General features: G+C 46.7%; 4 protein-coding genes, 1 long non-coding RNA gene and 4 other non-coding genes across 12 annotated transcripts; 6 read left to right on the top strand and 3 right to left on the bottom strand.

The window, feature by feature from the left end:
• Positions 1 to 2,752: 2,752 nt before the first annotated feature.
• Mrpl58 (mitochondrial ribosomal protein L58) lies at positions 2,753 to 11,449 on the top strand. 2 transcript variants are annotated; one of them, XM_074045185.1, is made up of 6 exons: positions 2,753 to 2,887; positions 5,962 to 5,998; positions 8,381 to 8,440; positions 8,986 to 9,068; positions 9,157 to 9,326; positions 9,578 to 11,449. In XM_074045185.1, the coding sequence occupies exons 1-6, from the start codon at positions 2,789 to 2,791 to the stop codon at positions 9,660 to 9,662; spliced, it is 534 nt and encodes a 177-aa protein (XP_073901286.1). In that variant the 5' UTR covers positions 2,753 to 2,788; the 3' UTR covers positions 9,663 to 11,449. The 2 variants fall into 2 exon arrangements, with proteins under 2 accessions (XP_073901286.1, XP_020021110.1); XM_020165521.2 differs by having other exon boundaries at positions 2,757 to 2,974.
• A 1,999-nt stretch (positions 11,450 to 13,448) lies between these two features.
• Trnar-ccu (transfer RNA arginine (anticodon CCU)) lies at positions 13,449 to 13,521 on the top strand. The gene has a single exon. It is a non-coding gene; the product is annotated as a tRNA-Arg (tRNA).
• Positions 13,522 to 13,771: 250 nt separating this feature from the next.
• Trnar-ccu (transfer RNA arginine (anticodon CCU)) lies at positions 13,772 to 13,844 on the bottom strand. The gene has a single exon. It is a non-coding gene; the product is annotated as a tRNA-Arg (tRNA).
• A 475-nt stretch (positions 13,845 to 14,319) lies between these two features.
• Trnar-ucg (transfer RNA arginine (anticodon UCG)) lies at positions 14,320 to 14,392 on the top strand. The gene has a single exon. It is a non-coding gene; the product is annotated as a tRNA-Arg (tRNA).
• Positions 14,393 to 14,616: 224 nt separating this feature from the next.
• On the top strand, positions 14,617 to 14,689 carry Trnar-ccu (transfer RNA arginine (anticodon CCU)). Its single transcript has one exon. It is a non-coding gene; the product is annotated as a tRNA-Arg (tRNA).
• A 6,280-nt stretch (positions 14,690 to 20,969) lies between these two features.
• Positions 20,970 to 25,553, bottom strand: Atp5pd (ATP synthase peripheral stalk subunit d). Of its 2 annotated transcripts, none has more exons than XM_074045183.1 (6): positions 25,415 to 25,553; positions 23,438 to 23,568; positions 23,104 to 23,200; positions 22,122 to 22,193; positions 21,332 to 21,394; positions 20,970 to 21,177 (listed from the first exon to the last, which is right to left on the bottom strand). In XM_074045183.1, the coding sequence occupies exons 2-6, from the start codon at positions 23,557 to 23,559 to the stop codon at positions 21,046 to 21,048; spliced, it is 486 nt and encodes a 161-aa protein (XP_073901284.1). In that variant the 5' UTR covers positions 23,560 to 23,568; positions 25,415 to 25,553; the 3' UTR covers positions 20,970 to 21,045. The 2 variants fall into 2 exon arrangements, with proteins under 2 accessions (XP_073901284.1, XP_073901285.1); XM_074045184.1 differs by having other exon boundaries at positions 25,425 to 25,462.
• A 46-nt stretch (positions 25,554 to 25,599) lies between these two features.
• Positions 25,600 to 41,756, top strand: Kctd2 (potassium channel tetramerization domain containing 2). Of its 2 annotated transcripts, XR_012438435.1 has the most exons (7): positions 25,600 to 26,069; positions 28,177 to 28,285; positions 30,579 to 30,670; positions 34,981 to 35,076; positions 37,749 to 37,874; positions 39,074 to 40,737; positions 40,777 to 41,756. XR_012438435.1 is itself a non-coding variant. In XM_020165527.2 (6 exons), exons 1-6 carry the CDS (start codon positions 25,731 to 25,733, stop codon positions 39,101 to 39,103), a joined length of 792 nt encoding a protein of 263 aa, XP_020021116.2. In that variant the 5' UTR covers positions 25,600 to 25,730; the 3' UTR covers positions 39,104 to 41,756. The 2 variants fall into 2 exon arrangements, 1 of the variants encoding a protein (XP_020021116.2); XM_020165527.2 differs by having other exon boundaries at positions 39,074 to 41,756.
• Positions 31,954 to 58,194, bottom strand: LOC141413671 (uncharacterized). Its single transcript, XR_012438436.1, has 3 exons — positions 58,021 to 58,194; positions 57,564 to 57,692; positions 31,954 to 32,286 (listed from the first exon to the last, which is right to left on the bottom strand). It is a non-coding gene; the product is annotated as an uncharacterized lncRNA (long non-coding RNA).
• On the top strand, positions 50,047 to 57,507 carry LOC109676395 (E3 ubiquitin/ISG15 ligase TRIM25-like). Its single transcript, XM_074048886.1, has 7 exons — positions 50,047 to 50,068; positions 50,427 to 51,097; positions 54,409 to 54,504; positions 54,663 to 54,896; positions 55,745 to 55,907; positions 56,096 to 56,158; positions 56,875 to 57,507. The coding sequence occupies exons 1-7, from the start codon at positions 50,047 to 50,049 to the stop codon at positions 57,429 to 57,431; spliced, it is 1,806 nt and encodes a 601-aa protein (XP_073904987.1). The 3' UTR covers positions 57,432 to 57,507.
• Positions 58,195 to 62,127: the final 3,933 nt, after the last annotated feature.

The raw sequence follows: 62,127 nt of genomic DNA, 5'->3' as shown, positions 1-62,127 counted from the left end.
CGAGAGCAGTTGGTCCAGGCAGACAAGAGGTGGTGATGAAGGACACAACTTCCAGGAAGAAGGTGGCAGCTTTGCCTACTCACTCATGCCAACTAGCATGTGCTATACTGACCAGCCCTTCAGGGAAGAAGGAAAAAGGGTCTGGATAGAACTAGTCAGACTGGACTTCCCACCCCAGGGCTGCAGAGAAGAAAGGCTAAGAGTTATTACATCATTGAAAGAAAATTCCTTAACATTCATGAGTGGCAGCTGATTTTCATCGCGTGCTTTGTGCCAGGCCCTGTACAAAGTGCTTTACATGTGTTTAATACCCTCAGGAATCTTATGAGGCAGCTATAAAATTTCTAACTTACTGATGAGGATTCAGAGGCTTAGAGGTTAAGTTAGTAATTCAAGGTCACATAGAAATTTTACAACTCAGGCTTGACCAATTCCATCTGCCCTCATCACACATCCTCTATGTCCCCATAACGTTGAATTGTAAGGGGCTGTGTTGACCCCTCCTGTATGAGAGTCATATCTCAAGTCACAAGCCATAGAGAAGGGGTGGGATCTGGAAGCTCCCTAGCTGTCTTTTTATTTTATTTTATTTATTTTATTTTTATTTTGTTTTGAGACAGGGTCTTGCTATGTAGTCCAAGCTGGCCAGGAATTGGCTGGGATCACAGGTGTGCCAAGCCTTGGTGATCCTTTATCATTCCCTCCTCCCCCAGCCCCCTTGAATGTCCCCTTCCTGAAGTACCATCTCAACCTATGGAGGACCAAGGAGAGGAGGGAGAACACTAGCCTCACATCAGTGTCTCCCTTTCTATGGGTACAGGTGGCCCCTCTCAGGCCTGTTTGTCCCAGAAGTTCCCCTGTTCTGGATGCTCCCCAGCATCCAGCAGCAGCAGGTGAGAGGAACTTGCCAGCTGCTCTCCTCTCCACCCCAGGACAGCTTGCCTCATTCTCTCCTCTACCCCCACCTCTCCTAGAATCCAGGCCACCAGATGGCCTGAGCAGGCTGTGTTTATTTGGACCATGGAAACCTGCAGCTTCATTTTCCTATGGCTGTGGGTCAGTCACAGGCTGGAGTCCAGCCTGCAAGCAAAGATGGCACAGAACGGCTCTGATTTTTATAATTCATAACCTTTAGCCCTTTAACAAAATTAAAGATAAGGGCGGAACAGATTCTGCCTGAAAGCGGGGGGGGGGGGGGGGGGGGGGGGGGGAGAGGGAGGGACAGGGGGTAGGGGTAGAAATGGCCCAAACAATGTATGCACATGTGAACAAATCAGAAAAAAAATAACCTTTAGCCTTAGACTTGAGCAAGTGTCTAGCTTTGCTCCCCTGAGCAGCTTATTCCAGTCACCATGGAGACGTCTCTATTCCCTCTGAGTTCTTGGGACTAAGTTAGAAAGGGAGGGACCCAGGAGACTTTCCAGCCTAGAGCTCAAAAGAAGTATGTCAACTGCAGCCCTTCCTAGTTTGAGCGTACAAAGCCAGTGCCTGCAAATTGTTTTATTCCCTCAATGATGCTGAGATGGTAAAGGCGTGATTCCATGACAATCTCCTGTTTCAATCAGCCAGCATCCCCAGGAGACACTTAAACCATCCCGGGGCATATTTTTCTAGGTAATTATGTGGGGTTTTTTTCCCTAAAAATAGAACTCTTCATTAAGAAACAACCACAGTATTACTACTAATTACTAACATTTATTAAGCTGTTTTCATTTATACACTGCCTCTCAACTAAGTAATTCAACTAAGGTTTAGCTGTTTTCAAACTGCTGGCTCCACTTGAAACCTTTTCAGATAAAGGGTTTTTGTTTTGTTTTGGTTGGACTGGGGTTTGAACACTGGGCTTCATACTTGCAATGCAGGTGCTCTACTGCTTGAGTCAAGCCTCCAGTCCCAAAACCTTTTCAGAATTAGAACTCAGTTCTGGAGTTCATGCTTTAGCGCTGCTGTAAGAGGACTGTACTTCGCCTGTGGTCCTCTGAAATCTTTACCTACCTCTCCTGGCTGGAAGAACCACCATCATGCTCCCTAAATCTGGAGGGAGGGGCCCCTGCGATTTGGAAACACGGGGAATAAGCCATCACTACTCACAGATACGCAGCGGCAGGAGGGAGAGGTTGCTCATAGGCTGCCTCGCAAAAAGATCTGAAGCCCTAAAATTCAGCTCTACCTAAGCTCAACTTTCAAAACCACGTTGCCACAGAATTCACTTTATCAGTATTTGTGATGTGCCCACGATGTGCCATGCTGTGGAAGCTTGGGATACAGCAAGGACGTGCCCTCTTGGGGCTTCCATTCTGACTGAGACTGGCAATTAAATTAGAAAAATAAGATGACATAGGCAAGGCAAGGATCTCACTCAGGGAGAAGTGATGTTTCTGGGGAACAAGGAATTTAGGGTTCTTTTCTTTTTCTTCCTCAACTCTCCCCCACCCCCCTTTTTTTTTTTTCTGTTTGAGACAGGGTCTCCCGAAGTAGCTCAGGTTGGCCTCGAACTTGTGATCCTCCTGCCTCACCCTCAGCTTCCCTAGTGCTGGGATTATACGCATGCACCCCTAAGCCCAGCTGACCTAGGGAGGCTCCCTTGAGAACTCGCTGTCTGGCCAATGACTGCCCTGATACAACCAGGCCTCCCCGAGGAGGTCGACAAGTTTGCAGAGCCAGAAGTCCACCCTGAAGCGGTCGAGAAGCGGGCCCTAAAAGTCGCGCGGAACCCAAGTTCCCAGGGCAGCGCGAGCTTGCGGACCTCGGAGAGAGAGCACGCCGGAAGCGGCCCTGACACCGAAATATGGCGGCCGCCTGGTGCTTGCGCTGGGGCCTGAGCCGAAGCGGAACCTGGTTGCTCCCGCCGCCTACCCGCTACCCGCTCCGGGCTCTGCACAAGCAGGTAGACGGCACTGAGTTCCAGAGCATCTACAGCCTGGACAAGCTCTACCCTGAATCCAAGGGCTCGGACACCGCTTGGAGGGTCCCGGTGAGCCGGGAAGGGCAGCACGGAAAGGGCGGTTCCTCGGGCTGCTGGGTGACGTCAGAAAGCCGGCGCGCCATTGGCTGGGCGTGGAGCTACACACTGGGGCCTCGCGCGCGAAACGTGGAGGTTGTCGCGGAATGGGCGGGGCTGGGATGCAGGCGTGTCCTCGATTCGAGTTGCGCAGGCGGCCGCCAGGAGAGCTCTCGGGACGCGGTTTTCAGTGTTTGTTCCTGATCCTCAGGCCCAGGTGTTTTTTTTTTTTTTTTTTTGCAGTACTGGGTTTGAACTCAAGGATTCGCGCTTGCTAGGCAGGTGCTCTATCGTTGAGCCACGCCTCCAGCTCCCAAATTCTTGTACCAAGGGGAAAGGACATTTTGGCCTCCAAAGTGGACAGTAAAGGCAGAAGGTGCAAGTTTTTTGCAGCCTTCTGGCACGTTGCAAAGTCTGTTGTCTCTAGTAACCCCAGTATGCCTGAGGAGATAGGGTTTTGCTTTCGTACCTTCAGGATGCATTTATTTAGCCCGCTGAGTGTATCAGGCCAGAACAGAGGAGAATCCGTCCAATTTTATTGAGCTTGCACCTAGAGGATTGGAAGAACATATAGTATTCACTCATTCAACAGATTTCTATTGAGAGCACGCTGTGTGCACTGTGCTAGGCTGGCGCACAGAGTAGCCAACAGAACAAAAATCCTAATATGGTGCTTCTAGCTTCCTGGAGGGAGATAGGCAAAAAATAAAATAAGCAAATGGAATGTGTGAAATGGTAATTGGAGAAAAGGAACTCCCAAAGGAAGGAGGACTAGAGATAGAGTTGCAATCTTAAGTAGAGTGGTCTGGGAAGGCCTCAGTGAAGAGGTGATATTCAAGTAAAGACCTGAAAGAAGCAAATCAGTGAGCCATGAGACTATTGGGGAGGGAAGGATCAGGGCATGGCCCAAATGGTAGAATGCTTGACTAGTAACTGGGAGCCTTGAGTTCAATCCCCAATACTGCAAAAAAAAAAAAAAAAAAAAATTGGGGAGGTGAGCATCCCAGCAGAAGGAACAATTTACAACCACCTCAAGACTAGATGGGTGTGGCAGAGCAGGGCAGTCAGAGGTGAAGCCAAAGAGAGGGGTGGACTGAAAGACTTTTGTATAGGACTTACTGGCCTTTAAGCTTTCTTCTGGATGCAATAGAGACCTTTTGGAGAGCTGAGGCACAAGAATAGATTGATGCAAACTAGTTTTACAAGAATCACTGTTACGGGTTCGTACGGACAGTAGAGTGGAGGATGGCAAGCACAGGAAGGTGAGAGGAATAGCAGTGATACAGGCAAGAGAGGATAAGGACCGTGGAAGCTGTATGAGTCTTTCTTGTGAATTGATCAGATCCTAGACATTTTGAAGAAGAAGCCCAGAGGATTTGCTAATGGATTGAATAAGAAAAGTGAGGTGAGGGAAATTGAAGTCTAGGGGCTTGAGCAGTAGAAAGATTGAGTTGCCATTAATTAAGAAAGTGGCAACAAAGTTCATTTGTTCATTTATGAAGCAAAAAGTTTTTTCTATAGCTACTGTCAGGCACCGCTCTACTGTTTGAAGCATAGCAGTTACACAGCCATGATTGGCAAAACAGACAGGATCCCTGTTTCATGGAACTTATGCTCTAGTGAAAGGAACAGGCAGTTAAGTGGGAAAACATCAGGTAGGGAGAAGTCATGTAATGAATTGATTGGGGTGCTGTGGTGCAGAATACTTGGGGCTAATTCAGATTGTTAGTAACAGAAGTCCCCTGTGAGGATGGCTGAGGATTGAGGTGTGCATTAGGCCTCTGAGAGGTGACATCAAATAGCAGCTGGGCATGTGGGACTGAAGTTGAACAAAGGTTTGTTTGAGCCAGAAAGTTGGAAGTCACCAACATAGATGAAATTTTCATCCACTTAGAAGGATGGAGTGTTGAAGGGAAAGAGAAGAGAGAGAAGAGAAAGGATTTCAGGTTCGGGTCAGTATGTAAAGATAGCAAAGAAGCCGGGTGACAGTGGCTCATGCCTGTAATTCTAGCTACTTGGGAGGCTGCGATCGGGAGGGTTATAGTTCAAGACAAATAGTTCTCAATATCCCATCTCCAAAATAATCAGAGCAAATGGACTGGAGGTGTGGCTTAAGGAGTAGAGCACCTGCTTTGCAAGTGTGAAGTCCTGAGTTCAAACCCCAGTCCCACCAAATAATAAATAAAGCAGAGAGCTAGCTAGCAAAGAAGTTTGAGAAAGAAAGGCATAGGAAGGATTTCTTTCCTCACCAATTCTAAGATAAAAGGGATGGAGGCAGCCAGAGGGGGTACAGATGAGGAGGCTTTGGGCTTGGAGATCAGAAAAGCAGTCAAGGGGTGGTGTTTGTGCTGGGCTTTGGATTTAAGGCTGCTGGATGAAGAGCTTGGGGAGAGACACAGGTGAGAAGTCCTGGAGTGAGTAGTTCAGTTTGACAGGAGCTGGCAGAGCAGATGTTCCAGTCCCTGTTCAAGGTGGATCGCTTCACTTGCCAGCCTCTTGTGGCCCTGGAAGAAGCAGATGGCCTACCAGGCTTGTCGCTCCAGATTGGCAGAGGGTTTGGCCTGAAAGTCCAGCATAAGGAAATAACCACTTGAGCTAAAGCCGACCCTGGCAGAAGCTTTGGAGTCTGCTTGGTGCATGTGTACTGTGGCTGCACACACCCCTTTACCCTCTTCCCCAGGAGCCAGGCCTCTGATGGTGCCCTGTAAGAGCGTAGGTCTGGGGAGGGATGGCTGGAGACATAAATTCTTTTCCCTAGAGGAGTGTTTCTGAGGTGGACCCTCTGGAGTCTGGGAATGCTTTTTTTTTCTTGTCACTGATATGATGAGTTTGCTGGTTACCAGAAAGTAGTAATATATTCTACTTGTATTGTGTCTTTAATGTCATTTCTTGTGTTGCTGTAGACCAGTTAGTTACACAGCAGGCAATACTTCTTTGACACTGTGTACATTACATTACAGGATGATGCAAAACAAGCCAGCAATGACATCCCTCTAGGTAAGTAATTTTGTTCTATTAAAGATGAGTCATCTTAGGTTAGGGGTGTAGCTCAGGGATAGAGTGCTTGCCTAGCATTTAAGAGGCCCTAGGATCAATCCCCACAGGAAAAAAAGTCATCGCCCCCATTTCTCTCATGTTCTTTCCGGATCTCTCCAGCCCAATTACAGCAAAGAAACCATCTCTGGGCGTGTACACGTGGAACCTTTGCAGCATTGTTTAGGATGGCAAATAAATGATGGCATAGATAGTATCATACACGTGTAGTAGGACTCGGTTTGCCATATTAATGAGGAGCTCTTGATGTGCTGGGACACAGATCAGCCTTTACAATAGATGAACTGATAGAAGAAAAAAGGTGCAGGAGTTCCCATTTGTAGGTCACATATATGCCTCAAATCTGTATTTCTGTATGTGTATATTTATCTGTGTCTATATCTGAAACTATCTGAAATGATGTACAAAAACCTGGGTACAGTGACTGCCATGGAGAGCAAAAAGAAGAGACAAGCTTGGTGACAGGAGTGGGAGATTTATCCACGTAAACCATTTGTGTAACTTTAGAATTCTGTACATGTCAAGAATAGGCGAGGCCTAACAGGTGTGACCTGGAAAGAAACAATGAGCCCGTTTTAGAGTCAGAGAGTTTATGACTCCCACAGGCAGTGAAAGGCAGAGTAGCCAAAGGTGCTGGGTTCAGGGCACTGAAACAAAGAGGCCAGAGACCTTGACACAAGACAGAACACCCTGTGGCAGAGGACAGAGGCATTGCTGCAGCTTGCAGCTGTGCCTGTGGGTGTGTGTAAAGGGAGAGGCAGAACTGGAGGCTAAGGGAAGTGTCTTATGGCAGTCTCCCCAAGGACACAGGCAGTGACCGAGTGGACAGTGGCCTTGGGCAGTTCCTCCAGGCCTCCCATGCTCTCTGGGAGGACCACACAGCATTCCATGCCTGTGGCAGCAGACTCAGCTGCAGTCAGCCTGGCCCATGGGGCCAGCGTGGCGATGTGCAAAATTGCTAGGGCATCATGGTGGAACCATCCCCTCAGTGCCATGTGCTTTTGTCAGAAAAAGGATTTGATTTGAATTTCCCAAAAGAGGAAGGCCTCTCAGAAGCAGTCCCAAGGTGGGGCATGCCACCCACAGAGAACTGCTCCCCACATAGTGCCACAGTGGTCCACTACCTACCTTTCCAGTTCACCTGCTGAAATTTTCTCACTGCCGTACCTTCCCCATCTAAGACGCTACCAGGCTGCTTTGTGCTAGTTATACCCATGGAAGGGAAAGGTGTGTGTGGTTGTGGTACATGCCTGCAGTCTCAGCTACTGGAGAGCTGGAGGCAGAAGGATTATAAATTCAAGGCCGCCTAGGCAAAGTTAGGGAGATCCTGTCTCAGAAAAAAAGAGGGGACCTAGGGACATAGCTCAGGTAGTAGAGCGCTTGACCAGAATGCTCAAGGACCTGGGTTCAATCCCCAGGATTAGGAAGTTTTGTTTTGGTTTTTTTGTTGTTGTTGGTTTTTTTAAAAAAGGAAGGAAGCCTAGCATGGTGGTACACATCTGTAATCCCAGCACTCAGAAGGTAGGGGCAGGAGGATCATGAGTTTGAGGCCAGCCTGGACTACACAGTGAGATCCTGTTTCAGAGAGAGAGAGAGAGAAAAGAAGAAAGGGAGGGAGGGAGGAGAAAGGGAAGAGAGGAGAGAGGGAGGAGAGGGAAGGGAAGGAAGGCTAGGGCATGGCTGAAGTGGTAAAGCACCTGTGTGGCAAGTGCAAGGCCCTGAGTTCAAACTCCAATACTGCAAAAAGAAGAAAAGAAGGAAGAAACCTCATTTTACAGTTGAAAATGAACAAAACTGAGACCCAGAGAAGCAGTGGGATTTTGCCAAGATCACATGGCTTTTGAGTGAGAGCTCCCCATTCCAGATCAAGTCCTCCCTCACTCACGTGACACATGAGTGGTCTCATGTGTCATGAGTGAATCAGACACAGCCCTGCCCTCCTGCACTTGTGCCCATGGTGATTCCACATTCAGTACACTTTGAAATACATTGAACTAAGTCTGTCCTTTAGTTTGAGCTTTTGAAAGAGTCCTTGCTTTAACAAATGGCAAACAGCTAGGACAAAAGGATTTGGTAGAATGGGAAAGACCAGAAGCAGACAACCAAGGTCATGATTTTACTTTCTCTGCTGTCTGTATGACCTTGGGGAAGTCCCTTGCCCTGATTTCAGTTTTGACATCTGTAAACACACTTTTTAGCTTTACTGATCTCCATGTTAACATTTGGTTGTGTGTGTGTGCGTGACAGAGAAATGTGCGTGTCAGTTTAGCAGTTTGCACATTTGACCGTGGGACAATCACTTGTGTATGTTCTTCCTTTGTACAGATCGCTTGACGATATCTTACTGTCGGAGTAGTGGTCCTGGTGGGCAGAATGTTAACAAAGGTACAAGTGCCTTCATGCTTTCTTTCTCTTTAAACTTCAGCTGAAGATGGGCCTGAGGATGAAGCCCTGTATTTATGTTCATGTGAAATAAAAGGATTTTTCAGTAGAAGCTTTCATACCACCAGCTTATAATAATCCTCTTTATTCTTCTGAATGTGGTCTGATTCTCAGGCTCTCAGCTGTGGGTTGCTAGGACTAGGACTGTCTTGTGAAGCAAAACAAAGAGAACTCACAGTGTCAGCTGGCAGCCAGCCCTAAGAACAGGTTGCCTTCATTCTCATGGAACCCATTCCCCTGTTCTTTTCAGAATCCTGTAAAACTACATGAGAAGTGTTAGACCATTTGGTTACCAGAAGTCTGTTTTTGCCCCAAAACACTATCACTGTCTTTGCAGCTCCTTCCCTGGCCAGTTGACATAGGCTACAGTGGGTATGGTTGGTTGGGTGTGTGGCCTCCCATGGTTTCAGAACAATTGCTGGTCCCCTGGGTGTTATACCTTCTCAAGAGTCTCAATGACCTGTGTTCCCTCCTCCTTTCATCCACAGTGAATTCAAAGGCTGAAGTCAGGTTCCATTTGGCAACTGCTGACTGGATTGCAGAGCCTGTGCGACAGAAGATCGCTGTCATGGTACCCACCTGCCTTTCTCTCCGTATAGATCCTTGGCATTTCAATCCTTTACTCTGTGGAACTCCACTCTTTCCTTTCTTCTCTGCAGCATAAAAATAAGATCAACAGGGAAGGAGAGTTAATACTCACCTCTGAAAATAGCCGCTATCAGTTCCGGAATCTGGCAGATTGCCTACAGAAAATTCGAGACATAATTGCTGAGGCCAGCCAGATACCCAAGGAGCCATCCAAAGAAGATGCTCAACTTCAGAGACTCAGGTACCAGGAAATGCCCCAAGTGCCATAAACTGATTTGTGTGGCTAAAGACTGCACAGGTGAGGAATGAGGCAGGGTGCAGTCCGTGAGCCCAGCAGACAAGTAGGGAAGCTGCAGGAAGGAGCGAGGACTCTGACCTGGCCAAGGTGCATACTGGGCACCCACCCGTTAGGCTGCTCTGCTTGCCACTCTTCTCACCACTTTGAAAAGCACTGATTGGGCATCTGGACCTCATTGTGTCTTTTGTTTTCAGGATAGAAAACATGAATCGGGAAAGGCTGAGACAGAAGAGAATAAATTCTGCCATAAAGACAAGCAGGAGGGTAGAGATGGACTGAAATCACCCCATGCAGCCAGCAGAGACCACTGTTCAGGACGTCAGGGCAGCTGCAGCCCAGCAAGCCATCACGCCATGAGATGTCTTTTATTTTTTTGCTGCTAATAGTTGTCTTTACATTGAGGCAATCACAAGAATGTTCATTTGGGGGCTGGAGGTGTGGCCCAAGTGGTAGGGTGCCTGCCTAGCAAGCACAAGGCCCTAAATTCAAACCCCAGTACAGCCAGAAAAAAAAGAAAAAGTTCATTTGGAAGGAGGGTGGCAGGTTTCCCTTAGCAATCACCATGTCATCAGACCTTAGGTAGCTGCAATAAACATCAAGCTCAGTAGGCTTTGCTTCCCATTCAGAGTGCTTCAGAACACAATTCCTGCCTTTTCTCTCAGTGAAATCTGCTTCTTGGTTGCTTCCTTGCCACTGACTATGTCACAGCTCATGGTGGGGCATGGGGTTCTGGGTCTGTCCTCAAGGAGCACACAGTCAGGAGGGCTTTTAAGCTGGGCCTTAGAAAAGGTATAGCGTTTTAATCACAGAGGGGAGGAGCACATGTCCATATGAATATAGGAGTCAGATAAGAGGCAGGGGTGCAGGGGGTGATGAGGAAGCCCATGGTATGATAATGAATGGCAGATTGTGCAGGGCTTGTGGGAGTTTTACCTGGAGAGGTAGATGGAGGCTCAGATTCAAGGTAAGGAGTTTAGATTTTAAGGAACGCAGGTAAGCTGACATAGTGGACTAGCAAGCCTGAGTCTCTGAGTTCAAACCCTAGTGCCACCAAAAAAAAAAAAAAAAAAGGCGCCAGTGGCTCACACTTGTAATCCTAGCTACTCAGGAGGTAGAGATCAGGAGGATCTTGGTTTAAAGCCAGCCCTAGCAAAGAATTCAAGCGACCCTATCTCAAAAAAAAAAACCCATCATGAAAAAGAACTGGTGGAATGGCTGAATGGCTCAAGGTGAAGGCCCTAAGTTCAAACCTTGGTACTGCAAAAAAAAAAAAGTGGAGATAATAGGGACCACTGAGTATTTTGAGTGGGAGGGAGTGTTGTGTGTTAAGCAGTGGGCTTCAGAGGCAGGAAGAGTGAGCTGAGATTTTTGCCATCATTTGGATGTGGGGATAAGTACTCAGGCCAGCATGACAGTAGTAGGTTGCTCTGGCATGTATGAAGTTCTTAGAATGTTCTGGATTATTTGGTCAAGTTCTCCCATTTGACAAATACAAGATAACGCCCTGTAGTAGTATACACTCTGGGACAGGGTCCTCCTTCGTGTCAGTGAGGCCAGATGAGGGGAAAGCCATTTATAGGTGACTTCAGCACATACAGCTTAGCAGTGGCCGAGGCTCAAATGAAGGATGTGCAACATTTCACTAGTTCTTTCAGTAATTGAATCAAATTCAATGTTTGGTGCATGCCACGCATTGAGTGAGGTGAGGAATCAGCAGACCAGAGAAAGTCGTCCTTCAACATTTCAGCAGGTAACATCAAAAGCTGGGAAGGAAAACAGATTCCTCTTCCAGTAACATGACCTGAAGTGCAGTAAATGGCAGGAGACTGCAGCGGGTGGAGGGGTGCTTACAAATCCTAGGCCCACGGATGGGAAGAGTTGGCCAGGCAAACAAGGTAACATTGTGTCTCTTGGAGGCACCATGTGGGCCAAGGGGATGGCAGGGAAGATGGGGACAACTGGGCCTGCCTGCTGCTGGGACAGTCAGAGCCTCTCCCTCAGCTGTGGCCCTCTCTGAACCGAGCCTCTCTGAACTCTAGTTTCCCAATAAAGTAAGGATGATGTCATCTGTGCCTACCGTGCAGGGTTATTGTGGAATCTAAATGACTAAAGAGGCTAAGGCACTGAAGATACCAAGGGAATGGCAGCCATGATTTCTAGCTCAGTTTGGCTGAAACCCAGGGGACTGAGAAAGGCGAGGCTGCCACATGGAGTAAGAGGAAGATTTAAATGACACAACCAAGCCATGTAAACTTTACCCCTACAGAGGCTGTCAGGGAACCACTAATTTGCCCGTGACAAGATGAGGAAAGACTGCAGGAAAGTGGGAAGGGGTGGCCAACTGAGTTGTGTGAGCAGGTGGGGACCCATTCTCGAACAGGGGCAGAGGCAAGGGTAGAGAGGAAATACCAGCTGTTGGAGGACTCGGGACAGAGTTTGGTCTGGGTCATGTGGGAGCTGGGGTGTGGTGGGGTGATGCTGTGCACTAAGACACCAAAGTTGGCTGGCTTGGGGAGTGATTGGATGAGCCTGTTTTGCCTGCAGGTGCTGAGTGTGAGCCTGGGGAGGTGGACAGGTGGAGTCTTGGGAATGGAGAGGACCAGTTGAGGAGAAAGGCAGGGCAGAGCCTGGAGACACCAGGCCAGATCTGGGCAGAGGGAAATCAAGGAGGCCCTGTGGGTTTACCCTGGAGCCTAGTGCTGGACCTGGAAGCCCTTAAGGCATCTGGAAAAGCCTGAGATACACAGTAGGGAGAGAGGGGTAAGGAGAAACAGAACCGGCAGGGGGCAGAGAGTAGAGCCCGCCCTTAAAAAAAAAATAGGACTGGTCTCAAAGTCTTTTTGTTTGTTTGTTTGCATTTTTTAACAGCACTAGGGCTTGAACTCAGGGCCTTTATATTTGCTAGACTTGCTAGGCCTGCAGGTTACCACCTGAGTCACTCCTCCAGCCCTAGGACTGGTCTCAAAGACAGTGTTAAGTGAAAGAAACCAGACTTTACAAGACTGTGACACCACTTACATGAAATTCAAGTCCAGGCAAAATCACTGTGGTAAGGAAAGGAGGGAAGCGGCTGGCAGAAGTGGGTAGGGGTTGGAGGAGCAGAGGGTGACCATTGACTGGCAGAAGGCACAAGGACCCTCTGGAATGCTCTGTCTTGGTGGAAGAGACTAGTATATTTGCACATACACATGGAAAACAACTTCAGTCCTCCCTCCCTCCCTCCTTTCCCTCCTTCCCTTTCTTCTTTTTGGTGGCAGTGGGATGGAACCTAGGGCCTTTCTACCACTTTTGCACCCAGCCCTTTTGCTTGTATTTTGTTTTTTTAGATAAGTGCTCACTAACTTTCCCCAACTGGTCTCACAGTCCTGATCCTTTGCTTCCAGATTCCTCTGCTGAGGATTACAGATGTGAGCCACCATGCTTGGCACAGCCTCTTTAAGATCTGTAGTTACTGCCTGTAAAACCTCATAGTCATTGACTTAAAGGAGGCTGCCATTCTAAGGAGAAAGTAGCTGCATTTCTGCAGATTCTACATTTTGTAAAGAGAAGCAAAGGGAAATATCCCCATGTTCCTTTTACCCTATGAGATCTCAAAGGCGTCATAACCAGGGCTAAATGCTTCCCTTGGCTGAAGCTCCATCTTTTGGATGTATGTGGATCTTAGTGATGTATTTTAAACTCTTAAAAATGTGTTTATTCTATTACATGCCTGAAGCGTGGGCATATTAGACTCCGATGGGTTTGAAGGAAAGAAAAACTGTATCTACAAATACGTATGATATAGATCGTTTCTATTCTGACGGAAAAGATTGCGTGCATCCTCTCACGATGGGGAGGATTTTCAGTGTTTAGGCTTCAGCGTTGTGATTGCCCTTTGGCATTCTTCAGCCCCAAATTCTTGGATTCCCTATCAGCTCTTGTGAGATGGACCCGAGGCCCAGGGCAGTTGTCCTGCACCTGGTTCAGGGGTTCAGGCGACCCCCTGGTTGCACCTATTTGAATCCTTTTTGACAGAAGCAGTGCAGCACCGCCCATTAGAGAAGAGACAGGAACTGTTCACCGCAGGCCCCAGTGGCCTAATGGATAAGGCACTGGCCTCCTAAGCCAGGGATTGTGGGTTCGAGTCCCACCTGGGGTAAAGGTGCTTCTTTTAGCTTTTCCCTGTCTCTATTCCTGTCCCCAGGCACAAGGGTCGCATTAAGAACCCGGGAGAGGCCAGGCGACTGAGCTCAAAGCAGCTTTCACCAGGGGCAGATTCCCAGATCGAGCCAAACTCCCGAGATTTGGAAACCGGGAGGTTAAATATCACTCAGATCGCCTCCGCGGGCCACGCAAGAGGAGTCCTGCAGAAGGGAGGGGGCGCGCAGAGGCTTGTGCGCCAAAAGCTTCACCCCAGGTGGGACTCGAACCCACAATCCCTGGCTTAGGAGGCCAATGCCTTATCCATTAGGCCACTGGGGCGTAACAAAAAAACATGTTCACGTGGTCCGTGATAGTGCGTGTCAGCGCACGTGCCGAATCACCGCACTCCTCCCGCTGGTCGACTGGACAGCCGACGGGTTGCCGGTCGGCGCCGCGTCCACACTCGGCTACGAGCGAGGCGGTGTAACACAGCAAGGGGGGAGCGGGGGACAACCCGGAACTAACCCACGGGCTGGTGCTGCACCCGGCACCGACCGCAAAGGGACTTGAACCCCCAGTATTCTGATGCGAAGTCAGACGTCTTATCTGTTAGTTCACGCGATCGTAACGCCTAGGGGACGCCGGGAAGGTCCAGGAGCCACCCGTGGAGGGGGTGGCACGGTTGACTCGGGCGCTAGCGTCAGCCATCGTGGTAAGGTGAGTGACAGGCACTACCGAACACACCTGGTGAGCGGCCACAGGGTGTCTGTTAGTCATCAAATAATATATCCCGGTGGAAAATATTCGCATAGGAGACCGCGTGGCCTAATGGATAAGGCGTCTGACTTCGGATCAGAAGATTGAGGGTTCGAGTCCCTTCGTGGTCGACACGTTTTAATCCCGACCATCGCCCTACAACGGAATCCCTATTCATCTCCTTGTTTTAGAAGTAAGAAGGACCCGGGACCCTTCTCCGTCTGGCAGCTCCTGCCCGCCGGCGCGGCTCCCGTTGCTTCGAGTTTTGCTTCTGATTGCTTCCTGGTGTGACGCAATTACGCAGCCCGCGGCGTCACAGTTTAAGAGGCATGTGATCCGGCGCCGTTTGCGTGAAGCCCCAGTGGCCTAATGGATAAGGCACTGGCCTCCTAAGCCAGGGATTGTGGGTTCGAGTCCCATCTGGGGTGAGATTGTGCGAACTTTTTGGAAGCTTTTTTTTTTTTTTTCCCTTATTTTTAGACAGAATCTCAATATGGAGCATAGGCTGTCCTTCAACTCGAGATCCTCCTGCGTCAACTTGAAGGCTTTAAAAAAGCATCTGTATGATTTTTTTTTAAATCCAGTACATTTTGCCCAGTTGCATTTTGCGCATATCTCGGTTGCAAGTAACTTACCTTTTCTTGGTGAAGACCAACTACCCGTGGAAATGTAAACCGATACAGAGGCAAAAGAGGCCCATTCTCGTTGCCTCTCTCAGCTGGTGCCCAGAACGAGCCTCCTGACCGTAAGCGTCGGAGCCACAGGCAAATGAGAGCTGAGTTCATCCGCATAAAGTTAACGGCAGGCAAAACTCCAGCTCTTCTTCCCAAAGCCAGGTGGAGTGCGCATGGTGCTCAGCTCAGGCCTCAGCGCCGTGGCGGCCCGGTCCACAGCGAAATGGCACCTAGCACCCTACTAGGATGCAGAGGTGTGCGGTGAGACACGTGTGCAAGCGTGTTTGGACACTGCGGGTAAAAACTGTCCATATCTTGTGTGGGTCAGTCCAGCGGGGAAAGATGGCAGCTCCTACGGGGAAATCCAAGGAGCAGAGCCCACATGGGACCGGCAGGTGTAGAGACGAGGATGAGCAGGTGGGGAGCAACACCATCTCCAGGCCTGAAGGGGCAGGGGAGGAACTGGTGGAGCGAGGGCTATGCAGAGGATCGCTGGCGAGAGCTGTGACTTTAGGTCAAGAGATGAAGAACCCACTCTGACCTTCCAATGTCGCCATCCTCAGGCCCTCATTCCCACCCCCGCTTCCACCCTAACCCCCGCAGCTAAGGCTTTCCACTGAGCTAATGTGGCAGAAGCCAGGAGTCTGCAAATCCCTCCTGGACAAGTATGGGGGAGGCAGCACAGAGGAGCGGGGGAGGGGTGGAGAGCAGGTGTGGGGGCCAAAGGGAAGACATCTGTCACACCCCTTGACCCCTAGCCCTCAGAATTTCCAGAAACCTTCCACATGCTCGCTCAGCACCCTCACATTACCCTGCGAGGTACATGGGGAGGGTGCTAGGCAAAACCATTCGCTGCTGTTGGAAGCAGAATGGTGGTACCCGCTCTGGGGGGAGCTTACAATGGCAGGTGTGCTCCCCTTTTGAAAAACCAGAGATGTACATTTCGATGTTCTCACTTTCCTAACTATGTATATATCATTACCCTTTAGTGAGATGTTTATTTTTTAAGTGTACTACATGGCCTTGGATTTTTTTTTAACTTGAGCACCTTAACTTCTGAGGCACTGTGGGTGAGCTTTCCCGTGGGACACTTCACGTCATGACAGATGCTCTCCCCAGGAGTCACTGTATTGTTTTATCAGATTCTTGATTTTTTTTTCAAAAAAAATTTTAAATGACTAAAAGGAACAAAACAAAACCAACCAGAAGAGACTGACTGCTCCTGTCCCTTCTCCAGCACCATTTGGAATTCTTCCTGTTTTCTCTGCCCCAAAGCAATCACCAAGAAGGATGGACACTACTTGTAAACTAGCTCTGGCTTCCAAGTCCTGCCACGTGGTGGCAGCAGCATGTCCCTAGCCTGGACCACTGGGGTCAATGCTTCTTTGCTTAGGTTCCACCACAGTTCCCCCAAACCATCCTCCAGGCCCTGCCCCAGTGGAACTCACACATCAGTGAGAGAAGACAGTAAGCCAGGACACTAAGAAGAGGATTTCAAAGTTTAAGAGGTGATAGGAGACTATTAACTGAGTAGTCAGAGAAGGGGCACTTGAGGTGGTACATTCCATCCAGCTCTAAAGTATGGGAAAGGGCCAACCACATAAAAAGCAGAGGACACCAGAGGCATCACTAACAACCCTGTCACCTTCAGAAGACCTCTTCTGAGGCTGAGGTCATCTTACCCTCATAGGAGTGTGGTGGGGAGCAGATATTTGTGTAGCATGATTAGGACAATATGCTCTCTAGGGTAAGTTTTGTGTGTGTGTGCGTGTGTGTATGTGTGTGTGTGTGTTGCCGAGGACTGAACCCAGGCTTTGGGAATGCTAGCACATGTTCTGCCACCAAGCTCCACCCCTGGCCCCTTGTCATTATTTACCAATATACTATGTGTCCTATTCTTCAAGATCCATGTGTTTTCCCCCAAAGACTCATTTCATCTTTTTCATTCATACTGAATTCATATGAAGATGAAGACTTTTTTTTTTTTTTTTTGTGGTACTGGGCTTTGAACTCAAGGCTTGCTAGGCAGGCACTCTACCACTTAAGCCAGGTGCCCCAGCCAGAGACTCTTCTAAATGCCAAGCACAGTGTTAGCCTAAAAAGGGCTAAGGTATAAAATAAAGAAATGTTCTAGAATTCTAGTCTTTCTAATCTTCTAGTAGGAGCAGGAATTGCAAATAAATGCCTTATGGTACTGGTGGAGAGGGAGGTGTGGTTAGCAATTTGCAGTGACTACAATGGAGAAGAACAGCTAAGATAAAGCCCAAGAGCCTTGCAGGCTGGGGTCAGAGGCTGCATTTGGTCTTATGGACAGTGGGGAAAATGGGGTGGTTTGTTTGTTTTATTTATTATTTATTTATTTACTTACTTACTTACTGCTGGGGATCAAACCCAGAGCTTCACCCATGCTAGGCATGTGCTCTACCTGAGAGCTACATCCCAGCCCCCAGGGATGGTTTTAAACAAAGGAGTTTAATGACCATTTTGCTTCTCAAAAGCTCCCATTGGCAGCAATCTGAAGAACTGTTTAGAAGTGAGGGTAGAGGCAGAGAGCCACTTAAAGGGAGATGGGATGGCTCAAGGAGGAACAAAGGCCAGCACAGTAGCACCAGAGTAGGAACCTAAGAGTTCAGAGTGAGCTCTGCGCAAGCTGGTGCCAGGCCGGTGGGAGGTGATGGGAGGTGATGAGAGATGATACCCTGGGATGTGGGCGGAGGGTGGTGCCACACCTGCTCAGGGAAGGATTAACTCACATGGAATATGCCCTCTGGGTTTAAACACTTAGACCAGTGACTTTCTCCAATGATTCAAAATGCTACTTGGATTATACAGTATTTATGTGCATACAGCTAATATTTACATGCTGTGGACAGTTTCCGAGCATTGTTCTGTTCCATTGTTGTTTTTAAACAGTACTGGGTGGTTGAACTCAAGACCCAGCATTTGCTAGGCAGGTGCTCTTATCACTTGAGCCTGACCTCACCCATTTTTTAAAAATGTAAAATTACAGGCTGGGGACATAGCTCAGTGGTAGAGCATGAGCACAGATAGCATTAGCATGCATGATGCCCTGGACTCGGCCCCCAGCACCAAAAATATAGTAAATGTAAAACTAAGGCATGTGTAATGCAAAAACGTCTAACAGTCCCTGAGAGCATAAAATAAAAATAAAAGCAGCCACAACCCCATCCAAACGTGCTTGTCCACTGTGCTCAATACAGGAAATTCTCCAATACAGGAAAATCTCTGCCCTTTAAAAGCTAGGAACAACTGCACATCGGTGGCTCACACTTGTAATTCTAGCTACTTAGGAGGCAGAGATCAGGAAGATCACGATTCGAAGCCAGCCTAGGCAAATAGTTCCTGTGCCCCTATTCTGAAAAAAGGGCCAGCGTAATGGCCCAAGCAGTAAAAACACCTGCCTAGCAACCCTGAGGCCCTGAGTTTAAACCCTAGGGCTGCCAAGGGAGGAAAAAAAAAAAAAAAAAAAAAAAAGCTAGGGACACTTACCTCTGTTACAGCCCTTGCACAGGACTCAAAAGGGTGCTTTCTTTGATTGAGTTCCAACCATGCTCCAAAAATGTGAACTTTGAAGTTTTTTCAAATTCTTCACATTTTCACCTTAGATCTTGAGCTGGATGGTTGGGTTCCAGTCCAGTGACTCAAGTGGTCTGGGGTGTTTGGTACTCATTTTCTAATTTGAGATATTAAAGGTTTAGCCACCATTGAGCATCTCAGACCAGATGACAAAACATAACAACTATAACAAACAACTTTTGTTGTTTTGACATAACAACTATGTCAAAAGTAGCTGCAGGTGGAACAGACCTCATCACTCTGTGAGCAGGGCTTAAAAGCTGCTTTTGTTGGGGAGCTCTGACTCCTTATTTGGACTCACAAGTTAACTAAAGGCAGGAAAGAGATGACTGTAATGCCTTTTCCATGAAACAGAAGAATAAACTGACAGTAGAGAAAATGTAACAGGGGCACAAAAGAGAAAAACAGCCCCACACCAGTGGCTCATGTCTGTAATCGTAGCTACTCAGGAGGCAGAGATCAGGAGGGTTGAGGTTCCAAGCCAGCTGAGGCAAATAGTTCATGAGACCCTATCTTGAAAAAAACCATCACAAAAAAGGTCTGATGGAGTGGCTCAAATGGTAGCCCCTGAGTTTAAACTTCAGTACCACAAAATAAATTAAATGAATGAATGAATGAAAGAGAAACTTTTGGTGTAGCCAGCTTGCATGCTGCTCACTCTGCTTGTTAATCAAACTGACACTTTATCCCTCTTTGTCTACATGTTGGGAGAGCCCAAAGCTAATGCCCTTTACTCTTCAATTAAACCAGTCTTCTACTCTTTCTCTCTGACCACCAGAGAAGTAAACTTGTCAGCCAAGACATACAGCTTCAGAGATGTGGCACCTGAACACTTGGAGAACCAAGCCCAGCAGCCATTCTGGACATGCATAAGTCAAGCGAACCCCTGAATTCCCCTTTAAAAAGCAGACATTTTCTCTTTTGGGATGACAGAGTTTTGAGAGGCTGACTTTCCCTGTACCCCCTCTGATAAACATGTTACTTCCTTTTCCTCAAAACTCTGCTCTTGCCAGGCGCCAGTGGCTCACACCTATAATCCTACTTACTCAGGAGGCAGAGATCAGGAGGATGGCGGTTCAAAAGTCAGCCTGGGCAAAAAGTTCATGAGACCCCATCTTGAAAAAAACCCTTCACAAAAAATGGTTGGTGGAGTGGCTCAAGGTATAAGCCAAGTTCAAGCTCCAGTACCACAAAAATAAATAAACCTGCTCTTATTATTTGAGAATTGGCATCAGGGCAGGGGACTGGCCTTCCAGTAACATCACTTCCATCTTCAACCAGCCCCCATTTCACAAATTAGGACACCAAACTCTCACCTGCTTACAGTCTTTTAAGACAGCATGGACTTACCTTGGTCAGCACTGCTGCTCTTCTCCAGTAAGGTCTATCTGAAGTATTTGCAGCAATGTTTTTTGGCCTGTGAATGCTACCCTTCCGTATTTATGTTTTTCCTCCAGGAGTTAGTCCACACCAAATCAGATGGCTGTGCTTAGATACCTAGAAACTTCCCAGGTCATCTCATGTCATTCTCATTATAATCCTGATGTTTGTAAATGAGAAAACTGAAGTCCCAAGACTAAACAATTAGTCTAAAACCAGCAATTATGGTAGGCTATCAGGTCCTCTGACTTCAAGGGTTAACTCATTTTTAAAATTTTAAACTTTTTTTTGAGGTGAGGTCTACATTGCTCAGGCTGTCCTCAAAACTCTTGAGCTCAAGAGATCCTCCTGCCTCAGCCTCCCAAGTAGCTGGAACTACAGGTGACAGTGCCACTACACCCAGCCTCTCTTCTTACTTTACCTGTATTTGAAGAGTTCTGCAAACCATAGTAAATAGTTCCATAGGAATTTTTTGTTGTGCTTCAGACAGGGCCTTGCTAGGTCACCCAGAACGGTTTCAAGTCATCCTTCCTCCTACCTCAGTCTGTGGAGGAACCGGGACTTCAGGTATCACCGCACCCAGCTCTTAGAAGGAATTTAAAAAATTAACTGAAGTTAAAATAGTTTTCTGTGTTCAAATACAAGAAGCTCCAACAGTTAGCTTTGTGACAAGGTTTCCTTTTATGTAACTTTTGTGCTCAAAAGCTGAAGCAGTCCGTCCCTGTTTCATCTGTAACTTGGATGGGCTGTTCTTCCTCACTGAAAGACAGGGGGGCACTTCCTTGGTTCTAGAGGTTTGAAAGCAAAGAGGAAGTTCAAGAGCCTCAACAGACATTGCTTCTTTCTCACCGTTACCCAGTGACACACTGTCCTAGGCCCTACTTGAAATTCAACAGCCCTGGGGCCTCAGTGATTAGCTCCTCCGTATTCTGATCCTCATACAACTGGCCCAGCACACACCACAGGCTCACCTTTCCACTTAAGATGCCCATTTCCAATGACTCCACCTCAGAGGAGAGGTCTAATTATCTCAACCACAGAGAAGGTGACACACCTAGAACTATAGCATTACTTTTATTTTTATTGTCCAGAGCTTGTAAGGTAAGGAGCAGAGCTTCCTCCTCGACCCAATTTTATAAATTCTCAATTGGCTGGTGAGGCCAATAGGGATACTTCTTCTTGTCTAATTTTGTTTCTGGGAAGACTTCATTCAAGTCCTCAATGGTCATCTGGTCAAAAGGAATTATGTTCTTCATTTTCTCCAGCTGGAAAGAGGAAATATGTTCAGTCAAGGGAAATAAAACCATAGAGTCAAAATAAGAATCCAAGGTAAGTTACTGTCATTAGGTGAAGAAAGAAGTATCGTGGGAAAAAGAGATAAAAAATACACCATGGGCAAAGACCATGGCTCATTCTTACCTGTTTCTCATATTCCGCAACCCTCACCTTTGAGAGAGACACAAACTCAGCACAACTTTTCACCTTTAAGAGAAGGGAGAAATTCTGTTCTGGAACCAAAGTATGTCCTGACCCTGAGGCTCCAGTATGAGGGGACTGGGCCATGGAGGAATAGCTGCCCTCACAAATGGAAGACTCTTACTTTGGCAGGTAAACCTCAGCTTTTCCTACCATCCACAAATCCCAAGCAGGAAAACAGCCTACGATGGCCTGCCTCAAGGGGCTGTCACTGAACATTCAGGATAAGCCACACGACCATCAAGGTATACTTACCTTTGGGAAAGCCACCTGGGTTCCAACATTGGCCTTCAGTGCTTTCAGGCAAATAATCAGGTATTTGAGTACTACTTGGAGAATTATTCTACCTAATTCCAACTCCTTAAGGGATCATCACACTCCACTCAAAAGTGAACATATCTATCACCTCTCTCCTTCCCATCCCCAAAGAACCACTGATGTGCCTTCTGACACTATAGAGTAGGTCAATTTTCTAGAGATTTATAGAATGGAATCATATGGTATATATGTGTTTTCCTTGCTGGCTTCATTCTCTCAGCATAATTATTTTGAAATTCATCCATGTTGATGCATTTAATTAATTCCTTTTTATTGCTATCAACTCCTTAATTTTTTTTTCTTTTTTACACTCCTTAATTTTTAATTTAATTTACTCTACCTATCCTAGCTGTTAAGAAATAAGAGCTATCACTGTTAAAAATTTTCAGAGTAAGTAAGAGCATAGACTACTTACATCTTCCTTTTCTTCAGCATCCACCAGGGCAGTATATTTATCCTCTGGCATAGGAATCTTCAGGGCATTAAACTACAAACAGACAGTGAATTGTCACCAACATACCCAGGAGCCCAAAGAAAGGGCTCAAAATTGCTACTCCTTATAGAGTAAAACAATTCTCCATCCCAAGAGGAAACCAGTCTGCATCTTGGTGTTATAGTGGAAAGAATATTTTACTAGGAACAGAAACTCAAGGGTCTTAGCCCCACCACAAACTACCTACAGATTTTAGATAATTTTTTTTTTTATTACAATGAGTTTCAGTTTCCTCATCTGAAAAGGACAGTTAGACTTGATGACCAAGAAAATGGCCTCCAAACACCTCACATTCTAAAGAAGTTCTGATTTCTTTCACATGAAACCCTAGAGGGCTGACTGGCAGAAACCATGATCATGATTCATGTTTCATGTAATGAAGACAGAAATGCTTTTTAAAGGACTGCCTAGGGCTGGGGTATAGCTCAGTGGTAGAATACTTGCTTAGTATGTTTGAGGCCCCGAGTTCAATCCCCAACACCACAACAACAGTTGTGGAGCAGGTCCTCCATAACTGTCTGAATGCATAAGCAAACTCTGGATATTGAGACTCAAGTAAGTATCCAAGGAGGATAGGTGAATGAGAAATTATAGCTGTAAGTGACAGGGAAGAGAAAAAAATGAAAACAGTAAAAGAGTAGAAAACATGTTAGCTTGTACAAAAGGAAGACAGATGGAAGGCTAAAAAGAAAGTCAGGAAGAGTTGGGCAGAAACTTTTAACTTGACAGTTCTCTGGCTCCCAGGAGCAAGGCTATCCTATACTGTTGAATGAACTACCCTGAATTTTCTGCACTTATCCACCATTTAAATCTACCACTATTAGAAGGCATATGGCTAAAACCATCTTTCCTAAACTTCCTTTGAGATTTATAAGACCTATGCTACAGTTATGTGAAGTTTCACCTTCTTTTCAAAGTCATCCACCAAGCCTGCTTTGGCCACATTGGCCTTGTAGTATGCCCAGTCGATAGCTGGTGGCTTCTCAGGTAATGTAGCCAATCTGCTCACATAGAAAAGCAAAAATTAGGATTGTCCCATATGCAACAGAAAATTCACACTGAAACTGAGTGTCACCACACTTATAGGGTCACCAAGAAAATGCCAAAAATGCTTTATTCGGAAAATACATGGATTTCTTTATTCTTTTGTCAGAAGAGTACCAGAAATTCTTATGTAATTCCAAAACGTTTTTAGATTCAATAGCAAGTATGGAACTCCTTCTCAGAAACACACTAACCTGGAGCTGAGGGTCTCATTCCAGGACTTCAGGGAGTTAGCAACAGCCTTTTGGTTTCGGGGTATGATCTCCCCAAAAGCTATCCAGTCAATGGCTTTTAGAGTAAGTTTGCGCCCAGCCATATTGGGATCCTGGAAAATAAAACAAGTCAGATCAAAACAGTACTCCTGTAATCCTCAGAAGGGCAACTTAGCAACATGTATGTCTTTAAGAAAGAAATCAACCCGGGCACTGGTGGCTCACACATGTAATCCTAACTGCTCCGGAGACAGAGATCAGGAGGATCAAGGTTCACTAGGGCAAATAACTTGAGAGACCCTATCTTGTGAAATTTCCAACACAAAAGAGAGTTGGTGAAGTGGCTCAAGTGGTAGAGCCTAGTAACTGTGAGGCCCTGAGTTCAGATCCCAGTAGTTTCAAAAAAAGAAAAAGACATCTGCATCCTTTGAGCACTTAATGGGTCTATTTTCAACTAAAGGAATTAAGATTACTAAATCAAGGGGGTGGGGGCAGGGGGAGAAATGACCCAAGCCTTGTATGCACATATGAATAATAAAAAAAAAAAAAGAAAGAAATTCAGAAGTAAAATGTGCAACCAAAACATAACTATAGTGAGATACCCATCAGAGATAATAAAACCTCAAACTAATTGCTTGGAAAAAAAATAAAATAAGATTACTAAATCAAAAAAGGACAGTCAATAATTTACCAAATTCAAGCTGTATAATCTGGCATGTAAGTATATTCTCTCCTGGTAGAGTTTTTTTGTTTGTTTTTGTAGTGCTGGCATTACAACTAAGGGCTCACACTTGCTAGACAAGTGCTCTACCACTTAAGCCACATCCTCAGCCCCCTTGCCCATGGATTGCTCTTCCTCCATTCCCAATTCCTACTCATCCTTAAAAACCCAGGTCTCTTTTTGCTCTCCCTGTGTCTTTGGATATACTGCTACAATAACATTCATACATTGTACAGAAAATCACTTAAATACATTTCCACCCAGATCGTGCTTTATTCACATATTCTCCAGTGCACAAAACTTGACACACACTAAAATTTCAACAAGGTTTAAGCAGTGCAGACTGGGATAAAATTTTCTTTTCTGTAAACTAGAGATAGTATCAGTCCTGCACAGCTCAGAAGACTGTTAGAAGTATCAAACCTGTGCACATAACTTAAGGTACAGTCTTATACAAATTTCAGAGGCTCTCTGCCCTCACCCTGCCAGGTTAGTCATACACCTGCATCTTATCCATGTCTGGTAATTCCCCACAGCATTTACACTTGCCCTACATTTTAAGAGATACTCAACACGCTGGTGAATGTGAGAGAAGACGGAAAGCAACTGCAGCCTTCTTTAAACCAGGACAGAAACGCAAGATAATAGTCAACTTAATCAAGACATGAAAAGACTGCAAAGTCAAAGGTCTCTTTAAGATAGGGAGCCAGGCGCCCTTACAAAGACTTTCCCATGCACCAGAAAAAAGCAAATAACGTTTTCTGTTGTTTGCTGCCCAGTCCCCACCGCCTAAAACAGTCCATGCGCATAGGAGGTGCAGTGAGTATTTGCACATCACGCAAATGAGCCTTGCACTGGGACTCCCAGAGCCCTCCAGAGGGAGGGGAGCGCGTAGCTCTGCAGCCTGCCCAATGTCCCTCAGCAAGCTGATACTATGTCTGTACTACGTTTTCCCTGTCCCCAAAACGCACTATTGAGGCAGGCCTGCTGGGAGCCGACTGACCGTGACACAGTTTGAGGCAGCGCCTAAATTAGGGCGGCCGGTCACAGCCAGGCCCCGCGACCTCGCGCGCCGGGGAGGAGTGAGCAAGGGAGCGCAGGGCAAAACGCCCTGCCAGCAAGGCACCCCTAGGGTCCGACATCACTGGAGAGGTGCAACAAGGGCCGGCGCGAGGTCAGGAGGACGCCGAGCAGTGCAGCCCTCCAGACTCGAACGCAATACTCCAAACCCCACTCACCTTCACCTACCCCGGGTGAAGCAGTCCCCAGCAGAAAGTAACGGAAGTGAGTTACCGGAAGTCCTCCCCATAGCCAACCACAAAGCCCAAGGGGCGAGCCTGGCTTCACAGATTAGCCAATAGAAACGAAGTAAGAGTCGGAAGTCCCGCCCCACCAAGGGAGGGCTCAGCGCCTGCGCCTCTGGGGTCCCCGCTGGTTAGGGGCGCTCCCGTCCCTCTCCCCCTGCCCCGCCCCCGCCGATGGGCCGGCCCGGCTCTCCCTGCAGAGAAATGGGCCGGCCCGGCGGCGCGCGGGCATCAGCGGCGGCGGCCCAAGATGGCGGAGCTGCAACTGGACCCGGCAATGGCGGGGCTGGGAGTGGGTGGAGGGAGTGGGGTGGGCGACGGGAGTGGACCGGGTCGCGGGCCCCCCAGCCCTCGCCCGGCTGGCCCCACGCCCCGCGGGCACAGCCGCCCGCTCGCCGCCATCGCGCAGCCACTGGAGCCGGGTCCGGGACCTCCAGAGCGGGCCGGGGTCGGCGGTGCGGCCCGCTGGGTCCGGCTGAACGTGGGCGGCACCTACTTCGTGACCACCAGGCAGACCTTAGGCCGGGAGCCCAAGTCTTTCCTCTGCCGCCTCTGCTGCCAGGAGGACCCGGAGCTGGACTCGGACAAGGTGCGCCCCGCCCTCGGGCGCGCCCCCGGGCCTTTGGAAACCCTCCTTTCTCCTAGGCTTGTCCCCCGGAGTTCCGGGGCATGCTTCTTATAGGCAGGTCACTCAGGCCGAGACCCTATCCTTCATATGTCCCCCAGGCTAGTCCCGGGAACTTCAGAAAGACCCCTTCCTCGTTTTTCCCTGTTTTCCGGCACTCTTCGGCTTGCCGTCTGACACCGCCCTTCCTCAGCTGCTCCTTTCTCACGCTGCCAGCGTTGCCGCATCCTCGAGAGTCCACTTTATACCTCTCTCCCATATTCTCTGCCACCTCATCCAGCTTTTCAGATCTGCATGAGTTCTTCTCTGGCTCCTCTTCAGCCCCTCACTGACAGATGCATCCAGAACTGGGTCAGGGTGAGCGAAAGCATCTTTGTAGCTTTCTCAGACTTCTTGGACCCCTGTGTCAAGTTGGGTTGAAGCCTGGGTCTGTGATGATGGCTTCCACCGCTGCAGGAAGTGCTTGTTGTGGTATCACACTGCTTTCCTAAGGTCCTGATCCCAGAACTTGCATCTGGTAGCAGTCACTGTTTAGGTCTGTCTTTGAAATCAAATGTGTCCTTTGGAAAGAGATTGCATTTGCCAGTGCAAATGGAAGCTGACCTGTCAAGACCCAGAGCAAATGAAAAAAGACCTAGGAATGTTACTGGGCAAGATGTGTGGATGCTACCCAAAGGGTTGAGAGGTGACAAAACACTTCACCCATTTCCAGTTTGAACTGTTGTTTAAATTTCTTTTTAACTTTTACAGGTCCATCTTTAGTTCCCAATGTAAAGGCATTGACCATATGTTAAAATACTACCTTATATCCTGTACAGCGCTCATCTGGTTACTTTGCAACAGTCAGACTTGGATAAACATTTGCTGATTTCATCTATTCCTCTGCTATCATGAATGTCAAATTGATAGAAACCTATCCTGTCCTAACTTTAAAGAGATTGCAGAACCCATGTTTATAAGGAATTATTTTTACATATCCTAGCTCTTCCTTATGGCCATATAAGCCAGTTTTCTTTTTGTTCCTTTTACTGTAAAGATGAGTAGGATTAAAGCTGCTCAGAGCCAAGTCCTGGCAGTACCACACTTCCTTTGGGCACAGAGCTAGGGTGTGTATTACAGCTGGCAATGCAGACTCCCACTGATGTTGGCCTTGAGTTCAAGAGGATTGCCAACTGGACAGAGATTTTCTTAGAATTAGGAATGTGGTTCAGGGGCAATGGAGAAGTCAGAATATGCATCTCAAGCAAAGATTTAAATCACACAGCTGTGGCACTTTCTTCTTCCCTTGTACCAGTATCCCACAAAAGAATGTTGGGAATTGCCGTGAGCAAAGACTGGAAGTTCAAGCCAGTAAATAAATGCCTTGATGGTGGGTATGACTGCATCTGTGACACCTGACCTGAACTGATCTTGAAGCACAAGATGCATAAAGCTAGCCTTTTAGCCAAGCATTTGCAATAAGCAAATGTCTACCAAAACTTACCCTCACTAAACTTTTTTTTAGCTGATGGAATGAATTGCTTCCTTAGGGTATTGACAAAGAGGGGAAAGTGCTCTGTTTAAAAACGCTGATGGGGGTGATCTAACCAATGTATAATATAAACCTAATCGGAATTGAGACTATGAATTCCCCCCCAATGATGAATATATCTAATAAAAAGAATTTATGATTAAATAACGTGCTCCTGAAGCCAGGTGCCTTGGCTCACTCCTGTAATCCTAGCTATTTGAAAGGCAGAGATTAGGAGGATTGCCCTTTGGAGCCAGCCCTGGCAAGTTGTTCATGAGACACCATCTCAAAAATACCCAGCATGAAAAAGAGCTGGTGGAGTGACTCAAGTGGTAGAGTGCATGCCTAGCAAGCATGAGACCCTGAGTTCAAGCCCCAGTACTGCCAGAAAAAAAAAAAATGCTCCCAAAAGGGTGAAAATGGTCGATGTATCTTCTATACATGTATGAATATGGAGCATTGAAACCTGTGGAAGTTAGTTTAAGAAGGGGGAGGGGGGGAAAAGGAGGAAGAAAATGCTCCTGAGAGCCTCACAGTGATACCCTTGTGCTTGGTTGGCAGGATGAGACAGGAGCCTATCTGATTGACAGAGACCCCACCTACTTTGGTCCTATCCTAAACTACCTCCGCCATGGGAAACTCATCATTACTAAGGAGTTGGCAGAAGAAGGTAAGAACACTGTTTGCACTGGTCATTTTCTTTTTTCTTTTATGCTAGGCAGGCGCACTACTACTTGAGCCACTCTGCCAGCCCATTTTTGTGATGGGTATTTTCGAGATAGGATCTTGAGAACTGTTTGCTTCGACTGTCTTCAAACTGCTATCCTCCTAATCTTTGCCTCCTGAGTAACCAAGATTACAGGTGTGAGCCACTGGTTCCCAGCTTGCACTGAGCATTTTCAATACTCAGGTCAACTACAGCTATTTCAGACTCAAGTTTAGTTTGAGATTTCATTGGGTTTGTATGCAGGTGTTCAGGACAGGTTTATGAAAGTGAACAGGAAATCTCTAGTTACCTAGGCTTGTCTAAGAGAATCTTGTTAGAGGAAGCCCCATTGGGCTCTGTTCAGATTCTTTAGTAAGAAGAAAATAGGTAGCTCAGCTTTGCAGATAGCTTTAGGAGTTTTGCCTGAATCTGCAGAATTGTCACAATCCTTATTTATGTTTATTTATGTGCTAGCAGTGAATGTCCATAGTCTAAAGTAGCACTCTCTGACATTCACTTGTTTATATTTTCAATTTTAGTTTGAACTTGCAGCTGAAAAAAATAATAAAGGCTTGTCCTCGTTTCTTTTTAAGACTCTGGTCTCATGCTTTCCTATAAATTTTTGCAGCTGACCTAATTTATTCTGTAGTTCATTGTCAGGTGTATCATTGGTTGCCTCACTTTTCTGGTTTGTAGAGCAATTGGGCTATAAGTGTATCTAGTCCTCTTTCTAAAGGCTTGTCTTGGACGCTCTGGAGATGAAAACTGGGTCCCTTTATTAAATCCAGGGCACCCTGATCTGGGAGCTTTAGCTCTCAGTAAGAAAGCTTGTAATGGGTGTCCTCATTAGTGAAATTATTACAAAATAACTCTATTTCAGTCTGTTTAACTAGGAATCTCTCTCCCCCTACCTCCCTCCTTCCCTCTTTCTTTCCCTCTGTCTCTCTCACTTCCTTGGCATTTTGGAAACACACTCCTTTTATAATATTGTTTTTTGGTTTTGTTTTTTTTTTTTTTAATTTCAGTCCGGGCACTGGTGGCTCATGCCTGTAATCCTAGCTATTTGGGAGGTTGAGATCAGGAAGATCAGAGGTTCGAGGCCAACCTGGGCAAATAGTTTTCAAGAGCCCACCTCCAAAAAACCAGAGCAAAATGGGGTGGAAGTGTGGTTCAAGTGGAGAGCTCCTGTTTTGTAACCCCTGAGTTCAAAACCCCAGTTCTACCAAAAAAAAAAAAAAATTCAAACTCATACAAAAGTAATGAGAATAGTATAATACATTCCATGCACCCACTGTTCCACTTCAATTTCCTACTCATAGGTAATTTTTTCTAAGGCTCTAATAAAAGAGAGCCTTTACTTTGAAATAATTTTGGATTTAGAGAAAAAGGCAAGAAAAGCATAAAGCACTCCCTTTACTGAGATTCACTAATTTTTAACACTTTTTGTCACATTTATGTTATCATTCTCTCCTCTCCCTCCCTCTTGTCTCTCTTCCCTATTTTATTTCCCTGTTTTTATATCTGAACTTTTTGAGAATAGACTGCAGATATTTCTGTATGTTTTTCCCAAGAGCAAGACCATTCTACATACCCTGTTTTCAAACTCTGAAAATTTATTGATAAATAATTGTATCTTTTATATTCTAATTTTGTCAATTGTTCTAATAATGGCAATTATAGCACTATTTCTTCTGGTACAATATCACAAATCCCATAGTTGTTCTTGACAAGGTCTCTGATTTTATTTATGAGAGACTTTCAATGATTGCCTTCTTTTTTTTTTCAATCTTTGCAGCTGGGGATCAAACCCAGGGCCTTGGCCATGCTAGGCAAGTGCTCTACCGCTGAGCTAGAACCCCAGCCTTGATTATATTGTTCAAATAATAAGTGTCCTATTAAATTTGATCCACATAAGTTTAGTGCAGAAGCTAATCCACCAGTCCTTTTTAGAGAAAACAGTAAAAATTGCAAGCTCAGGCAGTGTCCAATGTGACTAGTTCCAAGAGGTAAGTGACATATGGGAAAGGTGTCCTGCAACTAGTGGGCAGGTGCCAGAAGGAAACAGTAGAGGTGAAACTATGAAGAGCAAACTAACCCTGGTACTTGACTCAGTCAAGGCTGTGGTGTGCCCTAAATGGTAGAGATAGTTCCTAAAGAAGGAGACAGACTGGATTTGTATTTGAAAAATGCAGCAAGCATTTTTGTTTATTGCTGTTTTTCTGGTGAACTCTGACTGCAGTCTTGATCCTTGTTCTAGGTGTGCTGGAAGAAGCAGAATTTTACAATATTGCATCTCTTGTGCGGCTGGTTAAGGAAAGGATACGAGACAATGAGAACAGAACTTCACAAGTAAGGCGTTTTGAGCTGCTAAGGAAAAAGCCTCTCCAGTGGCTCTCTGAGTGTTTGGGTGTAATTTGAAAAGGATGCCTTTCCCCTCAGTGCCGGAGGTCTAGGTGGAACACTGCCAGCCTGGGCAGATGGCGCATACTCAGCCAAAGTTGTTCAGAACAAGTAAATGGAGAAGGAGGAATAATAGAAAAAGCAGAACAGCACCGTGTCCCTTCAGAAGAAATTGTCACTGCTCACCATATGACAGTGGGAGGAGTCCAGAGCACCTTAGATCCAAAGCCCATGTCTGTTTCTTTCAACATAAAACCCAAGCAAGGTTTTGCTTCCACCTATTGGCTGCCTTTGTTAGGGCAAGCCTTTAACCCGTGTTCATGCCACAGTCAGCTTCTGTGAGCTGTGTTTCTGAGAAAATAATGTCAAGCTTCTCTCTCTTTCTCTTTTTTTTTCGGTACTGGGGTTTGAACTCAGAGTCTTGCTCATGCTTGCTAGGCAGGTGCTCTGTCACTTGATCAACACCACCAACCATTTTTTTACTTATTTTTCAAAGAGGGTTTTACATTTCTGCAAGGAAATGTATTTATGCCTTCCAAGTAGCTGGGATGACAGGTGCATGCAACCACATCCAACTTTTTGTTGGTTGACATAGGGTCTTTTTTTGGTTGGTGGGGAGCACTGGGATTTTAATTTAGGACCTACACCTTGAGCCTCTCCACCAACTCTTTTTTTGTGATTTTTTTTTTTTTTTAAGATAGAGGCTCACAAGGCTGGCTTCGAACCTTGATCCTCCTGATCTCTGCCTCCTGAGGAGCTAGGATCACAGGTGTGAGCCACTGGTGGCCAGCTTGAGATGGAGTTTTGCTAACTCCCCCACTGGTCTCAAACCTCCATCCTCCCAGTCTCTGCTCCATGAGTAGCTGGGATTACACTGCACCAGGCAGGTTTCTCTTTTTTATTACGATGTCTGGATTTTTATATTAGCTCAGTAGATGTAGTAACAAAAATGAAACAGAATTTCCCACCTACTTTGAGGAAAGGGCAGATGATAGGGTATACTTAGCTTATTTCACATGCCTTTCATCATGTACTTGAAAGGCCACCGCAACATCTATTCAAAGCCCTTGGGGTTCTGTGAGTAACAGAAGGTCCTTGCCCCCAAGAAGCTTGAAGTCTAGCAGGAAAAATAGACACCCGTTCCTGTATTTGAGAAAGAACAACGGTGATGGAGGAGGGGCAAGGTAGCCCAAATAACTTATACACATGTAAGTAAATGTAAAGAACGATAAAATAAAAATTTTTAATTTAAAAATGAAAACAAAGAAGAAAGAACGAGAACAACTCCAGAGTTGCAGTAGCAGAGGGCAGAGCTGTGCTCCACGGTCGTCTTTAGTCTCATGGCCCTTGATCACACCAGGCCCCGATGCCTTCTTTAATCTTGATCACACCAGGCCCCGACGCCTTCTTTAATCTTGATCACACCAGGCCCCGACGCCTTCTTTAATCTTGATCACACCAGGTCCCGATGCCTTCTTTAATCTTGATCACACCAGGTCCCGATGCTTTCTTTAATCTTTCACAGCATAGGACTTTCCCGTAACCAAAAAGAAGGTACTCAACCTCTATAAAAGTAAAAAGAAAATGTTTTGTTAGACCTTATGTATTAACATTTTTCTGACTCTAAATGAAGTGTCTGGATGAAAAACTGACACCACTGTTTGCAAAGGTGGAAGGAAGTCTTATTTGCCAGCTAGGAACTTCTCATTGATATTTGCAGATGAATCTGTACTTGAAACGTGAGCTAGAGTTGCCAGTCTTGACCACCTTATATTTCCATGGCATATTTCACTGTTTTGGAAATCTAGCTTTATCCTCAATTTTCCACATTCTTTTGTGGGGCGGAGGGGAACTGGGATTTGAACTTACACTTCATGCTTGCAAACCAGGAGCTCTACCTATTGAGCCACACCTCCAGTCCATTTTGCTCTGGTTATTTTGGAGATGAAGTCCCATGAACTATTTCCCCTGTCTGAGCCACCAGTTAAACACGCGCGCGCGCGCGCGCACACACACACACACGATTGCTTAATAGAAATTTTGATGGTACTGTGAATTATGTAACTTACCATTCAAATCGTCTTACCTGAACATTTTGCATTCTTTGCCATTAGCTAATTCTTTGAGAGCTGTAAGATTTCTATTTGAGGACAGCAATTAACTTAATTGCTAAGTTCTGAAGGCTTGTGGATTTATACCCAGTTGGAAGCTTTTTTGTTCTAGGAATGTCAAGACCTTTTCAATGTTAATTGATCTTTCCATCTGTCCTTTTTATTTAGTGGAACTGAGAAATGGATTTGATGTTTTAGAGACACCCTCTTTTCCCCTTGTCACACATGGTTCTAAGATGAAGTTGGCTGTGTGACTTTCCAAACATTCACTTGTCTGAAGTCTCATATGGCAAGCATTCAGGCAAAACCCAAGACTGGGTGATCCTATCCTAACACACTTTTATTGTCATAGCCCTTATCTCTTTGTTTTCTTCTTTCTTTCTTTCCTTTTTTCCTTCTTTTTTTGTTTGTTTTGTTGGTACTAGAGCCATGCCTACAACCCTTTTTGCTTTAGTTATAATTAGGATAGGGTTTTCCATTTTTGCCCAGTCCAGACTGGACTGTGAGCCTCTTATCTGTGCTTCCCACATAAATAGGATGACAGGCGCACCACCACACCCAGCTGTTGGCTGAGATGGGGTCTCGTGAACTTTTTGCCTGGACTGGCCTTGATTGAATTGCAACCCTCCCAAGCTCCTCTTCTTGAATAGTTGGGATTACAGATATGAGGCACTGCACCCGGCCACCCTCTTATCTGTTTTGGTGGCTGCCACCATTTTAACTACTTTACTTGTCTCCAATAATTTTTTTTTTTAGCAGTACTGGATTTGAACTCAGGGTTTACATCTCGAGGCCTTTTTTGTGATGGGTGTTTTCGAGATAGGGTCTTACGAACTATTTGCCCTGGCTGGCTTCGAACCTCAGTCCTTCTGATCTCTGCCTCCTGAGTAGCTAGGGTTACAGGCGTGAGCCACTCCAATAATTTCTTGCAGGTGATTAATCTTGATGCTTTTCAGAGCACCACTAGTTTACTTTGGAGGAGAAAGAAAAATAGGCAATACAGTGGCATCTTAAATACCAGGAACTTTGGCAGCTATGCCAGTATCACAGATCTTTTGTGAAGATTTGAATTTTATATTATTAAGCCTCTGGTTGTTTCTAAAATGTACGGATAGAACCAATGGAAATCTTCAGAGGATTTGTCCTATGTTTTATTTTATTTTTACGTTTTAGGTGTTTTGAGATGAGGTCTTAACTATGTAGCCCAGGCCTGCCTGGAACTTTAAATCATCCTGCCTCAGCCTCCTGAGTGCTGGGATTTCAGACATGAGCCACTCTGTCCAGCTACTCCTGTATTTATATAGGAGAAAATGTTTTTAGTCTTAGTATCGTGGTTAAAAATTATATAACATTCTTTTAGTTTTTTTGTCTTGTTTTACTAATTATAGTGCAGGGGTTAACCAAGGGCCTCACACATGCTAAGCAGGCACTCTGCCACTGAGCCCACTAGGGCCTCAAGACTTTTGGGGGGGACATGATCTCATTATGTAGCCCAGGCTGGCCTCAAACTTATACTCCTCCTTCCCCAGCCTCCTGAGTGCTGGAATTACAGGTGTGAACTACAACACTCAGCAAAACACTCTTATTACTCGGGAAATTCCAAGGGCTTGGGGAGCTCTGCCAGGAATGCAAACAAAAAAACAAATACTTATATTTTATTATGCCATACTTCTGTAACAGGAATGCTGCTGTGTCACTAAAACACATCAAGGTATTATCAGCAGTAGATAAAAACAACTTGAACATGTGTACATTATGTACTTTCTATTTAATAAATTAGCTTTCATATTTTAGTACATTATTCCCATGATCACTTATCAGTTTGCATACAGCAAAATATGGTGTACAATTTTATCATGTATATCTTACATAAACCACTTCAGAAAAAAATGTGATCTTCTTGTGCACATTAGCTGGAGAAATGATGAAATCTAAGTTTGTTAGCCCATTCGCTCACGTTATTCACCCCTTCAAAGTTCAGAGTTATTTTACCCACGGGTCCATTTCTTGAATCCTTTTCTCCCCTTCTCTCCTTGGCTGAGTTTTCCTTGGGAAATCACAGTGTGTAACGAACGGGTGGTGGGTGGTGGAAGAGCAGCTGCGGATGGTCGGTCCTGCTGTTCTCCTCAGTCTGCCGGCTTGTTGCAGGGCCCTGTGAAGCATGTGTACAGAGTCCTGCAGTGTCAAGAAGAAGAGCTCACACAGATGGTCTCCACCATGTCTGACGGCTGGAAATTCGAGCAGGTATATTTCTCAAAGAGCAGCAACCTCAGCTCATGCCTCGTCTTCAAGGGCCACAACTCCACAATTATTATCCACCAGTCCATAACTGGATGGTGGGGTTAGTGCAGTCCTGTTACAAAATGTGAGAAAAGAGCCACTTGACACTGTGTGCTCAGTAGCCTGTGATGGGTTAGGAGGAGAGGACCATGTGGTCCAGCTTTGTATCCAGCTTCCAACTTGACAGTGCTCAGGGGAATCAATAAGCTTGTCTAGGCTTGAAAATCCTGCCTTTGGTTTTTCTTCCCTCAGAGGGTTTTCTTTCAAAAATTGCTGTGTTGACATAGTCTAGAATGAGTCACTCAAAAGAAAACTGGGATTTGACATCAAGCCTTTTTTCTTCCAGAGTCTGAACTTTATAATTTTGAGTGTATGTATAACCCACTATAAAAGCTCTGTGAGCCAGGGCACTGTGAAGGGATCAGACACAAATGAAAAGCATGGCACAGTCACTTCCATTGTTCTCAGTTCTTTTAGCTTTGAGGGTTTTTTTCAGCTTTGAGTTCTTTTAGCATTGAGTTTAGGATTGAGGTATCAGAACAAAGCCTCTGAGAGTCTGAGACTTACTGTTTTCTTCCATTAGGTGGCAGGATTCCTCCTATTCAAAACAGGAAGGCTGAGAGAGAATCGAGGGAATATAATTTTATATGAATCATGCCTTTTTTTTTTTTTTTTTCCTGAAGTTCTGGGGCTTGAACTCAGGGCCTACACTTTGAGCCACTCCACCAGCCCTTTTTGGTGATAGGTCTTTTTCAAGATAGGGTCTTGCAAACTATTTCCCTGGGCTGGCTTTGAACCTTGATCCTCCTGATCTCTGCCTCCTGAGCAGCTAGGATTACAAGCATGAGCCACCAGTGCCCAGCTAATCATGCCTGTTTTGATGTGTTGTTGAAGAGACCAACCCAACTGTCACCTAAGCTCACCTTCAAGAATATAAGCAAGCACTGGTGGCTCACACCTGTAATCCTAGCTGCTTGAGAGACTGAGATCTAGAGGATCATGGTTCAAGGCCAGCCCAAGAAATAGTTCACAAGATTCCATCTCCAAAATAACTAGAGCAAAAATGGACGGAGGTGTGGCTCAAGGACTAGAGCGCCTGCCTGCTTTGCAAGCATAAACCCGAGTTCAAACCCCAGTCTCACCAAAAAAAAAAAAGTACAAATTACAGTTTCTGGTAACAATATTAGGTTATAGATCACATGCATAGCTGTCTCTCTCTTCAGAGTCTATGCTGAATCATTCCTCACATTTGTCTTCCACTACAGAATCAATCCTGCCCCTGTGTGCCAGCTAGTTCTCAGTGGGGGTTGGAGGTAGGAACAAAATATAGCCCAGGTTTTTTTGTCCTCCATCTAGAAGTAAGAAGTATTTCCCTGATACAAAGTCTTAAGCAGAGGGGTTTTTTTGTTTTGATTTTTGTGGTGGTACTGGAGTTTGAACTCAGGCCCTCCTGCTTGCAAGGGACGTGCTCTACCACTTGAGCATGGCTCAAGTGGTATTTTGTGTTATTTTGGAGGTGGAGTCTTAAGAACTGTTTGCCTGGGCTTACCTCTAACCACTGTCTTCCTGATCTCAGCCATCCAAGTACCTATGTGAGCCACTGGCACCCAGCTAAGCTAAATTTATATATATTTGATAGAACTGGGGTTTGAACTCAGGCTTTTTCACTGACAAAGGAGGTACTCACTTGAGCCACACCTGCAGTCCATTTTGTTCTGATTATTTTGCAGATGCAGGTCTCATGAACTATTTGCCCAGGCTGGCCTCAAACCGTGATCCCCCAGATCTCAGTCTCCCAAGTAGCTAGGATTATAGGCATGAGCCACCAGCCCCCAGCTACAAAGAATATTTGTAATATAAATTAGTATTTTTTTTTTCCAGTGTTGGGGATGGAACCCAGGGCCTCATATATGCTAAGCAAGTGCTCTACTATTGGGCTACATCCCCAACTCTCATGAATAATTTCTTATCTTTTTAATATGCTATTAAGGTCTGAAGTCTGTTCTCATTGCCTCTGTGGTATGGATGAGGAAGTTGGACATGGGGCTTAGGTGCCCCTCCCTAGCCACAGCACCAGGGGTCTTCTGACTTGATGCCTTGCATGCTTGTGAGGACAACCTTGGTCTCTGGCTTAGCTTCCCCCTCTGCATGTGCAGTTTCAGAATTAAGTGCTGGACTTAAATCCCCAAAAGGCTTAGAAGTACCAGCAGCATGTGACTTTTGGTTGTTGTTGAGTGATTCCCATGGGGCAATCCAGGTCCTTCTGCGAACCAGCCTCCTGTCTAGTCTGCTCACAATGAGTCACTTCTGCATTTTGACGAAAGCATATGTCCTTCTTCATTTGCAGAAACAATTCTGTTTCACCTGGTGTTTGACGGAAGAGTGGCCATGCTAATGCTGCCACTGCCTTTGATAGTTGCAAATTCTTGTGTGAGAGGCAAGAGTAGGACTTAGAATCTGTTTCTTAGCCTCACTGTTGTTGCCCTGGTGAATAACTGAGGTCCAGTTATTTCCCTGGGACTTGGTAGCCCTTTGAGATGTAAGACTACAAAGTCCAGGCAGAGGAAAGATGTATTTTAATTCTTGAGTGTTTTAAGATCACTGCTTGTATGGTCACCCTCTTCTTGTTTTGTCAGCTAATCAGCATTGGATCCTCCTATAACTATGGAAATGAAGATCAAGCAGAATTCCTCTGTGTCGTCTCCAGAGAACTAAATAATTCTACCAACGGCATTGTTATAGAACCGAGCGAAAAGGCAAAGGTAAAAACCAAAGAGCCGGGCATGGTAGTTCATGCCTGTAATCCAAGCACTCAGGAAGCCATGGTAGGAGAATTGCAAGTTCGAGGCCAGCCTGGGCTACATAGTAATATCCTGTCTCAGGAAAAAAAAAAAAAAAAAAACTGGCTTTACCAGGTTGTGCCTCTGGCTCAGTTGTGTCCAGCCCCTCTGAAGCTTGCCTGAGTTGCTGCTATTCGGTTCCCTTGTTCCTACTGCAGCCAGTTGTGTTCTTCCCCTCTTTGTGCTCTTCTTTACTCAGGCTGGCTTCAAACCGCAGTCCTCCCAATCTCTCATCCTGATCTCTGTCTCCCAAATACCTGGGATTACAGATTACAGGTGGGACCATCTCACCCAGCCCAAATTATTAGTCTTTTTTTGGTGGGGGGAGGGGGGTCAGGGAATACTAGGGGTTGAACTCAGGACCTCACTCTTGCTAGGCAGGTGCTCTACCACTTGAGCCCCAGTATATCTTTTGACTGCTGGTGTTAAGTCAGGATTTATAGAGCAGCCACAGGGGATTTTCACTTAGGAAGCCTGAACCTGGAAAGGGTGGCTTCTCTAGCCTCTTCAAAGTTGGTGGAGCAAAAGAAAAGTTCTCTTGCACTGATCACCACACAGTGGGAGTTCTGGACCTGGAATCCTGTCCAGAACCGGCCTTTGTTCTGTGGAGCTGTGGCTTTCTTTTTGCTGCCTCAGGGGGGACTGGCTCTTCCATCAAGTTCTTAGAAGGTTGTTTTATGGTGTTATCTTCTCCACTGTGTCCCACAAACACACATACTTCTGAAGTGCCAGTGTGTAGTGACCTTGACCTGACTTCTTTAACATGAGAAAAGTGATCCAACACCACAGAAACTGTAGACCCAATCATGAAGCAAGTGGATCTTCAGCAACCCAGGTGCTCAATGTGGTGTGTACCTGCTTGATGCTCACAGGGCCCAGTGGAAGCAGCTGTTGGTCTTTTTCTCTTTTTAAAATCATTTTTATGATTGATTTCTTAACTACTATAATAAGATAATCTACTAAAATTTAAATCTTTTACTTAAAAATTTTTTTTGTGGCATTGGGAATGGAATGCAACAATGCTAAGCATGCACTATACCACTGAACTGCACCCCGGCCTGTATGGGTCCTTCCTTCCCACAGCAACCTGCTCAGTCTTCTCCCTCATCTTCCACTTTTAGATTCTTCAGGAGAGAGGATCTCGGATGTAAGCAGAATCTAAAATTCTAGAATCCTGAAGGGCAAGAGAGCGATCCAGCAGAACAGCTCCGTGAAGTCTTCACCTGTACAGTAACTAAGCTACTGCAAAGCAAAGATGAGCCTGGCCCCCCCGGTGAAGAAGCATCTGGTCAAAACCAAAGGATTCCCCACCCCACCCTCAGGACTCCAAACACAGATGCACCTCTGGCCGCAGATCAGCTTTTCTGAAACCTGCTTTTGTTCTCTTAGCCAGTGTTCTGATAGACTGTGCAACAGCAGCTGGGCTGGGTCCCCAGTTGGAGCGTTTTGGGGATCTGGGAGAAGGGGATGAAGGCCAGCTCCTTGGAAATGGCCTGAAAGTCAAGGAAGCAGGAGCACAGGAAGGAGGATTAACCCAAACTGTACCTGGCCTCACCCTGAGTGTGCCATGTTGGATGTTGGCAGCTGCCTCAGACCATTCCCCCCTCCAAGGCACCTGTGGAGGCATGCAGGAGATGCAAAGGGCTCCAGCTTCAGTGTGCTCAAATGAGGTTTTGGAGAGAGAATACAGTTGCTGGAGGATCCACATTCCTAGGAACAGAACCTCCCAAGGCAGGGAAGGGTAGTGGTCACCTCTGTCGGTTTGGAGCATTTCCTGCCTGGTGTGTCCCCAGCAGCTTGGCCCCACACTGCCTACCTTCTCCTAGAAGGTTGTTTGCCACACTGGTATCCTTAATGGTGTTGGGCAGACAGAGGAGCTAGGCAGTTGGCATGACTGCTTCTGCAGCCTTTTCTTACCCCATTGACCCTGTCTTCCTTCCCCAGCTTTGTAAACTGGACCAAAGAGAAAGTACTTTGTGCACCTTCTGGTGGCTTGGGGCGAGGAAGGCTGTTTCTGTGGAAGTTGCAAAATGTATCCTGTTGTAGTTAAAGTGTTTTTGTGATTTTTCTCTTGAAAATGCCCTGATTGATGGGCAACACTTGTGTCTCCTTGGTTTCTAACCTTGACAATCCTGCCCTGCAGGACCGTCAGTGACTGCAGCAGCCCCAGCAGTGTGTGTGTGTGTGTGTGTGTGTGCACGTGCACGTGAAAGCAGTCTGAGGACTCCCTGCAACTCTGACTCCCATCTCTCTTCATGGGGAGCACCGTGTGGGGAGGACTCAGTGTTTAACTGACCAGGGTTCTGTAAACACAGAGCTTGTGTCTTCACTTCCTCTTTGAGCTTTTAAAGTCTCCATGAGCAGTCATTTTCCCTAGACACCTTCCAGCAGTGTGGCACATGTGTGGAGCAGGGGAAGCTGCCACAGGAACGATCTCTGTAAAAGCCCCCCTCAGGCCCAGTGCCTCTTAGCCTTCAATGCCAGGGTTCTCTGCACTCCCCAGCTCAGCTGCTCACCAGAGCTTGAGGGTAGTGATTTCTGGAAAGATTGTCCACTCTGCCAGATTTGAGCATATGACTTACCAGGGCTAAACTTGTCTCCAGGATTCTTGCTCTTTCTTTCTCTGTATCTGTAGAGTAGCATAGAAATATGTGTCTGTGCAGGATCCCTGCTGGCACCTGTGTGTCCACACTAGTGGAGGTACCTGTGGCACCTCAGAAGTCTTGACTGTACCAGTATTTTTACACCTGCAGGAAAATCAGTCACCCCTTCCAAGGGGACACAGGCATCCATCCAGTTGTATCTTTTACTTGATGTAATCAAGTAAAAGTAAGGAGAGCAGGAATAGCACAGCCCCTGCCTCAGGCCTTTGGGCAAACTGAGCATGTATGCCAGACTAGGAAGTGCTCCGGACCTTGTGCCCACATGCCCTTGTATAGGCCCTTTGTCCTTCTGCCTCCCTGGGACACAGCTGATAAGCTCCCAGCAGGGCTCTGGGTAGAGCCAGAGCCTCAAGTCCCAATCCCAATTCTACCACCAAGTTCAGCAAAAAAGGAGCAAGGAGAGCAGACAGGCACGTTCCTCATGGATACACTGCTACTGTCAGTTAACTCCGAATTCCACAGCTGATCCTGTACAGAGTGCCGCGAGCACTAGTCTCTAGATGGCCGTATTGAAGTTTCCCTCCCCACTGCAGCCCAGTGTTGGTTGAACTGTCCTGTGCTCCAGGCATTTGGGGTGACTCCTTAAGGTTTCTGGGGAGTATTTTACTCAAGCGCTTTGAACCAGACCCGTGTTCTTGCTTGAAAGCTTCCCGGGAGAGTCTGACTGATCGAGGCAGAGAGAGGAGGCATGCCCATTGGTTTGGGGGTGTCACATGACCAGTGACCCACAGTCTCTGCTTCCTCCCAGGACTGCCAAGTGGGAGTGTCTTTCTGCCTTTTTGTCTACCCCAGGTCTGGGCCTTGGGAGATGCCAGCTGGGCCCAGGAGCACCATCATCTCCTAAGCACTGAAGTAGCACCCCTCTGACTTTTCTTCAGAACCTTGGTGGTGAGTGGGCCCAGCCTCCCTTCATCTCCGTACAGGCAACTGCTTTGGGGTGTCAGCAAGGTGTGGGGAGAAAGCAATAGAGATGTTGAAAGAGGAAAGCTAAAGGGACACCCACACCCTCTAGCATGGTCTTTGAACCAGACCTTTGGAATCATGCCTGTCACTATTGGGTGCCCTTGTTATTGTTCATGTGTCTGATTGAACAAAGTCTGCAATGCTGTGACTTTTTTTTGTCAATAAAGATGTGAAGCAACATCTGGCTCTTGAACTCATGTGTTTGCCGTCATTCCCAGCTCCTGTAGCTCCTTCTGTCAGTTCTCCCAGACTGGCCAGGAGATGGGCTTCCTGTCTCCAGGTACCTCACAGGGTCCTTACTTCTCATTTCCATAGCTGGAATGACAGGAGTGTGCCACCACACCCAGCTCTTGGTTGAGATGGGGTGGGGCTCATGAACTTTTTTGTTCAGGCTGGCCTCAAACTGCAATCCTCCTCATCTCAGCCTCCTAAGTAGCTAGGATTACAGGCATGAGCCATTGATACCAGGCTCCTTGATCAGTTTTGTATACAGTGCAATTAAATTGTTTCTGGGTTTGGGGGGAGTTTTTTTTTCAGGGAGTATGGGGATCTAACCCAGGACCTTGCAGAAGTTAGCCAAGGACGCTACAATTAAGCTGCATCCATGTCCCGTTTTAATTTTGAGACAGGATCTCACTACACTATCCAGGCTGACCTTGAACTGTGACCCTTCTGTCTCAGCATCCCAGGTAGCTGGGATTACAAGCATGTACTACTACAGTGGCTCCCCAAATCAAATTTTACACATCAAAATCTAAGTCATACACATAAATTGGAGTATTTGAACCTATGCTAGCTTTCTCATAATTTTGTCTAACAAAAAAAGTTCCAAGATGGATGAAGGATTAATAGTTTCTGTGTATTCCCAAACTTTCCTGTAAGGAGAATGTGAGCAAATCCTTCCCTTAAACATTCTTAGATTGCTTTTTGTCCAAGGTTGAGTTCTTGCTTCTATACACATTTCATTCTGGTAGCCTTGCACACATGATGAGTATAGCAAGGCAAAGAACATGGGCTGGGGGAATGACTCACTCAAGTGGTAGCACACCTGCTGAGCAAGCACGGGTCCTGAGTTCAAAGGACTTAAAATACCTCTGCTTTGCTCAGTTGAGATTGACAAGCACATACTCAAGAAGGAGAGATTTGGAAGATGGAACGGAGTTCTTGAACTAGACCCTGACCAGCAGGCACAAGAATACCTGGACTCTGCCACTTCCTCAGCATTGCTCAAGCCTGGCACCTGTGTCCCAGAACTAGAGCACACGTGTGCATACTTGAGGCCAGGTGCTGCACACTCCCAAATGTGCTAGCACCAAAGTCCCAAAGTCTCCAAGGTCTGTGGAAGACCGGAGGAGAGGGGAGGTCAGGAGTTCTGGAGGTGGGAGGCAGGCGGGAAGCTTCTGTAACAGCTCAGAACCTGGGCAGAGTTAGAAGGACAGAATGGCAATGCTGAAATTCGGAGGGCAAGACTAGGATTTAGGGAGGGAGGTTTGGGTGGTGGAAGAGTTACGGGCAGGTGAGAGCTGAGAAAATGGCATGGAGCCAGCATGATGTAACACAGTAGGTTGGGTCAGAGGCAGGGGCAGCAGGATGTCCTCCGTAAGGCTGGCTCCCGGGATGTTCGATAATCATAGGACTATGAACTGAACACTTAGTTCTTTAAGTGTTTTCACTAACCTGCCTGATAGAAGAGGCGGAGGCCACCAAGTTCCAAGTTCAGAGCCTCACTGTTCTGAGTACTCACTTGCTCCTTCATCACAACAGCCTCACCAGTCACTCTCACTCCCATGTTTGAGATGAGAAAACCTGGGCAAAAGTGTTAGGTGACCTGCTGTGTGTCACACAGTTCTGCGATTGTATCTTAGTACATTTTCCATTACTATAACAAGGTACCTGAGGCTGGCTGGATGACTTACAGAGAAAAGGTTTATTTAGCTCACGGTTTTAGGAGGCTGATAGTCCAAACAGCATAGCACTAACTCTGGTGAGGGCCCCTGGCTGCATGATGGTGCAAGAGAGGGAGAGACCATATGGTGAGAGCTTGGGGAAAAGCCTCAGTCACTCTTTTATAACAATTTGCTCTCTAAGAACTAACTCAGAAAAAAAAGGAAAGATAAAGAAAAGAAAAAGGAAGGGAGAGGAAGGGAGGGAGGAAGGAAGGGAGGGAGGAAGGAAGGAAGGAAGAAAGGAAGGAAGGGAGAGAGGAAGGGGAAAAAAAAAAGCCAAAGAACTAACTCAGAGAAAGAAAGAAGAAAAAAAAAAAACTCAGGATTCCTTGAAAACTATCTCAATCCCTTCCATGCTTCCTATGACCTAACACCCTCCCATGAGGCCCCACCTCTTAAAGGGCCCACCACCTCTCACATCACCATACTGAGGACCAAATTCCCAACCCCAAGTATATCCAAACCATAGCAAGTGTACTGGGAAAACTGAGGCTTGAAGGCAAAGGACATGGGCCCTGAGAAGGGCCCAGTAATCAGGCCCCAGAGCCCACACTCAATACCAGCCCATTATTCCTGAACTTAGTGACTGATCCAATGGAGTGGGGCAAAACTCACCTTATCTCCCAACACTCTATTAGGTAAATCCCATATGCCTATGCAAAAGTAAAAAAAATAGCATGGGGAACATTTATGTGCCAGCTGTGTTGATTGTAGTTGCTTCATACACCAGAGAGCATTTGCTGAACCATGTGAAAATAATCTTCACCATGAAATAATTCAGCAGGCATATCCTAAAAATAAAGAGATTCTTCCCTACACAATTACCACATTACTGATATCACATCTAAGAGAATAACAGTAACTCTACAAAATCATCTAAGAAATCTACATTATACTTGAATGTTCTCAATTGTCCCAAAGTTAGCTGCTTTTTGTTTGTTTTCTCCTGCAATACTGACTTTATTGCACAACCACTGGTAATGACTAACCTGGTGTAGCCTATATAATTTCCACAGTGCTCACTCCTATCTTACATTATAAGAGTATTCATGATCAGTTACATGAAACCAAATGCAAGGGTTTGACCACCCAAATATAAATACAGGCACACTTTCATCTGAAAATACTTAAATGCCTCATCTAGACTGACTTCACTGATGGCTTTTTTTTTTTTTTTTTGGGTGGGACTGGAGTTTGAACTCATGGCTTTACAAAGCTGGCACTCTACAGCTTGAGCCACACCTCCAGTCTTGGTTATGTAGCAAAAAAGGGGAGGTCAGAAAAGAAACAGAAAGGCTGGTGTTCTGAGGACGAGACAGGGGGAGGGGATGGCAAAGCAGAGAGATAAAACTGAAAGAATTGAAACATGAAGGTCACACAGCACTGGGAAAATGAAATAGCCAATGGAGTCACATGCAGCCATAGGTGGGTTGAGCTTTGCCCTTTGCTCCTGTAACCGGCTTGCAAGGGTATAAAAGGTGAGACTTTGTTCTTGGGACTCAGCCTTTGGACGAGAGTCTGCTGGGTCTGTGCCAGCACAATAAACGTTGCTTCCTGCTAATCTGCCTCAGAGACTCGTATATCAGCTCATAATTTCCTGCAACAGTTATTTTGGAGCTGGGATCTTGGGAACTATTTGCCTGAGCTGGCCTCAAATCTCGATCCTCCTAATTTTAGCCTCCCAAGTAGATAGGATTGCAGGCATGGACCACCCACACCTGGCTTTTTTTAAACGAAATCAATTATCTGTGGAGAAGACTTGATTGAGTGGGAGGAAATTAATATTTTTTACACTTTCATTAGCATACATTAGTTGTACAGAGGGGTTTCATTATGATATTTACATATGTACTTAGAATGTATCTTAATTATATTCACCTCATCCACATTGTCCTTCACCCCATCCCTTGCTTCTTAGAAAAATTTCAACGCAAAGTACATCCACCATGTTCTCCCTCCTTCATCCTCTCTATTTACCCTCCTCCTTCCCTCTGCTACTCTCCCTGAACAGTACCTGTTTTATCTTCCCGTCTTTAATTTTTTTAAGTGTATATTGATTGTTAAGAATTTTTTTTGAGACAGGATCTCACTCCATTGGTCAAGCTGGTCTTGAACTCTTGATCCTCCTGCCTCTGCCTCCCACATGCTGGTATTACAGGTGTGCACCACCTGGTGTTACCTGGGCTAGGTACTTTTTTTTTAAGCCCAAATCTAATCAAGGCTTGTATATCATATTTTTATTTTATATCTCGTTAGTCTCTTAATCTAAATTGTTCTACCATTTAGCATTCTTTTTTTTTGCAGTACTGGGATTTGAACTCAGGGCCTTCACCTTGAGCCACTCCACCAGCCCTATTTTTGTGAAGGGTTTTTCAAGATAGGGTCTCAGAAACTATTTGCCTGGGCTGGCTTTGAAGCTCGATCCTCCTGATCTCTGCCTCCTGAGTATCTAGAATTACAGGAGTGAGCCACAGGTGCCCAGCTTTTGGCATTCTTATTTATTTATTTATTTATTTTGTGGTACTGGGGTTTGAAGTCAGGGTCTTCACCTTGAGCCACTCCACCAGCCCTTTTTTGTGATGGGCTTTTTCAAGAATAGGATCTTGAGGAACTATTTGCCTCTTGAGGAACTGTAAGCTGCAATCCTCCTGATATCTGCCTCCTGAGTAGCTAGGATTACAGGCACGAGCCACAGGTGCTGGGCTCCTTTGGGCATTCTTAAAATGTAACATTGTATGTTGCACATAGTAATAACAAACTGCTGTTTCAGTTATGATTTAGCTGAGATGCTAAACTACCTTCATAAAAGCCAAAGTGGCAGTGACTTAAATATGTTGGAATTTTATTTCTGTCTCTCACAGTAATTCAAACATACTTGGTAAACAAGTCAACATGGCAGCTTTGTTGTGTAGAAACCAGCACTCTTTCTCCCTCTCTGTTTTTTTTTAATTTTTCTTAATTAGGATATATTTTTACAGGGGGGATTCATTGTGACAATTCCAATTAGGCTTCTATTGTAAATTGGTTAGCTCACCCCCACAGTATCTCTGCCTCAACCCCAACCCACCCCACTTAAAGCAGTTGCAAGAGGTTCCTTGTTCTTTCATATAGGTATATGAAGTCCGTCCGCCACACACCCTTACCTTGATCTCCTTCATTCACCCTCCCCTCTATTGCTTGTCCACCGCAGGATCTGAGATGGCGGGTCCAGGTCTAGGAAAAGGACATGAAGAGGACACTGCCTTTCCTTTTTAGGAAGAAGTCACCACATTTGTGTCTTGTCCCATTGGCTAAAACTTAGTCACACAGCTCAGGCCTCAAGAGAGACCGGCTTTGTTGGGTGGCACTCATGCCAACCTTAAGTTTTGGGGTCTTGTTTTAAAGAGCATGGATATCAGAGGCCATCACTGGTGTCTGCATGGCTCCTTCTCCTTATGGGTAGAGCTTTAAAAATCCTTCAAGTGGTAGAGCACCTGCTTTGGAAGCTCGAAGCCCTTAGTTCAAACCCCAGTCCCACAAAAAAACCCCAAAAAATCCTCCACCACGGGTATATAGGAGAACGATGAGGTGCTGAATCTAATTAAGATATAGTGTAAGCATACGTGTAAATGTCACAACGCATCCCCCCGTGCAACTAATCTATGCTAATAATAAAAAAAGTATTCTTTTTTTTTTTTAAAGGAAAATCCTCAACGCCTACACCAGCCCAGTAACAAAGACTGAACACCGCTGGGTGAGCACTGTGGCGGAAAGTGTCCAAGCTTCGGTAAACTTTCCTAGGACAGACTCTAAGGGACAGAAACCCAGAAAAGACAAGAGAGGGAAGAACAGACAATGGAAGCGACTGAGAAGTGGTCAGGGATGAGAGAGAGAGAGAGAGAGAGAGAGCTGGACTCACAAGTTATGTGAGTCCACTCCCTGGAGTGTGTCCGGCTGCCTGTGGGGAGGACCATCTGCCTCTAATGCATGTCAGTGGGAGCCGCACTCTGAGTGCATCTGAACAGGCAGGGCCTGAATAAGTAGAGGGGGAGTCAAATTAGATGCTGAGCTTCTGATACTGGTGGACCACATAATTCTGCCCAACATTCACTCTCAAAATAGCAGAAAAATCTAAGAAAGAGGGAGAGAAAGAATACAGACACATGTGTGCACATGCATGTATTCTAACAAAGAATTAGAGCACTGGTGGCTCACACCTGTAATCCCAGCTGCTCAGGAGGCAGAGATCAGGAGGATTGCGGTTCAAAGCCAGCCTGGGCAAATAGTTTGCTAGACCCTATCTCGAAAAACCCTTTACAAAAAAAGGGCTGGTGGAGTGACTGACTCAAGGTATAGACTTTGAGTTCAAACCCCAGTACCTCAAAAAAAAAAAAAGAAAGAAAGAATTACAGGGCCTAGAAGCAGAAGGAAAGCCAGAGAAGTGAATGCAGCACTTAGAGACTTGTTTCCTGGTGTTTTGTGCTGTGTGTAGCAAAGGCAGCTGAGTACTAACAAAGCTTTTCTTAGCTCACATGGATTTAAAGATCGATCCTGGAGAACAGGGTGTTCCAGAGAAGGGCCCCAGGTAAAAGCCCCCTACTGCAGGTTAGGGTCCCCAGGGAACACAGTCTAGGAGGCAGGGACAGCCAGAAACCAACCAGACCTGCCTGCACCAGGCTGGGAGGGCACCAGAGTCATCTTGTGCCCTGATTGGACTAGTATTGCTAGTTCCCCTCACCTCATGCCATAAGTAGTCACAAATCTGTTCTGAAGGAATACATCATCATCTTTAGCTTCAAATTACCACTCCAATTTACCACACACCAACCTGCCCTGGTTTTACTTTTAAGTTTTTGAGACAGGGTCTTGTTGTGCTGCCTAGGCTGACCTCAAACTCCTGGGCTCAAGTGATCCTCCCATCTCAACCTCCTGGGTAGCTGGAAGTACACACTGCCATGGCCAGAGAGGATTATATATTGACAGAAATGTGACCAGGACCTGGGGGTATAGCTTAGTGGTAGGAAGCTTGCCTGGCATGTTTGAGGAGGCCCTGGGTCCGACCTCTAGTCCACACACACACACACACACAGTGACCAGAGGTTTGCAGGAAACTAACCATGTATTTCCCATGGACCAATGATTCAGTATTCACTAGTTCGGTGTTCATGATAACTTTATAGACCATAAGTACCACAAATAATGAGGATTATGCAAGAAGAACACATGTAAAGGCTGGAAGTGTGGCTCAAGTAGTAGAGTGCTTGTCTATGAAACCTGAAGCCCTGAGTTCAATCCCCAGTGCTTGACTGGGGTTGGGGGGTGGGGGGTGACGACACACAACTTTATAAGAAAAAAATTGAACATTTAGGTGAAATGGACAAATTCCTAGGAAAATGCCATTTACCAAAATTGATAAAAGAGGAACTATACAAGGCCAGATGCTGGTAACTCATGCCTGTAATCCTAGCTAGAAATCAGGAGGCTTGCGGTTCAAAGCCTGCCTGGGACAAATAGTTTGAGAGATCCTATCTGGACAAAGAACATTACAGTAAAAGGGCTGGTAGAGTGACTTAAGCCATCAGAGTGCCTGCCTAGCAAGTGTGAGGCCCTGAGTTCAAACTCCAGTGCCACCAAGAAAAAACCATATATATACAATATGAATAATTCTAAATCTCTTAAGGAAATTGAATATATACTTGGAAACTCAACAAAGAAAAACACTCTGGACCCAGATGACTTTACTAGTGAGTTCTACTAAATATTTAAGGGAGGAATATCTTACTCTTCCAAGTAATGATAAAGAACACTTCCCAACTTTTTTTGTGTGTGGGGGGAGGGGTATTGGGGTTTGAACTCAGGGCTTCCTGCTTGCAAAGCAGGCACTCCAAAGCAGGAGCTCTACTATGTTAGCCACACCTCCAGTCCATTTTGCTTTGGTTATTTTGGAGATGGGGGGTCTCGCTAACTCCCCCTGCCACACACAGACACACATATTCCTAGACTGACCTCAAACTGTGATCCTTCTGATGATCTCCAGTTCCCAAGAATCATAGGCATGAGCCACCATGCCTGGCCAAGGATCATCGTACTTTGACCAAAAGGGGGGTCTCCACATATCATCCACTACAGTTCTGTTCATTTATAAGCTCTGTGGTCCAGAGAGAGTAAAGAACCGCCCAGGATCCTGCTGTCACTTAGTTACCCTTTTCTCTCTTTGATCAGAAACACAGAAAGGTATTAGACCCACCGGCTCCATGTGCCAGCGGCCACTCTGCCACCCAGGACAAAGAAACTGGAGCGAAGAATCTACCTGGGCAGAGGCAGAATGTGTGACCACCCAGGTATGCCCCGTGGTACACCTGCACCCTACTGACATCACAAGCTGAATACTGGGGTGAGGGGGGTGCTGGCTGCACTTGAATTGTGACATCAGGGAGCAAAACTAGGACAGTTGTCAAGGAAGGGAGGGCACAAAACAGCAGCCACAGGGAAAGGTGAGGAGGCGCTCATCGGCCCCCGGAAGAGGTGGGGTACAGCAGACTGATGGGGACGCTCCCGGCATCTGGTGAGTGAGGCTTGGGCACAATCCCTTCACCTGAGTGCCTAAGGTTCTTTTCCTTCTTGGCACAGGGCGGCAAAGTACCTGGCTCTCTCTGCCATGCAGAAAGTCTCAAGTAAGTTGTGCTCTAACCTTTCCTCCCCAGTGCCAAGAAAGTGGTTCCTTTCCTTTGTCACAAGAGGCAGCTCTTCTGCCTCTCCGCCCTCATCCAGAATTGGGGCTGGGACAAGGAGAGCACAATTCCCAGCATGTGGGTTGGCTGATGACTAGCTCCTGTAGCTCATGTGCAGACAACTGCCTCCAAGGAAAGGACGGTGTACCCGCTGAGGCCTGGCTTCAGCCTGGCTTTGCTCTGTCTCCCCAGGGCCATCCCAGGACCAAGTCCCGGACCTGCAGATCCCTGCCCAGCCCTCCAGACCTCCCCAAGGCCAGGTCCTTACGAGTAACAGCGGCAATCTCCGTATGTTGGAAGACCAAGTCCTCTGTCCCATTTGCCTGGAGGTGTTCTGCAACCCGGTCACTACTGCCTGCGGCCACAACTTCTGTATGACATGCCTCCAGAGTTTCTGGGACCATCAGGCTGCCATGGGCGAGACACACTACTGCCCCCAGTGCAGAGAGATGTTCGCCACCCGGCCCCACCTCTCCAAGAACGTCATCCTAGGGGAGATGGTGGCCTGTTTCACCCAGGCCAAAGGCCAGGCCTCTCGACCCTTGTGGAAGCTGGCTGGACCCAGGGATGTGCCCTGCGACTTCTGTTCCCCACAGAAGCTCCGGTCCGTGAAGTCATGCCTACAGTGCATGGCGTCCCTGTGTGAGAAGCACCTGCGCAGCCACTTCGAGGACGAGGTGTTTCAGGACCACCAGCTGCTGGAGCCCGTGTGGGATCTCAAGACCCGCTTGTGCAGGAAGCACCGCAAGCTGCGGCGGCTGTACTGTCGCACGGAAGGCAGCTGCGTGTGTGGAGCCTGCCTGCTGGAGGAGCACAAGAACCATGACACCACGCCGGTGGAGGAGGAGCGGGCCCGCAGGGAGGTGAGGGGGAGCTGAGGGGGGCGGGGACTCTTGGGCTCTCAAGAGTCTGTCGCATTTGCTTAGAGGAGAATTGGGCAGCTAAAGCCCGGCTCCTTGGGGGATGTTGTCTGTGGTCCCAATTACTCGGGAGGATGAGGCAGGAAAAATTGTGAGTTCAGGAGCCTGGGTAATACAAGCAACCTTTTGAGACCCTGCCTCAAAAAAAGAAAAAGAAATTACGCATCTGCCCAGTGCCGGTGGCTTGCACCTGTAATCCTAGCTACTTGGGAGGCTGAGATCAGAAGGATCACAATTTGAGGCCAGACCAGGCAACGAGTTCCTGAAAACTCTGATCTCCAAAATAACCAGAACAAAATGGGCTGGAGGAGTGGCTCAATTGGTAGAGGGCCTGCTTTGCAAGTGTGAAGCCCTGAATTCAAACCCCAGTCCCACCAAAAAAAAAAAGAAAGAAAAGAAAAGAAATTATGTATCTGCTAAAGCGACATCACCAGGGTCACACTTAAATGAATAAGGATGCAGAATTGTGCATCAGAAATCCATGTCGATTCAAACTATATTACAAAGCAATAACAATAAAAACAGCATGGTACTGGCACAAAAACAGACATGAAGACCAGTGGAACAGAATAGAGGATCCAGATATGAAGCCACACAACTATGAGCAACTTATCTTTGACAAAGGAGCTAAAAATATACGATGGAGAAATAGCAGCCTCTTCAACAAAAACTGCTGGGAAAACTGGTTAGCAGTCTGCAAAAAACTGAAACTAGATCCATGTATATCACCCTATACCAAGATTAACTCAAAATGGATCAAGGATCTTAATATCAGACCCCAAACTCTTAAGTTGATACAAGAAAGAGTAGGAAATACTCTGGAGTTAGTAGGTATAGGTAAGAACTTTCTCAATGAAACCCCAGCAGCACAGCAACTAAGAGATAGCATAGATAAATGGGACCTCATAAAACTAAAAAGCTTCTGTTCATCAAAAGAAATGGTCTCTAAACTGAAGAGAACACCCACAGAGTGGGAGAAAATATTTGCCAATTATACATCAGACAAAGGACTGATAACCAGAATATACAGGGAACTTAAAAAACTAAATTCTCCCAAAACTAATGAACCAATAAAGAAATGGGCATGTGAACTAAACAGAACTTTCTCAAAAGAAGAAATTCAAATGGCCAGAAAACACATGAAAAAATGCTCACCATCTCTAGCAATAAAGGAAATGCAAATTAAAACCACACTAAGATTCCACCTCACCCCTGTTAGAATAGCCATCATCAGCAACACCACCAACAACAGGTGTTGGCGAGGATGCGGGGAAAAAGGAACCCTCTTACACTGTTGGTGGGAATGTAGACTAGTACAACCACTCTGGAAAAAAATTTGGAGGCTACTTAAAAAGCTGGACATCGATCTACCATTTGATCCAGCAATACCACTCTTGGGGATATACCCAAAAGACTGTTACTCCAGAGGCACCTGCACATCCATGTTTATTGCGGCACTATTCACAATAGCCAAGTTATGGAAACAGCCAAGATGCCCCAGCACTGACAAATGGATTAAGAAAATGTGGTATCTATACACAATGGAATTTTATGCAGCCATGAAGAAGAACGAAATGTTATCATTCGCTGGTAAATGGATGGAATTGGAGAACATCATTCTGAGTGAGGTTAGCCTGGCTCAAAAGACCAAAAATCGTATGTTCTCCCTCATATGTGGACATTAGATCAAGGGCAAACACAACAATGGGATTGGACTATGAGCACATGATAAAAGCGAGAGCACACAAGGGAGGGGTGAGGATAGGTAAGACACCTAAAAAACTAGCTAGCATTTGTTGCCCTTAATGCAGAGAAACTAAAGCAGATAATTTAAAGCAACTGAGGCCAATAGGAAAAGGGGACCAGGAACTAGAGAAAAGGTTAGATCAAAAAGAATTAACCTAGAAGGTAACACCCACGCACAGGAAATCAATGTGAGTCAATGCCCTGTATAGCTATCCTTATCTCAACCAGCAAAACCCCTTGTTCCTTCCTATTATTGCTTATACTCTCTCTTCAACAAAATTAGAGATAAGGGCAAAATAGTTTCTGCTGGGTATTGAGGGGGGGAGCGGGAGGGGGTGGAGTGGGTGGTAAGGGAGGGGGTGGGGGCAGGGGGGAGAAATGAACCAAGCCTTGTATGCACATATGAATAATAAAAGAAAAAAGAAAAAAAAAAAAAAAAAAGAAATCCATGTCGACATTATCAAACTACAAATACAAAAACTAGCCATGGCAGCAAACGCCTGTAATCCCAGCTCTCAGCTGGCTGAGGCAGGAGGATTGTGAGTTCAAGGCCAGCCTGAGCTACATAATGAGATCCTGTCTCAAAAGAAAAAAAATAAATAACAAACACATCAGGTTAGGTTGGGTGAATCCCTCCTCCTCTTTCCTCTACCTTCAATTTCTTAAAAAAAATATTAGAATAGCTTTTTATAGTGAAATCCTTATATTTGAGATACCCTGTCAGGCGTATTCTGTAACGGTGTTATTCTTCTAACAATCACCAGGCAGTAGTCTGTGATAAAGACAAGAAGTTAGTTTGGCTGACACTTTTTCATTGCAAGACTTTTTTATTTTTCATGGCACTGGGGTTTGAACTCAAGGCCGCACACTTGCTAAGCTGGTGGAGCTTGAGCCACTCCACCAGCCCTTTATTGTGATAGGTTTTTTGGTTTTGTTTTGGTTTGGTTTTTTTTGAGATAGGGTCTCCTGAACTATTTGTTCCAGGGCTGGCTTCAAACCACGATCCTCCTGATCTCTGCCTCCTGAGTAGCTTAGGACTTACAGGTGTGAACCACCAGTGCCCAGCACAAGACTTTCTTAAAAAGTGAAGCAGTACTTTGATTTTCAGTACCAACAACAGTTCGTGGACAGCCACTAGTTCCGTACTGTATTCTAACAATGAAAATGCAGTGGCTGGAAGAGGTGGAGCCCAGAAGCTTATGTATCTCAAGTTATTGAACTCTTCCCAGGACCTTCTTGTGGCCTGAAACCCCGTAGTCATCACTGTTAGGAGCAAAGAACCAGATTCTTACAAATGGGGGGACAGGATCTCAGACCAGGAGCAGAGGAGTGGACCCTGCCCCAACCTTGGTCTTGCTCATTTTTATTGAAGCCAGGCAGATGAATGGAAGAGGTGCATCTCTTCTGGATTTGGACAGATGTACCTGCCTTCCCTCTGGACCAGGGCTTCTCTGAGGCCCCCTGTCTGAGTCAGGGTACCCTTTTCCTCCCCACTCCCCCCAACCCAGATAGAAGTGCGGAAGGTCCAGGCCAATGTGGAGAATCAGATGCTGATCATTGCCTCAAATAGCCAGAAGCACCGGGGGCGGGTAGCCTTTCTCTCGGTAAGGTGGACCCACCTCCACCCCACTCCCCGACCTGGAGGGGCTGGTAGGGAAAGGGACAGGTCGACAGAGACAGTGTGCCTAGGCTGGCTCTGGGCCGTGACAATGGACCTACAGGAGTAGGGCTTAGGAATGCCTCCTCTATGCCCCCATCCCAGAAACTGATCCAAACAGTGCGAGATGAAGTGAACACCTGCTTCTCAGAGATCATCCAGGAGGTCAAACAGCTGCAGATAAAGGTCTTGGATTTTGTGGAGAAGGAGGAGGCTGCTGCCCTGGGGAAACTGGACAGCTCCATCCAGCAGAGCCACAATCGGCTCCTGAAGCTGGAGGGGGACAGTGTCTGGCTTCACACTCTACTCGCCAACCGGAGTGATGAGCGATTCCTGCAGGCAAGACCCCTCTCTAGCCCAGGCTCTGTTTTAACTTCTGCATCCCTTCTACCCATGTATAGATGTACCCAGAGCTTGGACAAAGTGATCAGTTATGGGTTGGGCGGGGGGGGCGTGCATCACTTTGTCTATTCCCTTCCTCAGGGACCCCAGGTCATCATCATCCTGAGCTCACACCAACACCCCAGCTTCTTGCTGTACCACAAAGCTCAGCCTTGCCCTCTTTCCCACCTTCAGTTTCCTGGAACAGAGATCAACAGGGTGCACCCCAGGATCCTAGGCATGTGACACAGTCTGTTTCTCCAGGCTCCCCATACAGGACTGAAAGTGAGACCTGGACAAGCTATATACTGAAACCTCTTTTCCCCCCCAGTCCTGGTCCGGTGCTGCTACACGAGCAGGGAGAGGAGTACCAGGCAGGATTACCTGACTGGAGGTGCAAAAGCCTTACATATGGTGGGGTCCCAAACCCAGTGCTGGGGACTTCCTATCCCAGATCTCCTTTCTTAAGTTGCTGTCACACCCCTGGGAAGATTTCTAGGTGGTGGTACTGGGATTTGAACTCAGGCACTCTACCACCTGAGCCATGCCCCCAGTCCTCGCTTCTAAAAATCTACTTCACTTAATACTCTAAGCTACAATGGCTAGGCCTTTGGCAAGAGCCCTAACCTAGGATGGACAAACAATTGCAGGAACTATGGAAATAGCTGTCCATGTTTGAAAATGGGCAACTTCTCTACCTGCCAATGGTTCTGAAGATTACTTGGCTTCTGGCATAAATTGGAGCCCCTGGCATCAACTTGGGCCCTCACTAATAGTGCTATTAACCTATCCTCCCTGCATGCCAGGATTTCCCCAGGCTGAAGCACTTCCCTGACTGTGTGGAGCCCCTGATGGGCACCAACTGTGAGGAGACACAGAGCTTCCTCCAGCTGCCCGAGACCCTGGCCGAGCTCCGCACCCAGCTGGTGGATATAGGTCTCAGCTTCGTCAACCAGCTTCTCCTGAAGGGTCAGTCTTTTGGGCCTGGGGCCCATATCCCCCAGGGTGGAACCTGCCCCATAGTGTGTGGTTGTGGAGTCCTGTCTGCCTGTGTGCACCTTTCTCAGGTGACGCAGCCTCCAGGACGCTCACACCTCTCTCCAAAAGGATGCTGGGCTGTGAGAAGGGTCTCAGCAAAGCCCCTCCATCTCCCTCAGGCATTAGGATGAACTCATACGAGGTGCTACCCCCGACTGCGGACAGGAAAACACTTCTCCAGAGTGAGTCCTTGGAACTGGGTTCAGCCTCAGGGGGGAAGGAAAAGAGAAGGGCCCCTGGCATTCAGGCCAGGGCCTCCAGGGAAATGCCTATTCTTTCTTGCATGACCTTAGAAAGACTTGGCCTGGGCCCAAGCCCTGTTTAGAAGGGGAAGAGACCCTGTCGCATCGTACCCCAGAGTTGACTCTGTGCCATGACCTTTGCTCTCAGCTGTGTGCCTGCCAACCTCCCTGGGACTTTACAAGTCAGCTTGAATGGGCTCTGTCTATTTATTCCTCAGACACAAGCCCTCCATCCATTTGGTGTTCCTGTCAACCCTCTCCCAGGCTGGGCTGGGGGCTTCTCTGAGATCTTGAGGGTCAAGGTTGTATTGTCTTTGCTGTCCCTCTCTGGGTTACCTCCTCCAGGAGCCCTTCAATCTGCCTCAGTCCCACTCAGCCTTGTCCTGAAAGGGAGATTATGTTAGGATCTGGTGGGAGGGGAAGAGGAACTCCTGGTCCCAGTCTCTCCCAAAGTGGAAATGTTGAATTGGGGACCAACTCATGCTTCTGCCAAAGTTGGAGGGACCTAAAAGGATGGGTAGAGGGGACACTTAGGAGCCTGGCATGGCAGCATACTGGGACCTCTCTACAATGCCATAAAACTTAGCACCCCTCTTCCTCTGCCCTGGAGGCACTGACCCTGGCTCCCCTCCCTCCCACCACCACCCCTTCCCCAGGTTACTGCAACCTGAATTTTGACCCTTCCACGGCCAGTGAGGAGCTGTTCTTGTTCCAGGAGACCCACTCGGTACTGAACTTGGGTATCCTCCTGGAGCCCTCGGCTTCCAATGGCCCCATACAGGGCTTCAAGCAGTGGCCACAGGTGCTGTGTTCCCGAGGCTTGTCTGAGGGCCGCCATTACTGGGAGGCCGAGGTGTCTAATTCATGGATGTGCCTGGGTGTCACCTACCGCCGCAACCCCCCACTCAGCAGCCGTCAGTGTCGCAACATTGTCTACCTGCTGGGCCGCAACCCCTACTCGTGGTGCCTGGAGTGGGACTCGCTCAAGCTCTCGGTGTGGCACAACAACACTCAGACTGTGCTGCATGGCGCCTACCACCGCACACTGGGTGTGGCCCTCGACTGTGGTGCTGGCTGCCTGTCCTTCTATGGCTTGGCTGGGGGTGTGAGCCTCCTCTACCATTTTCTCGCCTCCTTCCTGGAGCCACTCTACCCCGCAGTCATGGTCAGCAGCGGTGCCTCGGTCATGCTCAAGCAGTGCCCCGAGGCCTAGGCAGTGTGTGCCAGCTCAAAGTGGCAGCCAATAAAGCTGGACTCTTAAGCACTGGCCGGGCAGGGGTTGCCAGGGAGGGGGGGGGAGCCCTACATGGTCCCCTGGACCTTGTGTAAAGGGTGGGTGGCCTACCTGCTTCCATGCCAGCTTCCATGCTTGGATACCACCTGTGGCACCTGTCAGCTGATTCCAGAAACTCCAAGTAGGCTGACCCCTTCCTTGACACAGTCACAGGAGGCCTTGAACCAGGCTGGAGTTCGCCTAAGGATGAAAGACAGTCCAGGGGCCTTCAGAGGAGAGATCTGAGCTCTGAATGATCAGCCTACCACCCATCTTCCACCCTAGCAGAGGCCTCTGGCCTTGGTTTTCAGGCCTGTCCTTGTCATTTGCCACTGAGGGCCAGTCCCCAAAGGTCTTAAGGGCTGAGGACTAGACAAAGGCGTGGACCAAATGGCTTCATTCAGCCTCCTCCTTCCCCAGGTGGCCAGACTGAGAGGTAGCATTGTACAGAGTAGAGTGTAGGGGTGGTCTGTCTAAATTCTAGTTTAATCCAGTGCTGCAAATTTAATACGAAGGAACCCAAGCCTACCTCAGATCTAAGACTAGTGGGCTCAGGACCTAGGTCCAGGCAGGTGCCAAGGCTGCAGACCCCACTGCCCACCACAGGTGTTTTCCAGCCTGGAGGGTGTTGATATCTTGCTGAGTGGGTAAACCTACAACAGCCTCTATCCTCCTGAGAGTAGTTCCCTGCCATCCTCCCCCACCCTCATCAACCACATCCGGGCCTCTGTCACCTGATCTGCCCAGCTAGGTATGTGGAAGTCTGTGGAGAGGATGGAACCATGCCCAGTCTCTGCCTAGTAACCCTGGCAGGGCCATGACTGGGCTCTCAACCCCCCTGGGGAAGCTGAGAGTTCCAGCCCAGCAGGAAATGCCTCCACATTTCCAGCCTCAACCAGTCATAGTTCCTGTGAGTCCAAAGCAAAGGCTCTTAGTAAAGTTAATGACCCACTCCAAAGAGGAAATCATACCAAGTCATGGGGGAGAAAATGTCCTAAGGCAAAACAGTTGGCAGCCAGGCTAGACCACATGGTGCCCCACAAGGTGTTTGGAATCCGCCCCTGCCCGGCCTGTTTCTGAACTAGTGACCGGGTTTTCTCCTTGAGGTGCTCATTTTGGAAAGGGCAGAGTGGGGCCATGAGGTGTAGGGTGTGCTCTCAAGGTCTCCCAGAGGGTACAGTCCCTTTGTCTCCTCTGAGTAAGCCTTGGCTGTGACTTCATGGTGATCTCTCTCACAGAGTCTTTGCTCAGCTCCAGCCCCTATGACTTTGATGAGATGAGGAGAGATAGGAGAGAGCATTACTTTGGCCCCAAATGCCTAAATTTTGACACTCCCCCACCCCCTACTGATCTTCATTCTTCCTGACTGGAAAGGGAAGCCAAAGGAGGACTGGATGTCCTTCATGACTGGGCTGTGGTCAGCTGACAAGGAGTGGGGCTGGGCTACCTCACCAGCTCCCCCTTGACTTTGAGGTATACTTAGCTGCAGGGTAGTAGGGGGTAAGTCACGCCCTCTGGAGCATGTGTCCAAAGGTACAGGGGTATTCTTTGCTTCTTTAAGGATCTGGGGTGCCGAGGAGTCCACAGTGTTAACCCTGGGGGTTCCTCAAATCAGCAAATCAAAATGTCGGACTGACTCAGCACAAGACTTATAGGGGAAAATATTATAGAAAGGTAGAAATAATATCTGAGATGGGGATGCTAAGTACCCTCAGGTGGTCTGGAGATGTAGTTCAGCAGTAGAGCACTTGCTTGATTAGCATTCTTGAGGCCCTGGGTTCAATCCCCAGCACCACTAAAAAAATTCACCATACATGAATTATACTACTGTATCCCATAAATAAATACAAATTAGACAGATAATCATAGAAAGGGACTTGCCCAGGTGGCAGCGTCAGCCAGGGCTCTGGGATAACCCACATCAATGAACCGTACTCCTCCCTTTCCCTTTCCCCTCCCCACCTGCACTGTGAAAGGCCAGCCTAGGAGCTGTGTCTGCAATGCCACCCACACTCTTATGTTGTCCTGTTCCTACTTTAGTGCTCAGTGAATTTTTAATGATGGGAGGGGGAATTACACTCAGCCCTGCACATACTAAGTATAATACCACTGAGCTACACTCCACCCCATTGGTGATTTTTTCTTTTTTATGGTACTGGCATTTAAACTCAGGGCCTTGCCCTTGCTGGGCAAGCACTCTAACACTTGAATCATGCCTCTTGCCCTATTTTCTGTGTGTGTGTGCGTGTGTGTGTGTGTTGCTGGGGCTTGAACTCAGGGCCTTCACGTTGAGCCACTCCACCAGCCCTTTTTTTTATGATTTTTTTTTTTTTTTTTTTTTGAGATACAGTCTCTCAAACTATTTGCGTGGGCTGGCTTCAAACCTTGGTCTTCCTGATCTCTGCCTCCTGAGTAGCTAGGATTACAGGTGTGAGCCACCGATGCCTGGCACGCCCTATTTTTTTTTTTTTAATATGAATCTTTTGGGTTGTTTGACTTACTGTAGCCTAGTGATCTTTCTGTCTCAGTCTCCTGAGTGTTGGAATTACAGGTGTGTGCCACCATGTCCAGGGCTCTAATATGAATCTGAACAGGATGTAAATGAATGTCTCCAAGGATTATTTTGAAAAGTTTCAAAATGAGTGTGGCAGTGCAAACTTCTAATCCCAGGAGGGGAGGCTAAGGTAGGAGGATCTTGAGTTTGAGGCCAGCCTGGGCTACATAGTGAGACCCTGATTCAAAAATAGTTTCTACTCCCCAGTCCATATTATCTCTTATAGAAAGATGACATTGTCATATTAAGTAGTTTTAAAACATTCTTGCAATTTGTGATTGTAAAGGCAATTTTGCTTTTAACACTTATATAGTGCTGTCTTTGTGGTGTTTTTTTGGCAGCACTGGAGCTTGAACTCAGCCTCACACTTGCTAACCAGGCACTCTTACTGCTTGAGCCACCCCACCAGCCCTTTTTTGTGATTTTTTTTTTCTAGAACTATTTGCCATGGGCTGGCTTAAAACCTTGATCTTCCTGATTCCTGCCTCTCTCCAAGCAGACAGATATCCCCCAGGATGGCCTTGAGCCACATGTAGAGTAATAAATCCCCTCTAAGTTGTAAATACCCTGGCAGTAAATATCTTTGCAAGACAGCCTCCAACCAAAGAGGCATGTATGGGTCTAACTTTCTTAGTAAAGATCATCTGCCTCCAACTTGACTTCCCAGGCCAAGTCCTGTACTTAGGATCTTATACTGATTGCATATCATACACACAAAGACCTGAAAACTAGCATAAGCACATGTGTAAGATACCCCATGTTATATGATAAGCTGTGTTAATTAAACCTGCCAGCCACCCTAACCCCAGATTTCCACCCCCCTACAATTTATAAATTGAACTTAAATCAATGCTTCCATGCCATCTGGCAAGTCTACTGCTCCTCTGGCAGTGCTTTTCCCTTGTTCTTTCAATAAAGTTTCGCTACTCTTTTGCAATTTGTGTGTCTGTCCATTTCTCTATTAGTCCAGAATCCTCTGGACTAATGTCTTAAAACCACTCAGTCCAGTAACTACCCTATTGGAAGGTGTCATTGAAACTGGAGTTTTGGACTTAAGGACCAAACTCCTGAGATTCCATATGTCAGATCTGGCCACAGATAATGAGACATGGTGAAGGCAGAGGAAGGAAATTTATTATACGACTTGGGACATGCCATGGGAAGAGGCAGAGGAAGCACTCAGCTCATCTTCAGCCATCTTCAGGGTACAGACATGAGCTACAGTTTTAAGTAGAAGAAAGAACTGGGGGCAGGGAACAAATGTATGTATAGCTAAACAGTCCCAGTCATGGCTGGTCATTATGTCAGCCTTTATTCTGGGAGAGGTTCTAGAGTTATCTAGAGGGTGGTCAAGAGGAGGGTCTACTGTTGGGAGTAGTAGCTTCAATCCCTTGTCATTGACCATTCCTGTCCTTTCTTGCTAGGCAGGCACTCTACCACTTGAGCCACACACCCAGTCCTCCTGTCCTTTCTTGATTCCAAGGTGGTTGCAGGGTGACTGTAGAGAGAATGGAGAAGTGCCATGCTTTAGTTAATTCGAGATTCCAAGAAGGGTCTCTGCAAAAGCACTTTAAGCACCTCTGACATCACAGATTTGAGGGACACTCAGGGATTTAACAGCTGCATGTGAGGAAGGTGCCAGGGATACCAATGCCCTGCAATGCTCTGAAGCCATGCTGGAAATGCCAAGAACACCTCTGCTGTTGATAGTGCGCTTGTACCCTGACACCCTGAATGAAAAGTTAAATCTGGTTAGTTGCTTCCCTTTGCCAAAATAATTATCAAAGTGGGAGAAGCCCAAGGGCATGGGTTAAACAGCTTCTGGTTTTCTGTCAAGTATTTCTGGCAGCTTCATCTTCCTCATTTGAAGCTATAGACTCTTTCATGGATGGGACTGTGCTGCTTTTGTGCTTCATCCGGAAAGCCATGTGGCTAAAGAGGACCTAATGGTAACATTTTTATCCAGTGTGCACCAGTGGTCCACACATGTCCCCTAAGTGGCTCCTGGCTTTATGTCTGGGTAGCACAAAGTTTGGTTCAGGGGAAGCGGCAGGGAGCAAGATAGACCTGTCCCTGCCTCTC

This window comes from Castor canadensis, chromosome 11 (genome assembly GCF_047511655.1).
Source record: "Castor canadensis chromosome 11, mCasCan1.hap1v2, whole genome shotgun sequence".
Taxonomy (NCBI): Eukaryota; Metazoa; Chordata; class Mammalia; order Rodentia; family Castoridae; genus Castor; species Castor canadensis.
The sequence above is the reverse complement of the archived record's forward strand: the minus strand, read 5'-3'. Positions and strand labels throughout refer to the sequence as shown.

Bases quoted from the DNA above. Each gene is read 5' to 3' on its own strand.
- Atp5pd (XM_074045183.1), bottom strand. From the start codon at position 23,559: ATGGCTGGGCGCAAACTTACTCTAAAAGCCATTGACTGGATAGCTTTT. The intron at 21,395-22,121 runs GTAAGTAGTCTA...CTTCTCTTAAAG, and splicing joins ATGCTGAAGAAAAGGAAGAT to GTGAAAAGTTGTGCTGAGTT. The intron at 21,178-21,331 runs GTAAGAATGAGC...TCCTCTTTCCAG, and splicing joins TTGCGGAATATGAGAAACAG to CTGGAGAAAATGAAGAACAT.
- Mrpl58 (XM_020165521.2), top strand. From the start codon at position 2,789: ATGGCGGCCGCCTGGTGCTTGCGCTGGGGCCTGAGCCGAAGCGGAACC. The intron at 2,975-5,961 runs GTGAGCCGGGAA...ATTACATTACAG, and splicing joins ACACCGCTTGGAGGGTCCCG to GATGATGCAAAACAAGCCAG. The intron at 5,999-8,380 runs GTAAGTAATTTT...TCCTTTGTACAG, and splicing joins CAGCAATGACATCCCTCTAG to ATCGCTTGACGATATCTTAC.
- LOC109676395 (XM_074048886.1), top strand. From the start codon at position 50,047: ATGGGGACGCTCCCGGCATCTG. The intron at 51,098-54,408 runs GTGAGGGGGAGC...CCCCCAACCCAG, and splicing joins AGGAGCGGGCCCGCAGGGAG to ATAGAAGTGCGGAAGGTCCA. The intron at 54,897-55,744 runs GCAAGACCCCTC...CCTGCATGCCAG, and splicing joins GTGATGAGCGATTCCTGCAG to GATTTCCCCAGGCTGAAGCA.
- Kctd2 (XM_020165527.2), top strand. From the start codon at position 25,731: ATGGCGGAGCTGCAACTGGACCCGGCAATGGCGGGGCTGGGAGTGGGT. The intron at 35,077-37,748 runs GTATATTTCTCA...TTGTTTTGTCAG, and splicing joins ACGGCTGGAAATTCGAGCAG to CTAATCAGCATTGGATCCTC. The intron at 37,875-39,073 runs GTAAAAACCAAA...TTCCACTTTTAG, and splicing joins AACCGAGCGAAAAGGCAAAG to ATTCTTCAGGAGAGAGGATC.